This window comes from Electrophorus electricus, chromosome 1 (assembly GCF_013358815.1).
Source record: "Electrophorus electricus isolate fEleEle1 chromosome 1, fEleEle1.pri, whole genome shotgun sequence".
Classification (NCBI taxonomy): Eukaryota; Metazoa; Chordata; class Actinopteri; order Gymnotiformes; family Gymnotidae; genus Electrophorus; species Electrophorus electricus.
This window is the reverse complement of record NC_049535.1, coordinates 23,136,969-23,209,057: the sequence shown is the minus strand read 5'-3', so window position 1 is coordinate 23,209,057 and position 72,089 is coordinate 23,136,969. Positions and strand designations below refer to the sequence as shown.

At 44.0% G+C, this 72,089-nt stretch overlaps 2 protein-coding genes across 3 annotated transcripts in view; both read right to left on the bottom strand.

The window, feature by feature from the left end:
- cacna1ia (calcium voltage-gated channel subunit alpha1 Ia) overlaps window positions 1-8,171 on the bottom strand; it is an 80,658-nt gene extending 72,487 nt beyond the window's left edge. The window contains exons 1-2 of the mRNA XM_035523523.1: window positions 8,064-8,171; window positions 1,363-1,496 (exon numbers count right to left, since the gene is read on the bottom strand). Coding sequence (XP_035379416.1) covers window positions 1,363-1,496; window positions 8,064-8,153 — 224 coding nt within the window. The 5' untranslated portion in view covers window positions 8,154-8,171. The remainder of the gene's footprint in view (window positions 1-1,362; window positions 1,497-8,063) is intronic.
- A 36,857-nt stretch (window positions 8,172-45,028) lies between these two features.
- LOC113572853 (voltage-dependent T-type calcium channel subunit alpha-1G-like) lies at window positions 45,029-69,248 on the bottom strand. 2 transcript variants are annotated; one of them, XR_004775729.1, is made up of 2 exons: window positions 67,940-69,248; window positions 45,029-46,003 (listed from the first exon to the last, which is right to left on the bottom strand). XR_004775729.1 is itself a non-coding variant. In XM_035523525.1 (2 exons), the coding sequence occupies exons 1-2, from the start codon at window positions 46,785-46,787 to the stop codon at window positions 45,726-45,728; spliced, it is 411 nt and encodes a 136-aa protein (XP_035379418.1). In that variant the 5' UTR covers window positions 46,788-47,006; the 3' UTR covers window positions 45,029-45,725. The 2 variants fall into 2 exon arrangements, 1 of the variants encoding a protein (XP_035379418.1); XM_035523525.1 differs by lacking the exon at window positions 67,940-69,248 and adding an exon at window positions 46,655-47,006.
- Window positions 69,249-72,089: the final 2,841 nt, after the last annotated feature.

The window sequence follows — 72,089 nt, the reverse complement described above, 5'->3', positions numbered from 1 at the left end:
TTAACCTGATACAGCACTTGACAGTTGCATCACTCAACCCAGTACAGTGAGTATCAGAAGATAACAGAACTAACAAAGACGGTGAACATAAAAGTAAGCCAGCAAATGTCAACTCATGTGTCAAGAGAGAAGTAGAGCAGCAACTGTCAGCTAAAGAAAAAGCTGAAGAAAGCCAAAGAAATCACATCCAAATTCCAAAGTGATAGAATTCATCGCACTAGATAAAGGTGTGGCTGCAGTATGGACATTAACAATTTATTTGCATTTAATTTACTGCTATTTTTATTTGACAATAATTCAGGGTTTACAATGTTTGATGACTACACTATGCATATTGACGATTTTCATTTAAATTACTGCTATTTTTGTTCAACACCAGAATTGCACCCATTTCCCACAACTTCATTGCAGCTTGCTGTGTAGTCAATAAACCATTTTAAACCATGTTTTGTGTCTTTGATAGGGCTCGATGTTAAATGTGGCATCTATCCCCACCATCTATCCCAGGGCATCGGCTGATATGGCCCCAAAAACACTGACCAGTCAAGTACGTACAGCAACAAAGAAATAAAGGAACCCTATTTGTCAGTGTGAGACTGCTACAAAGGCACATGGTCTACAGTCAGTGTAGTCTGCAATGGGGAGAATACCACCCCCCATTTGGGCTTTTGGAGAGCTCCAATCTCTCCCAGGATGATGTGCCGACAGGAGCAGTAACTGGAACTCTAATCGCCCTTTTCACCAGCTTCCAGGAAAGAACTACCTCTAAATTGATCCCTGTAAACAGCGGCTCTCTACACACTAATTGATTTGTGGAGGATCGGCTCTTCAGGGTCCACTTGTTTCTCCACCCGTGGAGAGACTAAGAGGGCCAACCATCAGCTGGATTAGTGCATCGGGCGAAATATACAGAATGACAGTTTGTGCCAGCAAGCTACATACATAAAGAAAATCCCATTGAAAAAGTAATGAGAGCAAAGCACACTTGTCAAACATTACGTGACTAGGCAGCCATTTTAAAGGTAAACACCACTATGTTTTCTAAGCGCTGTTCATGGGCTGTGTTATGTAACTGCAGTCTGGGGGAGGGTCAGTATTTATTTTGTTCTCTTCACCACTGCAGGCTCTTCTTACTCTATTTTTCTGCACATAGCAGAGTTTTGAGAGAAGAACAAACAGAGATACCTATAAGTGAGAACAGGCCTTGGAGGTTCACTCTACCACCATACTATGCCTTCTGGCTGTTTATGTAGTACTGTACTGGGAAATGTGTGTGTGTGTGTGTGTGTGTGTGTGTGTGTGTGTGTGTGTGTGTGTGTGTGTGTGTGTGTGTGTGTGTGAGAGAGATACGTTTAGGCTTACCCTGCCATGACGATGAAAAAGTCCAGCCTATTCCAGGTATCGCCAAGGTAACAACGGCGGCCAAAGATCCCCAGAGCCACCATCTTCACCACCATCTCCAGTGCAAAGAAAATATAAATAAAAGCATCGAACGCCTGGGAGGGAGAGGGAGAGAGAGAGAGAGAGAGAGAGAGAGAGAGAGAGAGAGAGAGAGAGAGAGAGAGAGAGAGAGAGAGAGATATTTCAGACCATCTATTTAAAACAAAAGGCAGAAGTAGACAAAAAGTATGGATTAGGAAGGTTATTCTCATTGAAAGACAGAAGGTAGGAAATGAGAATGTGGGTCATATTTTTCTAAAAGACAGCTAAAGCCAGAGAGAGAGAGAGAGTGAGTGAGTGAGAGAGAGCGAGAGAGAGAAAAAACAGAGAGGGAGAAAGAGAGACCACAATGGTACTATCATGGTGCAGGGATCTCTATACAGCTTGAAAATGTAACAAAAATTAACAAAATTACCACCATCTATACGACCTAGAAAATTAGCTCAAAACAGAGCGAGACATTCAACAGATGCAGATCTCTCATCTCCCACACAGTATGTCCAGGTCAGACTACAGTCCCAGTCTATCTCCACAGACAGGATGATTGAGGCATGGCCTGTCAGTGTTTGAGTGTGCTGAGCTCAAAGAATCCACCTTTGTATATAAAGAAACATCTAGCCTGGTACATCAGTAGAGAGAGCAGACAAAACAACTCCAGCCTGTGATGAAAAACCTAGAGTTCAACAACCAGGACCTTAAAGAGCAACTCTGCACCGTCATGCCTGAACACCACAGCCTCTTACTCATCATTCAGAGAGAAGTTCAGGAACTAAAGGGTGATCTGGAGAAGTGCTCCAGCAGGACGGTCACATCCTCCCCCTCCTCCTCTCCTTCATCCATAGAAGTCAGTGCACAATCACATCCATATCCTCGTCAAGAAAGCACTAAAGCCCCAAAACCTCACATCAAAGAACAAACGCATGCTCAACTCAAAAATCCTTCATATGTGACTGAAATGGCAAATTTCTGAATATCCATCGACTTTTCCCTGGAAAAAAGAATCATCGAACTATGGGGCCCAACAATTCAATCAGCTTCAAGCTTCACAAGACATATCACATCACACATCCTCATACACACTGGGACAAATACCTTATTAGCAGGAAGAGCAGGTGTGGCTGGAGGACTCTTTGCTCTAGAAGCTCTGGCGACTTCTATGCACAAAGTAGCTCAGTGGTTAAGGTACTTGACTTGGAATTGGATGGTTACTGGTTCAAGCCCCACTACTGTCAGTTTGTCACTGTTGGGCCCCTGAGCAAGGCCTTCAACCCTCAGTTGCTCAAGTTGTACTCAATCATAATGTAAGCCACTTTGGATAAAAGTGTCAGGTAAATGCAAAGAGAGGAGTCTTCACACCATGTTTAAAAGATCTCAAACACTCTCTACAAAACTACAACAAGCTCCTCTTCTCAAGATATAAACTGTGTTATTGTGCTTGTGTTAACCACCAGTCTCCACTGCAGCTTGAGAGAAGCACAGAGCCACACACATCTTCTACCATCCCTGGACACACTTTAGCTCCTCGCACTAACAATGCAGCGAGACAATCTACAGCAGCTCTCTATCAGCCTGTGCCTTCCACCATCCCATCAACACATGCCAGCCTCGTCCTCACTCGCAGCAGAAGAATCCCTGTCCCGGCACATCAAACAAGAGCACAGGCAGACAGTTTGACTGCAGTACCTTCAAAAAGAACAGCTGGCCAGGACACACACTGCCAAACTGATCATAGGTATGCTGGCCTATATATCATCTTAATATGTGGATGTGGGTGTGTGACAGAGAGATAAAGAGAATGAATGAATTTACATTCAAATATGTGCCTAAACATAAAACAATGAAAAACCTTTGTTGATGCAACAGATGTACAGACCTGAAAAGTAAGTTCAAGCATTTTAATCTAAATTAATTTATAATAAAATGTATACATTTTAATGGAATCCCTTGACATTAGCAGTTGGAATATACAGGGCATGTGTTCATCAATGTTTTGGTTGAAGAGCACAAATTCAGATTTTTTACAAACTATCAGAAATAGTGATTATATTAATTATATAAATTGAAAAATGATGCAAAGATTTATCTACAGATTGTCTTGGTAACTACAGAGAACTTATTTTCTCCTAAATAAAATAAATGGTTGCAGAGAGACAGAGTGCATTTTGATTTGGCATTAAAAACCAGAGAAATATGTAACTCCAATTAAGAGTGATAAGACACATATTTGGCAATGTATTAGTAATAATATCTACCTTTGTGTAATATATGTACTACCTTCTAAGTCTACATATAACTAGATAGATTGTTTCCAGGACCTCCAGAAAGAACTCTTACAGTTGCAACAGGGATAGTGGTAGCTCAGTGGTTAAGGTACTCAACTAGTAAGCAGAAGGTTACCAGTTCATGCCCCCACCACTCCCAAATTGCCACTGTTGGACCCTGAGCAAGGCCCTTAAAACTCAATTGCTTGATTTGTAGTCAGTCATAATTGTAAGTTGTTTTGGAAAAAAAGTGTCAGCTAAATGCCATAAATGTAATTTTCTAGTCGCTGGGATTTGTTTTTATATGTGGAGACCTAAATGCCAGAAGAAGCCCTTACAAAGAATATATTAATACTAGAAACACACTGTATAGACTCCTAGAAACACAATATAGAAACACATAGAAAACAGTCCAACTCTACCCTCTACAATAAAAGAAAGTGGAGATAATAACAATGCAAATTATACCCTGGTGTGTAAGTGAAATTACACAGCAGAGCAAATGAAAATATTATAAACGACTTGATCATGAATACACCCCATCATAATAAAAGACAACAAATCAAGGCAAGCCCTGTCTAAACGCAGAATGAGTGACCATAAGCTGGCCATTGAAACAGCAAGGCACAGGTAAAGCCGACTGGCCAGAGAGGACGGGTTCCACGCGTCATTCTTTCAGTTCCAGAATACAAAACTATCAGAAAATCCTGTCCTCGCAGAACTATTAACAAAATCCTCACCTTCCCTATACTGACTGACACAGTAAAACTGAAGAAACTGTAGATTTAGCAGGACAATTAATACAAAACTGCCATAAGATTTTTTTAAAAAATCACAATTATTTACAGTTGTGATCTAAAGTCGTTTTCTTAGTTACCATTATTGTTTACTTGATTGTATTCAATTTTGATTCATGTTGATATTTTTTATTTTTTGGTTGTTTTTTTTTTGTAATTTTTTTTAATCTTTTATAAAAATTGTTATTCATTTGTATATTAATAATACATTTGCATATACTGTAATGCTTTCAAAACAGTTCTTTTATCCTGTTATGCCAATAAAACACATTTGATTTGATATAGCAAGAGAGAGAGAGAGAGAGAGAGAGAGAGAGTTGTATTTTAGAATGCAGAAATAAGTATGGATTGGGAAGGTTATTCACTCTAGGAGAAAGCAGATAGGGGAGGAAGAAGTGGGTCAGATTTTTTTAACAGACAGCTAGAAACAGAGAGAGAGAGCGAGAGAGAGACAGTGCCAGAGAGAAGGAGACGGGGGGGAGAGGGTGGGATAACATTGCTTGGCCTTTTGCAGTCTGCCTGTTGACTAGTCTTTCAAGCCCAATTTTAAAAAGCAATTATTGCACTGGCCGGTTTAAACCATGGCGAAGTACACAGCAGCAGCTCAGAGAAATCGAAACGTGCCGTCCAAGAGGTTTACGGACGTTAGCACAATGCACACTTTTGACCTGTCTGGCTCGCCATCTCCCGGGGGAAGGTGGAGCCGGCGCCCACAACTCTGAGTGACCCAATCGAACGGATTAGGCTCTTCATCATCTTCATCATTTCGGGCGGCGCGCCAGGCCGGGAATAGCTTGTTTGCTAAACAATCGAGAGCGCCGCGCTTTAGCGGGGACGGTAATTGGCCCCGAGGAGCACGGCGACGGCAGAGAGCGGTGGCCGTGAACGGCAGCCGTGCGAGTGAGTGATTACATGGAGCATCGCGCTGCGCTCCCGCCACAATTCCCCTCATCAGAGGCTTTGTTACACGATTTGGCATTGTCAAGACACGGACCTTTCAAAGGCTCGCCGTGTCGTTCTCCTGCAGAGATGGGAGGAGTGTAATGTCAGCACACACAAACGCGCGACGTCTTGTGTAGCTATCATTGTAGGGTGTTTTCGACTTACTGTCGCTAAATAATGCTGTTTGTACGTTATTGTCCGCAGCCAAAAGAACACTTCTTATAGTCTTTCAAATAAAAGCTTAATGTTTGCAACAATGATCAACGCTGTCAGCAAAGATAATTTATGTAGACATTTTAGTGAGCGAGAGAGAGAGAGAGAGAGAGAGAGAGAGAGAGAGAGAGAGAGGGGGGGGGGGGGCATGTGAGTGGAACAGAGCTGATTTAAGCTCCCATACAGAAGCAAAAGACAGACAGACAGACACACACACACACACACTCTTCCTGCCATCTAACCCCACAAGCCTCAACTGACATATGGTTCCCTATACCAGAGCATACACAGAGATCGAGTGAGGGATGTCCTACGTCCCCCATACTTTACTCTCCCATCCCACTGAATCGCTTCCATTGCCTCATAAAAGAAATGGAGGATAAAAACAAGCATAAACATCTCAGTGTCTGCGAGTGTGATTCATGCCTCCCCTTGCTTCATTCTGGCACTAGCTTTAACCTCACGGGCATGCTCGCTTGCTCACAACACCGCCATTGCGGCTCAAGCTGACTGTTGTTGTTTAGGGATTCACAGCTCATCAATGAGCGGAATGCTACTGAGGGACGCCGTTGGCCATCTTGAAACAGCAACAGGCTTCACCTTCGTGACTGAAATGAGCGAAAAGAAGAAGAAAGCAGTGAATTTGCAAAGGAACAAGAAAAAGAGAAACGGATTCCCTGTTTTTCTTTAATTACTTAACAGCCATACAGTATTGACACGGTGCTCATACCGCCAAGTTATGGTGTGCTTTTAAGTATGTTTTTATCTGCCCTGTGACCACCATGCACCACCATGAGCAACCAGCCTACAGACCGCACCCAGACACCTGCTCCTCAGAACCTAAAGGAGAGTGGCTTTGGATAAAAGTGTCAGCTAAATGCTGTAAATGTAGATGTTTTATATGAAAGTTCCAAACCCATGGGTGCAGCTGTCGATACAGTGACTAGCATATCCTATAGGGTTATTTTTCTCCACAGGCCAGGTTGGGCAAGGCAGATTGAACCCAGTTGGGATTAGACAGCGTTGTGTTCAACCGGGTTGCCTTGAACTGGGTTGGGTTGACCCTGTGCGGGTTGACCTGGGTGCTCTCAGATGAGATGACAGGACTTTGACTAGGACACCCGAGTTGGTGTAAAAGGCACACGAAAAAAGGCCAAGGTCTTAATGAAAGAACATACTGTGGTGCAGGTACACACTCGCCAAACCCACCGTGTCCTTCAGAGGTGGTGGGCATCAAGCGACTCTTATTGATGAGAAACTGTACAGGTATGTGCAATGCTACACATGACAGATTATCGTGGAGTATATCATGGAATGAAAGTAAGGCATGTTCCATAATTTGGTTTATTATACTTGTTTGATACTTTTTATGGCGAAAGATATATTAGGCAGTGAGGTATTCACACACCCACACACCCCCACCCACATACACTTAATGAGCTCACCTAGGCTCACTGGACAGTGCAGCAGTGTTGGAATTCTATGGGATCATTATAGAAGTTTCATAGAAGCACCTTTTCACCAGCCTTCAGACTGGCAAAGGCCAGTGTTCAGTCAGTCACCACAAGTCTAACAGATCTTTCTAAAGTAGCACGGGTTTCTGAGACACAGCATGAGCTCATTAACCAGAGAGAGAGAGAGAGAGAGAGAGAGAGAGAGAGAGAGAGAGAGAAAGAGAGAGAGAGAGAGAGAGAGAAAGAGAGAGAGAGAGAGAGAGAGAGAAAGAGAGAGAGAGAGAGAGAGAGAGAGAGAGAGAGAGAAATCTAAGCAACTGGAGGTTTAAAACACAAATGTTCTAAACAAGAGAACATAAGGCAAATATATAATAACAAATCAAAGAAGGAAAGGACAGATGTACTAAGAAAAAGGTAGTACATCATCATATTCTATTTGTCACTCTAGAGAACCAGGAAAGTAATTCCTAAGTCATATAAAATATGTCACCATAATCTTATCTAGTTGGTACAGATTATGACTAGTGGCTATGAGATTGTATTGGACTGGAATTTGTGGGAGCAATTTTATAATGTCAAAGATTTATGCAAAATCCAGCTACAAACAAATATGAGCCCAGATAAGCTGATATTATTTACTCGACCTACATATTAGAATATACAAAGGCCATATGGTTTCTTCAATTTACAGTCATCAGTCTCCATATTGGTCAGCTTTCCTACTCCTCCTTAAAGAGATCTTGGTTGGTCTGCGGGGAGGTGTGCTCTAGCAGCCGGACCAGCAGCCAGTTAGCTAGCGCCCCTGCTCTTTAACACTGGATTCAGAGAGGGTAAAAATAGGACAAGACTACACTGTCCAGTGGTGTGTCAGTCCCTCTGGGGGCTGGGGCGGTCCTTCCCGGATGGGGGTCCCCGTCCATGAGGGGTGCGAGGAGGAAAGACAGAGGAGCACTGACCTGAAGGACCTGGCAGCGGTCGGAGGTGCAGTCGATGTTCTCGCAGGGCTGGTACATTCCCAGGGTGACGCAGTTGAGCAGGATCACCATGATGCTGATACGCTCGAACCAGGTGGAGGCGCGTGGGTCAAGGACAACAGCGTCACAAATGACACATACAGGAGCACTCGGAAGAGCAACAAAACCAGCAGCGAAAATGTTAAACATATGGGGAAATTCTAACAGCCCGGAAAACCATGTGAGGTTTGTTAAGTGATGAAAATGTATTCTCTTAAAAAAATTGTTTTTATATCAGTTTTGTTGATTATGCCCCACAAAACTATCTGAAAAAACATAGTACACTATACAGCTTCCACATCAATGCGTGTATAGCAACGTCTTCAGGCTTTTCAACTAAATCTATCCTGCTCTTATCTCTGACACTTTATGGACCCTTTTTCTTTTTCAGTTTACTCACGGCCCTCATGCCTCCGCTGACCCGCTCAAGGCTGTAGAACGCTATTCCTTTACCTATTGGCACACATCTTCTCCTTCTCCGCTTTTCTCTCTCCTGTTCCCTCCGTCGCGGTTGAAAACATCACTTCTCACTGCCTCTAATCGCCGACCCCCACATTCTCCACCAGCTTTTATTTCTCCTTTTGTCTTATTGTCTCTGTAGCGTTTGAACTATGCGGTAGACTTGGGGACTTGAGGAAGAGAATTCACTATGCGGAGTGGGGGCTGATCCTACGGTCGTCTGCCTCACACGTAACCTGGAATATCTCTCGGACTGAACGGATTAGCCGGAAATAGGGCTGCACCGGGCAAGAGTCAGCTCTCTGTGGTCACTTGAGGAAAAACAGAAATTGCCTCTTTCTGTGGTGGCTCGTTCTTAATGTGCTCCCTCTATGTGATGGAAGAAATCACTCTGACTCGCTTGGGAGTGAGGGAGGATGGGCACCAGTAGAAACACTTAAGCATTAACAGTTTCACCAACACCATTACTGAACACAGCACAGACTGATGGGGGCACAGGGAGCGGTGCAGCAGGAGCCTGTTCATTCAAAACTTAATCCGACATGGGCCTTTGCATGCACTGTACTGCAAAACCAGTGGTGTGCAGTGCATAAAAAAACCTTTTAAAAAATAAATACATTTACATATGATCAAATTATTGTTTGCATTCCAAAATAAAAGTTCAGCTGTTTTCAAAATGCAGTTTTGATTGCTTACACTCTTGCATAGAAGTGCATCCTTTAGAAGCCAAGAATATGTAAAGCAGCCTTTATGAATAGGTTGATGAGTTTTATTGTATGTTATTTCTGAAATATATTTCTATTATTATTCCATCCACTTTTTAGTTACCTCTTCTCTGCGGGGTTAGAAGAGCCTGCCTGCACACCACTGCACAAAACCATACGACTTTCACAGCAACATGAACACACTCAAACAGTGCTGGTATTAGAGACTGCGAGGTGCTGAGGTCTACACCCTTTCTTTTCTCACATTGCTCTCACACTGCCTGTGATAAGGGAGAGAATTACCACCACTTAGCTTAGGAGTAAGTTGAAAGAAAGCACCCAGCTGAGTGCCAGAAACCCGACGGCACGGTGTGTAGCCATGCAGCAATTATCAGAGGCATCACCCCCAAGACAGCCAGAGACAGACAGTGCGTATTCGAGCACCTCTGTGCAACAGTCACAAGACCTGAGACTCATATAGAAATACAACATCAGGCAAACAGCAGGAGACAAAGCAGCAGACCTAATGGGACAGCCAAAATAGACTGCAGGAAAAGAAAGTGAGTGTGTGTATGTGTGTGGAGTGTGACTAAGACTGTGTGTGCTTGGAGTATGACTGACTGTGTGTGTGTGTGTGTGTGTGTGTGTGTGTGTGAGTGTGAGTGAGAGAGAGAGAGAGAGAGAGAGCACATGAGTGCAAGGCTTCAGTGGTGCAGTGCATCAGGCTGTCTCAGCCTGGAGGCCCGTGCAAGCAGGGGGCGGGGCATGGGAGGAGCCACCTCCAGCCAGGGACCCAGGATCCACTTCATTACAGCTGTGCTGACAGAGAGCAGGTCGGTCCTCTGGGCTAGCTGGCCCGTAATTGCCTGGCCAGGGGGACAGCAGCCAGACAGCCGGTGACACCGGAGCCGTCCACGGCCCCCTCGTGCGGGCAATCAGCGGTGCGGGAGGCAGGACCATGGCAACGTATTGCCTCGCCAGACAGGATGAGAAGCCCAAAGCCCTGACCTCCTGCAGGACGGCACTCCCAGCAGCCCTTAGTGCACACACTGTTTCAAGCTGAAGCATTCCTCAATCCTCCCACGCCCTTACTGGACATGAGTGAGGAGAAAAGAGCCAAAGAATGAAGATGAAGATGGCAATAGAGGGTTATGGAGGAAGAGGAGTGGGCTGCCACAGAATTGTCAGAGGCAGAACGAGTGAAAGGAGGAGAAAGGGGGAGGTATATGGAAGTGGGGAGCTATTTTAGGTGATCGCACTCCTCCAGATCCCCCGGAGAGTTTGATAACAAGGCTAGCATGCTGAGACCCACTGGGGATAGAGCAATCCCCAGGACAAAACACACACACATGCACACACACACACGCGCGTGCACACACACGCGCACGCACACACGCGCACACACACGCACAATCACCATGACAAATCTCATGGTGTTAAAAGCATTTAAATGCATCATGCCTTCACTTATGACAACCTTAAATTAATACAGAAACAATGAATACTTGGATCTACGTCCTCTCTCATGTCAGCCTCAGCACCAGAGCCCAGGCACTTGGTAGGAGTCAGAGTCAGAGGCCCGTGGCAGTGTTAACAGAGCTTTCGAGGCCGCCGTCTGACCGGCTGCCCACAGCCTAGCTAGAGGTCCAAGCCTTTCCACTTCCTCTCTCCACGGCTCGCTGGCCCTGCCTGCAGTCTCTGCTCCCTACATCCGTCTCCGCCTGTGCCCGAGCACGCAGTTCCCCTGCTCAGCCGCCTGTCTCTCCTTCTGTCCCCGCAGGACTCTTTCCTCCATCCGTCCATCTGTCTCCCTGTCCCCAGCGGCCCTGCTCTTCCCCTCCGGTCTCTACGGGCCTCTGTCTACCAACCCTCCGGTGACAAATGTCCCCCCCCCCCGCCGCCGCTCCAGCCGTTGACCTTGCGCAGAAGTACTGTCACATTCCATGCCTGAACTCGTCACACTGGTTCCATCTCGCCTTGGACTTTTTTGCGCCCTCTGACCACGCAGAGATGCGCAACAATCAGTCAGCCACCGGCCAAACGCTTGTCTGCAGACCTCAGACAAGATCTGTCCATTTCATTAGAGAATGCCCGGTGGACCGCCGCTGAATTTTATTAGCATGGTGGCTAGCGTTAGCAAAAAGACTCCCCTCATGCACACAAGTTGATAGGCAAGGTTTTTTTTGGTAAGAGTTTCATTGACTTTATACCTGCAGGCAGTTTATCAAGAACCTCTGCACAAGCTGGTTCTCACAGTTAATTAGTGCGTTTTTTTTCTTCCCACGAGCGAAAAGCTAAGCAGCTTGGAACTGCTCTTCCGTCGGTGCCAGTAAAAGTGCCAGCGTGATATCCTGACGTCGCCCGAAATTCTGTTGCGCCGTGCCTGAACTCCTGAACACATCTCTGACGCTGCCAAGGAGTGTGCGAGTGTCCTTGTGAAACTGGCGGCTGAGGTGACTCATGTCTTTTCGGTAGAGAAGGCGCAGCCCGTGAAGAGTGCGCTCATCCGGTGCTAAAATTACACTGGCCACCGCAGATCCAGGACCAGTGGTCGCAGCTCGCTCCTTCACCTGACAGACCAGCGAGGCCTGATCTCAGATCAGTGGACTGGGAGTGGGGGTGGGGTTGGTGGGAGGGAAAGCAACAGGGCAATGAGAGGAGCTGCGACAGAATGTGCATGTGTCACACGTGTTTATGTGCGTGTGTGTGTGTTTGTGTGTGTGTGTCTGTGCGCGGGGGGGGGGGGGGGGGGGGGGGGTAATCCACATCCTCTGCGGTACAGTGGGTGAGGGGTGTTGGGGGCTGGGAATGGTAGGACAGGTGCAGTAGATGCACGCGTGTCCGTAGCACAGCAGGCTTTTAGTGGAGCAACAGAAAACACACCTGCTTCCGTCGGCTCGCTTGCTTCCGCAGAAAACCCAAATGGCAAACAGACGCTAACGATGCTTTCAGCCCCCAGCATTACGAATTATATTTAGCTTGTGAAACAGCAGCATAGAGACACAAAAAACTGGTGGCCATGTTACGGAGGCAAGTACACCGAGGAAGTCTCGGGTGATCATACTGGTGTGCGAGCTTAGGGTGAACAGACAAAGCACACTGCATTCTGCAGCATCAGTGGGACAGGATGTTGGGAAAAGGAGACATGTTTGAGAACCACATCAGCCTTTTTTGCTCAAACGCACCAACTATCAGCACACACTAATGATGTTGCCTGCTGATGGCTTCAGTAGGTGCAGACCGTTTGCAGAAAACAGAGTTAAGCAAAGGTCAAATCACAGAAGTGCATACTGCAGTGTGTGTGTGTGTGTGTGTGTGTGTGTGTGTGTGTGTGTGTGTGTGTGTGTGTGTGTGTGTGTGTGTGTGTGCACGTGCATGTGTATGTGTGTCAGACTGGAGCCATCATATAGATGGGTGGCTGGATGTCACCATCTGAGAAGTTACACCCACACCCAAGCACACAACCAAGCTTCTTGATCTTTTGTGTGTCTAAAAGTGTAATGACACCCCCTTAGAGAACCACACACACACGCACACACACACGCGCACACACACACACACACACACACACACACACACACACACACACACACACACACACACACACACAAAGCAAACCAGTTAAGGACAAGGCATGCATAGTGGGATGAATATGAAGTGGTAAATATCAACATTCATTTACACAAAGCAGGTATTCACCGCTGTGATATAAATACTGTGTCACGTAATGTCAAAGCCAGAAAAACGTTCACACCTGCTTAATGATCCACTGCCTGTGAGCAACAGGTTCCCCTGATCACACTAGCTATAGTTGTGTCAACAGTACTCACAGATCCAGTTACATAACAATATGCCTACTGCACAGAATATCTTTTTAAAATTTTGACAGCAGGTACTGTAGTAAGTCAGATGTCACATGCGTATTTAAGTAGTTAATGCTTTTTATGGACTCTGAGGTCTTTGCCTTCACCCATACCTGAATTTAACAGCAGAAAGTAGAGAGGTGAGGTAAGGCGAGGTGAGGTGAAGTGAGGTGAGGTGAGGTGAGGTGAGGAGGAAGCTGGATGCAGTAGAACTAAACACCTCATAACCTGCATCATATTGCCATAAGAGTTGACTGTTCTTCTTTCAGTCTTCCTGTCATAGAGGAATATGAGCAAGAACACACACGCAGAAAGAGAGAGAGAGAGAGAGAGAGAGAGAGAGAGAGAGAGAGTTTCTTCTAGACATTTAACCATACAGGACCCTGACAGGAGCCCAAGACAAACCAGGCCCTGTTGCCACAGCAACAGGATCAGACGAGGCGCCTGCTCAGAAACGAAGGTAAATTGTGTCTCGTCTGAGAGAGGAACGAAGCGCACACACACACACACACACACACACACACACACACACACACACACACACACACACATACATACACACACACACATGCGCGCGCACACACATACACGCGCGCACAGACACGCGTGCACACACACACACGCGTGCGCACACACGCAAAGTGTATGCGTTAAGTATATGAGTATGCGTACAAGTATGTGTGAGTGAAAGGGAGTAAGAGGCAGAGGAAGATCTTGCATATTGATAGTATGTAATGTGTAGGAAATGAGGTGAATTTGAGCTGCTGAATGCTATATGGTATCACAGAGAGAATGACTAAGCATGTGATGTTCTATTCACTGTGCAGATGGGGAGGAAAGTGCAGAATGAGATGTGTCATGTGCCGTGCACTGAGAGAAACTCTTTCCTGTCTTTCGACACACACACACAGCCACCCACCAACACGTATGCATGCACACACACACATATATACTCTATGACCAGCTGTGTGCTAATATAAGCTTTTGATCTACCTGCACCGTGTTTTATCTGCCTATAACAGAGGCGCCATTTGGGTTTGATCTATTGCATGTTTTAGGTCGTGTGTGTTTGTGTGATAGCACCAGAATATCCTGTGGTCTGAGCCAGTAGAAAAACTGGTGTGTTTCAGGTAATCCCTGGTGAATCCAACAATCTGACAAATTAATAAACACACAGATGAAAGACATGCAACCTTTCTTCAGTAGTTTCCTGTCACATGGAATCACGTGGAATAAGGGGTCACAAATTCTTGAAGAGATGAAATGTTCATGCAGCTGCAGAAAACTGAGTTTAAGAGGCTATGAAAAATGGAGAGCTATGACTTACAAGTGTCAGAAGAAGAAAAATAGAAGAGAGGGAGAGGGAAAGAGAGTGTTGGAGAAAGCGCAAGAGAGTGAGAGAAAGAGTGAGAAGGATGTGAAGTCACAGAAGAAACAGACGTCTGAACTCCAGAATGACGTCACGCATAGCCACACCAGCCTCCCTCTGGCCATCTGTCACTCTCTCCCAGTCTCCCCCTCTCTCTTCCCCACTCTGTCCATCCTCTCACCACTTCCCACTCCACAGTCACCTCTGGCCCCTGGAATCATGGAAAATCGGAGCAAAAGGCAAAAGGAGGAAACGCAGAGCTCAGGAAGGGAGAAAGCAGAAACCTGACACAAATCTCGCCGTCTCCCGAGCGTATGCTAACGCAGCCCTCTTCTCACCCGAAAATAGTTGCGAAAATGTCCTAACCTTATTCCAGAAAGTTCTGACGCTTCTGTTAGGTTTGCGGTTCCTGGTGGGGAGGAGGGGAGAGTGGCATATGAGATTTGGGAAGCGATCTCCTCTCCCCCGCTGATCCCAGAACAGAATCTGAAGGGCATTTTTGGTGAGCCGTTTCGGTGCCATCACGTGCCCTTGGAGTTTCATTCACCCGGCAACAGCAGGAAGCACTATGGTTCACATCTGCAGATACACACGCATCATGAAGTGTCTCTATGAATAAGTCACACATTGACATGCACCAGTATCTTACACAAACACCCTATAGTACAACATGTCTAGTCTACTTCCACGTAGACTACATACAAAATTGAGGGTTTATATCTTCAAAAAATTATATCCTAAAAGTAAGTGCTGTTTCTAGAAACACACATATTCAACCTGCAGGGGCCACACACAAACAGTGCAGTGGGTGTTTACCGTGTTGCATCAGAGCAGCCATGCCATGTTTAAACTTTATGAGAAGGCTGAAGAAGTTGGGCTTGGAGCTAAACTTCTTAGCAAAGTCTACAGGGGCACCATGGAGAGCATCCTCAGCAGTGGCATCTCAGTCTGGTTGGGGAACTGGTCTGCAAAGGAGCGTAAGGCGCTCCAGAGGCTGGTGAAGACCAGCAAAACATCACAGGTGCAGTCTTCCCATCACTGGAGGACATTTACGACACCAGGGTCATCAGAAGAGCACCCCCCCCCCGCCCCAAACACAGCCAATATGGTCTCTGCACACTCATCATCAGTGAGATGGTTCTGCAGTGTGAAATCAAGAACCACTTGAGTCAGGAGCAGCTTTTATGCATAGATCATCAGACTGACACAAGATCTCTCTGTCCAACTATGTGACGTGCTCCAATGCTCACACAGCCGTACGTACACACACACGGAGGCTTTTTGTTGCTGAACTCTGCGTTTGCACACCGGGCAGATGACACCTTACTGTTTATGTTTGCACAAGAACATTTCTGTTCTTTCTGTTGTCTTTCTGTTCTTAGGCAAACACTATATTTCGTTGAGCACTTTAAATTTAAAAATACACGCTTCAGTGTTCTTTATTGCACCTTCTTAGTCCACTTCAAATGTACACAATCTATGGTTTTCTTACCATTCTTTTATTTTATTTCTTGCTACTTCATTTTTGACATTTATATCATTTTTATACATTCTTTTCAGAAGGAATGCTGTTTCACTGTTCAGTGTCAGTGATGTTTACTGTGCACATGACGATAAAAGTCTAGAAGTCACAGCAATACATGCTGCAGGCAAAAGGTGTAGCTAATACATCAGAACTACAGCCTTCTATCAAACAATTCAATAATCAACCTTGTTTCATTGATCTCAGGCTTCGCCCAGTGTTCATTTTAACTTTGAGATTTCCTTTGAGTGTTTTTGTGTTTCCTTTGAGAGTACAGCCGATGCAAAGCAGAAGAGCAGCCGAGATGCCTGGAGAAGAAGCCCACCCCTCCCAACCCAGCTGGCCCACTGGGTGGAGTGGAGAAATAATACATAGTAACAAAGTTATATAAATGGTAATAAAATGAAGCATTGCTGCCTAATAGTTAAAAATGTAAAAACGAACGCAGCCAGAGGCCCTTCTACTTGCTGAAGTATCGAACCCTCATACTTCCGTACTGGATCCAAGCTGACCTTAAATTTTAAGAAAGAATTATACCCTTAGACATGTGCTGAAGTGCACCGTTTCAAAAACCCATAGCTCCACGGTGCTGTGAACTGTATTTACGCCAGTGTGTCTTTCATTAAAAGCCCATACATTCATTTAGCTCTAACTGCACCTGCAGGGCAACCCTGAGAGGCAATCATGAGCCCCTGTGTGACATTAGGGCGAGCGAGAGCAGGGAGCCCTGTTTGAGCATGCTGCTGCGTGCCGCATTGAGGAGGAGGAGATTCTCAGAGCCATGGAGCTCCACTGGTTCCATTCGCATTCCAGCCAGGTCTGACATATGAGCACCAGCGAGCCACATCAGCTCAGCGACTGGCGACAGGTGCCGATAAGGGGCATGTGGAGCCAGGTGGGTGATGTGTGTGGCGGGTGTGAGCACGACCACACTGATCGACGTTTGCGCCTTTCCATCTTCATCTTCATCTGTTATCTTCTTTCCGCACACTCTTAACCCTTCACTAATGCCATTTCCTCTTCTCTTGCTTTGTCAGCTATAATCTTTCTCTCTCTTTCTTCCACAAGCATACGCTCTCCCTCTTTCTCTTTCACTCTCTCCATCTCTGCTTTGCTTAAGGGCATGCAGTAGAAGGGTTGGTGAGAGTTATTAAACAGAGAACTTATCCACTTAAGGAAATGTAGGTCTCATCTGGTTGCAGCTCATTTGTCCGTCATTATATTTAATGAAGACGGGGGGGGGGGGGGGGGGGCTACAAAAGGGAAAAAAAAAAACCAAGGCAACAGGGAAAATTCTCAGCCACACTGCTCTCTCAACACACACCACATCGCCTCCACGGACGTCTGGATTAGGAACAAAGTTAAGTGTGAGGAACGACAGGGAGAAACAGAACCCGCTGCTTCGCGGCTCAGGTCAAGTACGAGGCACAGCTGCATCTATCTGGAGCCCATGGGGCAGGTGTGGAGGGGTCCTCGCAGGGCTGCCCCAAGGGATGCCGGTGGGGAGAGGAGGATGAGAGCTAACTGCTTCATTAAGAGGGAGAGGCTGAGGGCATTTGTGTCTGCACATGTAGAGCTATACAGGTGCTGGAGAGCGGGCCAGGTGGGACGGCAGAGCTCAGAGCGGCGCCGTGCTGCCTCATCGGTGCGTCTGTTTTCTGTTAATCATCCTTTTAGCCTCTGGAATGAAAGGGGCTGATTAGTATCATCTTGAACCAGGGGAAGCACAATCACAGAAGAACAGCACGACACGTGGCATGAATATGCCCAATTTAAAATACACAGGCAAAAACACATGCGCGAATGCTCACAAACACACACACACACGCAAACATGTTAGCGACAGCTCATCAACGTCGCTCCCACAATCTACACGAACACGAAGCTATGAACGCCTGTGGTAGTGTTCATCATTTGTCGTAAGACCATAAGCAAATGGATTATTGAAATGGATTATTGGATTAATCAGATAAAGGTCATTTTTGAGGGCCTCTGTCCTCAAGACAAGAACCACCACTTGAATCCTGGGCTGAATTTTTATAAAAAAAGTAGCTTACTAAACCCCCCCCCCCCCCCCAATCAGTCTGTAACAGGTACAGTCTGTCCAAGCTCCCTCAGTACACATGCTCTTGATTAGGCAGGACATAAAGACTGCTGGGTGGTAGGTGGAGAGCGAAGGCTAACTCCTGCTGGTAAACATTAAGCTTCCGCAGCTGAGGCGTCTAAGTGAAGCGTTTTGTCTCTGCCCTGCCGTACGAGGACGAAGACCACAGTCAGCACACTGCTTCATTATTAATGCACTCGCAGGAAAGAGGCAGCAAGAATACGAGAGGGGGTGGTGAGAGTGGGAGAATGACTAAGAACGAAGAAAACAGTAGGTGGAAAAGGTAGCTTCAATAATACATGGCTTCAGTCGGTGTTCGTTTTCTGTCTATTTTAGATTTTTGCATTGCAGGCTCTAACACAGTTAAGCTTAAAATATGATGTCTCTCTCTGGTTTTCCCTCACTCTCACTTTCTTGTGCTCTCTCTCTCGCTTTCTTTGACCTTTCTCATGTTTCCCTCAGTGATTCTTTGTCTTCCTCTCTCTGGTAATCAATCTGGCGCTCTCTCTCTCTCCACAGCCACGTCAGCCTCGTCCGTCACGTCCCCCCCCCCCCCCCCCGCGCTGACAGGCGATGACAAATGTTTGTCATTTTCATGTTCCTCTTTAAATGTGTTGCCATCATTTCAATCATTTCATCACAGTTCCTCACCTTAACCTCTCTGAGACCTGCTGGACACGTGTGTGGGTGTGTGGGTGTGCATGCACAAAAATGCATATGTCTGTGTGTTTATGAACATATCTGTGTGAACGCGTGTGTGTGTGTGTGTGTGTGTGTGTGTGTGTGTGTGTGTGTGTGTGTGTGCGCGTGCGAATGTGCATGCATGAATACGTGTGTGTGTGAGATCACAGGCTTGTGGTGGGGATGTTGCTAATTTTGCCACGGCGAGGCTGCTCCAGCAGGACGGAGAGAGTGTGTGCCATGTTAATGGAACCATTCTACCAGTCGCATCACGCCCAGCTGGAGAGCCAATGTTCCTGTCTTTTATAATTACTGTCTGAGTGTCTCTCAGATCTTTGTTCTCACTCTCTGCCTCTCTTTGCTTCAGTTTCCTTCATCTTCCTTCCCGTCCCGCTCAGCCTCTCCCTCTTTCCGCACACTATAGCAAACACTTGAAGGTGATCTTGTCTACCAAATGCAGTGGATTCAGTCATGTGTCTGACAACCAGGAGGTTTGGACTCCCTTTAGCTCCCAGCTACTCTCAAGACACTTAATAGTGGAGAGAGCACAGGTAACGCATTATGAAATCAAAACACCTGAATCACAAACTATGTGGCCCCAGAACTGTCAGGAATGATGGAGGCCCCTGAAAGTCTTAGTGCACGTCCTGCTCCTGCTGTTGCAGTCCAGCCCTGGTTCTTATTACATCTCTATTCTGATAGCTGGAAGCGATGGCTGCTTTCATTATAGCCTTTACAGCTGAGCTGATTCTATTGTCTTAATTTAATATCCTCATTAATAGCGCTGATGTATGTAATGTCTGTGCCCTGCCATCGGAGCCAAAATCACTCTGACCACAATAAAACTGGCAATGAAACCGGACACAGCAGACTATAGTTGACAGAAACTGAAGGCAATGCGGCCGCAGGAACCTGAGCTGATGGGGCCATAAAAACTATTTTTTCCCCCCAGTGTTCCTTCAGATGCCTTGCATGGCATAGCCAAAAGCTAAATGCTGGGATAATAAAAAAATTCCGCCATAGCTCATGTGCTCTCTCCAAAGGCCGCTTCCCGGGAAACATGTCCAGATGAATATCCCTCGCCTCGGGACGATGGTGAAGAGGAGAGACAGATGAGGTCACTGGGCACCAGAAGGATGGAGCTCTACAGCAACTCGGATGAACTCAGCCCTGCTTTCAAGCTTGTCAGCACCGTTACATCTAAATACTGTTAGCACAGGGAGAACAAAGAGTTAGGCTCACCATGCCTTAGTGCTGGGTTCCAAGGCATGTCCGATCACGAACGCAACCCTTGGCCGGCTGTGTTTTGCGAACATCCGGCGCCTGGCATGTGGTATAGAGGCACAGTATCCGCATCGGCACAGATGACGGTGGACATGCTGAGGCCTGTACCTCAGGAACAGCAGCGGCGTGAAGGCCAAAGCATGACATTTTGACGGGCCGCACTGGTTCGACCAAGCTTACGATGGCGACTCAGACCTGGACTTGTCAGGCAGCCTGCTCTGTTTGGCATACCACAGGACTGATCCCTCACTTACAGTCCTGATTACAAAGATAGTACTCTTTTTTTTTTTTTGAAATAGTGTTTCAGAATGACACAGCTCATGTTTTGTCTCATCAGCGTGACCATATCTGTCGTGCTCTCTCTCTTTCTTCCCCTCCTTGTGTTTTTATTTTTTTTAACACACATCACTGTCACATACATTAATGCAGTGAGACAACTCTTTAGACTGCAGAGCTCAAATTCAGGCGTGCACATGAAGTCACCAACAGCTATTGACTAACAAAAAAGGAGGGGGAAAAAAAGACATTTCACAATACACAACGAAGGGGCCTGCAAAGAGAACTCACTGGAACCTGTCCACCACACACACGCACACCCACGCCAGAGAGGCAGGTAACCTAACATCAGACCTACATTTTGACAAATAAGAGATAGATAAATAAATAAATAAATGAACAAAGCAAAACTGACATACATGTGTATGAATTCCTACCTGCTCTCTCATACACATACACAGAAAGCAACTCTTCGCATCCTAAAAATGCAGAGTTGCGATTAGATGTACAGCAGTATTCATTTCTCAAGACAACCTTAAATGCCTAATGTATTCCAAAGGTTTGTTCTGAAGCAAGCACACGCACACATTCACGCACACATGCATGCACCGCATGCACATACACAAATGCACACACACACACACACACACACACACACACACACACACACGATATGGGCAAAAATATTACTTTTGTTTATAGTGCTACAAACTGGAATTGTGATGCGGCTTGTTATATATTAATGCTTACTGAGCCTTTTATGTGGAATGATTAAATAATGGCCCTTACTCACTTTTAAAATTAAATTAAAATTATTGACATTTTTTGGACTGAGTGAATCATTAAAACACCTCTCAAACTGTAATCTGGGATGTTTGAGATCAGTCAGGATGCTCACAACCCACAATTACAAAAACAAGAGACAATTCATTTGCATACTACAGCAACGGCTAATGTAGCAAAGACAGTAAACAGCATATTGTGCAACCCATAAGGACACAGATGCATGTGCATACACACGAGCCATCACTCTGCTCTCCAGGTGCTCCCCTAAGCTACCTCTGTCTGGGTCACATTAGCACGGCATTGTGTGAGAATCCACTGTGACGCTCATGGCTACTGGCAGCTAGGGGCCACTGGGGAGAGATGCTGATGCCCAACAGCCAACAGTGGCAGCATGGAGTACACACACACACACACACACACACACACACACACACACACACAAACACACACATCGCCCATACCCCTAGGCCCAGCCAGATGTTCGCAGAGCATAACCTCTCTTGGATGGTTCGGTTTGCTCAGTCCTCTGCTAATTGAGTGGTGGACTGCATAGCAAAAGGAATTCTGCGTAAATACGCACTCTTCATGGGAATGGAATCGGCAAAGGTTCACCACGCCACAGGTGAGCAAAACTGGAGCCATGACTGCTCCCACACTCCAGACAGGCCATTGATCAGCTGACTCAGCACAGAAACCCCTGCCCATCTGTAAGAAATGACAGGTTCCTCCACCCGCCTGCAGCTGTCACACTGGTAGCTATACTAACCCTGCAGAAAGGGTTGTTGTTGTGTTGTCTCAATCCTGTTCCTAAGCAACAACAGGGGCATACGTATCACATGATCAAGATTGCTACCTTTAACGATTTAATCAATTAGGAAAGTGGAACATGTACTCAGAAGATTTGAGTTTTTCTCTGATGGGGAGCCGCTATGCTTTGTCTGCCGCAAAAGTTATTTTAAATCCATTCACATGATCTGCTTATTCATTAGTATGCTACCCTCATCGCACAGACATACATACACACACACACACACACACACACACACACACACACACACACACACACACAATATCATTGTGCAAAGGGACAAATAAAGTAGTATGGTATCATATTATTTTGTAAATATAATCACCATAGCTAGTGTGACATTAGGCCACTCCATTATCTCCAGACTCAGTGGGAGCTCTGGGAGCTCTCCAGGGTGCTGAAGTCTCTTTCCACTAATGGCCTCAAGTCCTCTGCTTTGGACCAATACAGGCTTCATGGGAGAACCCTGGAGGACCTAGAGCTCCAAGCCTGTTTTATTTGCTTGCTAAATATCCATTATGGCATACCCGTATGATGGGACCACAAACAGTCAGCCCCAATACAAGGAGCACTCCCACAACAAGAAGGACAGAAAAAGATCTCACCACTATTCCGTTCTGTATTTCTGCACAAATCTATCCCATTAGGTCTTTTAATGGTCCACCTCAGTATTCTGGTGATTGTACTCTGGGGTGAGTGCCTAACACTTGCAAAAGAATCCAGATCCATGAACTGAGTACCTGGCAGAAGCAATAAACTATTACAGTAATTTTGGTTATTGTGCTGCCAATTTTGTACTCCTACGCTCACTGTCCAATGCTAGCCAATGCTTATACAGCAACTTTGTCATGGATCCTTTTTTACTGGACAGGACCTATCCAGAACATTTACTTTCCTTCACTAAGGCATTTCCAGATTAGATTTAGTTTTTAATCTTTAGCAGTCCAATACAAGTCTTCTTGAAATAGCTGACACTATGTCACTGTATTTTCCATTCATTCCGGCTGAGAATCAATCCATTGGCTTGAGGCTGCAATCATGAAGCCACACTGTAGGAACTACACATATTAGGAGATTTGGTATTGGGTCCATGCTAAAAATAATGTTCCAGAAAGGTTCCAACCACAGCAGCTTTCGACACAATTTTGCTTGTCCATCTATTTGCTGTAAATTTGAGTTGTTCTTTCAGATTGCACCTAGATGTTTGAGAAAAGGCCTCCTTGTCAGATCTCAATGACATCTGTAAGACTGTAGCAGTTTCTTCTGAACAGGATACCTCAGTTTATAGAAATGTCCTGATCTGTTTGGCTTCTATGATGTTTCTTTCATTTCTGGATCACAATTTTGTCAAAAACAAACAAACAAATGCCTGTATTTGAATTTGTCATTTCATAAACTTCCACATTAGAAGTAGGGTCTGACTAATTTTACAATCTGCCATAAATAGAGAACTGCATCCTAGATTTGTACTTTTAGTCTGAGCTGACAGGATGACATATTACAGAACACCTGACAGCATTCAATATCCTACATTACCTCAGTGTAAACACAGTATGAACCTGATTTACAAGCTCCAGGTCTTTACAACGCTTTTGAAATTGCTTTATTGATCTGACTGAATTGCATGAATACTTGCCTTGATCAGCTTGGCAATCGTGACACCCACAACAATGCCTGAATTTGTTGCAGTTTCACTATAGAACGAGCGGGGGGGGGGGGGGGGGGGGGGGGAAATCACATACAAAGGCCTAAACAAACCTTGATTGAATCGCTGAGATTATTTGCTAAGATGGCAGGAAACATGCACCAAAATCTCTACACTGAGTGTAGTCACAGCAGCACTGGGGATTTTGCCATGTGGCTGACCTGTTTTGAACCAAACCCCCCACTTCTGTAATTCCATTGCAGTGTAGCCATCTGTCCGGGCAGCATTTGCCCAGAAAACAACGCTAGGTGAATGCCAAGAGACTTGAGGCCTTCCATCAGAGGGCACATTCACTGTCAACATCCACCCTGCTAGGACAAAGCTGACAATATTAAGAGAATGAGAGCCCATCTTCACTCTGTCCACTTTTTCAGAACAAGATGATCTAGGCAAGTTAAAGCAAGTCATGGTAGGTAAGGTCCAGGAGGCCAGTGGTACACAGCAGTATAACGAGACCTCTAGTAATTAATGAGCTAGCAGGGATATTAGTGCAGTGTCATTTACCTCCCTGGCTGTAATGCAAGTCTGCAGTCCTCTCATTAAATTCTCAGTGTAGAAGGATGCACTCCCTCTCTCTTTCTTTCTCTCTCTCTCTCTCTCTCTCTCTCTCTCACACACATACACACACACACACACACACACACACCAATACATGTTTTAATACAATTCCAATAAAGTAAATGTCTATTTTTGAGACAATGAATAAATAACTGTCAGGAGGTGGAATATAAATATTTATACAAAAAACATACTGATACAATACTGATGTGATGGAGCACTAGCTACTGCATACTGAGACACTCATGTCTCCTCTGTGTGTATTCTGTGTGGTACTTTTGATAGTACTGAAATTGGTGTGCTATGTTCTCTTATGCAGTCACTCACAGTGTGGAGGTTTATAAGCTTCTCCAGGTGAGCAATTGAGGCATGATTTTACTGAGTCACAGACATGTGCACACGCACACACACACACACACACACACACACACACACACACAACTGTATCAATTTAAAAACAGGTGAGCAGGTGTTTGAATGTATGTGTTTGTGTCTGCCGGGTGAAGGAAGATGGACTCTGATGTGCCATGTGTAGCAAGTCACAAATCACTGGAGGGACAGAGAAAAAGAGACACAGAGGGAAGGAACAGAAACAGAGAGTGAGACAGACATCCTGATGTGTTCACGTGCCTGCCATACATTGTAATGTACATACATGTACATTATATGTAGAACAGAACATGTATCCATGGACATTAGCATATGTATGTTCGTGACCGTGTGCATGTGCTGTGAGAGTGCTGAAAAACGTTCTGAATTCCGAAAAGGTAAATGTACTTGTTTCTGAATAAGGGTGTGTGACAGTGCAAGACTGTATCTTAAATAACTGATGCCTTTTTGTGCAGATGCATGAAAGTGTGAAAGCATAGGCAAGGTGGAGCAGGCTCCCTTGACTGTGGTGTCAAATCCCAGCTATAGATGCAGTTACACGTTAGAATCATGCCAGGACTCTGCACACAAAGTCATCTCAAATCCAACAGTTTTAAAAGGTCTGCAATACCATCTCGATCAAATGCAATTCCACTCTTCAGAAGAGCAGAATCCCCAACACACTATTGTAACATATGTATTTTATATATCTTACATATGCAGATGTTTAAATCATAACAAAGATTAGATCAGTTACTACCTCTACAGCATTGCAGTTACTCCCTGGAATCTGTGGAGATGTGTGCATGTCCACTTTTACTTCCTGCCCCCAGTTAATGCATCCTTTACCCATTTACCCAATGCGTTTCTGTTTCTCTTTTTGAGAACGGATTCCATTAGATACCGCTGCAAAATATGCCCTCCCGCCTTCGTCGAAACCCGCGCGGGGGGGGAAAAAAAAAGAAAAAAAAAACGGAAAATGAAAAGGTACCTTCGGATCACAGAACAGACAGAAATCTACGCTGTGAGTCATTTTAGAGAGTTCTGGATACCTTCGCTACGTTTGAGTAACGTTAATGTCAGTTAGAATCAACGTATCAAAAATATTTTTATTTCTCAGCGAGCTAATGTTACATTTTGCAGTAAGCTGATTAGTCTTGTGGACAGACTGTCCCCATTATATAGCTGGCTAGGTTAGCTAGCTAACTTCAGCCTCCCCTCATAAATCCTCTCCTGCGTTTGACGATTTTCATCGCAGGGGGAATTTACTAAAATACTTTACTAAGTATTTTACAGCAGAGCCAATCGTCTAGTGCTAAAATACTTACTGGCTCAGCTGTCGTTTACTAATATGCCACTATACTTTGCTATTTAGTATGTTGTAGGCTATGCTAACATAATGAATTACTGCTTCGTGTGCAAACAAAAATAAGCGGACATGTGTTCCCATATAACTGGTTAAAGTGACATACTTTTATTACGTGGATTTTGTCTTTTAATTTTTTTGAAAACGTTTTTCATTGATGTTACCTGTGGGGTGGGAGGTGTATGGGCAAAAACAAACAGCTTTTCGGAATTTTTGTAAAGCGCTCAGGTACTGTAACACCCTCCTCTTCATATTTATCTTGAAGAAAAGCATAATGTGGAGGGGATCTGGGAGTAGGGGCCCGTGCCTGGCGAACGCCATAGTGCTGAATATTCATTCAGTTGCTGGCATCAAAACTTTCAGGCCTTAAGCTCCTAAGGCCAAGCAGTAACGACGGTCCTGGAAAATTGCACGAACTGTTGCAACATTTCTGTGGCTACTGATGCATTCAGCCATGACAGCTTTAGTGAGGTTAGTTCTGAACCACAAACGCCACCACAGCACTTTCTAGGTAGTGTATGTGGTATGGTGGCAGGCCTAGTGAATTAGCAAATCATTTTCATATAGTTAGCTGAGACAACATTAAGGACAAAAAGATTATATTTTGTCATAATATTCACAGCAAGGAAACACAACTTTAAAAAAAAACATTGTGTAGTATATATTAATATTAAATCTCCTTGGAGATGATGTGTGTTTGTTTCCCAGTCTTCTTTTGGAGGCCTCCCGCCCTGCACGTTAGAGCTTTCACACACTCCCTTCAGCTCAGGAAGGGGTTAAAAAGGTGACTAGTTGGATCACGTGTGTTTGGAGCAGGGAAAAATAAAAAAAAATGTAAAAATGTAAAAGATGTGCAGAGCAGGGTACTACCTGGGAGGTCTCCAGGTAGATCAAAGCTTTGAAACTGTAGTCTACACCATTGTTTCCCTATTCACAAATGATCAATCACATCCACGCTATACCACCTTTACCAAAATAAATCAAAAAATGGAATGATCCCTATCTATGAAATGTTAGGATACAGGATTAATAACATCAGCATTGTGTGTGAGTAAATACGGAATTAACAATCATTGTCATGATACAAAAACTAATTGTGTCATTTGTTCTTGTAGTATTACATTTGTTGTATAGTGGTTGTGTAGTATGCACACACACAGACATGCGCACATTTATACCATGAGCTATTAGAAACAAATGCTAACACCCAGATGAAGCCCTCATGAAAAGGAATCAGACTAAGCAAAGAATTTTACAAAACGTAACGTGGCGCAAAGAGAAAAGGCCTTACACCTGCATGTCTCCTGGACCACCTCCAAGACGCGTGACTAATCCCCAGTGAAGTGGCCCCATCGACGTCCCAGGGTAGGAGGACTCTGGGGTTCTCTGAGGAGAACTCTGGGAGATGCAGGACTGTGCAAGATTCTTGGGAGACACCAATGCCTTCACACTCTCTCGCTCTCTCGCTCACTCTCTCGCTCCCCGTCTCTCTCCCCAAACCTCATTGTCTGGGAAATGGCCAAAAGCAAGCAGGATGATGAAGTGGCACCAGGTGGCAGCTCACACTTTTGGACGCAAATCGAGCCGAATTACGCTGTCACCTCTCATCCAGAGAGGGAGCAGAGAGAAGACGGCACGATGGAAACACGAGCTGATCTAGCTGCCGGTCTACAGCTACAGCAGTCATATATTAACACAAACCCTTCTCAGGGGAGTCAAAGCATTACTGTTAGATGTTTCACCTCTCAGCTTTGCCTCTGGACCTGGCAGAAGACCCCCCAGACCTGTTCCATGACATAGAACTGGTTTCATTTATAATCAGTTGACATTTAGCTTATACCACACACGAGAAACAGGCGCCATGTGCCAGACTTGTAATCAGAAGCAGCAACACAGGCCAAATGAGGATGCAGGAGGGAAAACCTTGACACAGGAGCAGGTGGGAATCTTGACAGAGCTTGGGCAGGGGGTGGAAATCTGAGCATTCCATCTGACCCCCATCACCCGGGTCAGCAAGTCAAGCAAAGTCACGCCGAGGTCACAGCCCAATATCTATTAGAATCTGGACCACACAAGCCACATAATTCTGCTCTTTCTTTCACTCACAGATGCATATTCCCTTCATATTTCCATCTTTTTGCTGGAGGGTCCTAGGGTTCTTTAATAGTAACCTCAGCCCTATATGGATTCCTTGAATTTTCTTCCATCTGCCACTGTGAGTCATCTAAGCCATAGCTCAAAGTGATGATTCCCTCTGAGACAACTGGGCGCCATGGAGGACTGTTGGGGAAATGTGGGGAAAATGGCCCAGGGCAGGGCATGTAGGGAATGCTGGGAAAAGAGAATGAGAAGAACACTGGATCAAAGAAAACGTTGGGGGTGTGGGGAATACTGGAAATTTAGAAGACTTTGAGATCAGACTGAATACTGGGACTGCCAGACATGGTGGGAACAGTGGGAATGCTGGGACATCACAGCAGCTCCCAGCAGACCTGTGGGGGATGCACACAGGGAGCAAGGCTTTATCTGCACGAAACCGCCCAGGCCTACATGAATCTAATGTAATCCAATCTAATCTAAACAAGCTGCAGATCACTGTGCAGATCACAATTCTGATTTGTCATTAGGCTCATGCATGAATGAGCACATATAGTGCACCACTTCACGAGGCAGCCTTAGTCCAGCGTCCAGAGTCGTAGCCACAAACTGTGCTGTGAAAAGGTTGTGTTGTGCTCTTTTTGTAGAGTGCTTAGGTAATGTAACTCCAGGCAAAAGCATCAGCTCAGTAATACACCTTACATCTTCATCTATACATGTGCATAAGGCTCATTATAAATATGCATAATAATGGGGAAATATATTCGTTTAATGCATATCTTTTCTCGGTGGGTTTCGGTGTTGCACATGTGTACATAATTATGTTTCTATGTGCACACTCTATTTGTACCAACCCGTCCTACTAGGCTGTCACAGCCTGGCTGCCTCTGTGGGTGTGAGCATGTGCTTATTTCTATGCTTCTATCTGCTAGAAGCTGGTCATAAGCCACTCGTGGGGACACAGTGAAAACGAGTGAGCCTCCTCGTAGAGTCCCTGTGTGCGGAACACACAGAGCGACGTCAGCAGTCCTACAGTGCAGGAGAGTCTGGCCCAACCCCTCTGCCACTGACAGACTGTTGCCCCTGACAAATCACTGCCACTTTTACCTGCTCCCAGGGGCCAGGCACTGCTGTCACAGTGTGAGGGTGTGTGTGTGTGGGGGGGGGGGGGGGGGGGGGCATTTGTGCGTGTGTGCATTCCTGTGGAGTGATGAGTACTTGTGAACTTGGCTCTTTTAGACCTGTAGAAATGGCCTCTCCTCCATAATCTCTTCACTGAATCTCCTCTGGGACTGCAGTTTCCTCCCCTGCCTAGACACCACTGTATTTCTCTCTCGATCCCTCTCCCTCTGTCTGTGTCCATCTATCTGTCTCTCTCACTCCCATTCCTTCCTCTGCCACTACCATTTGTGCCGTGCTCTGTTCGTACACCACACCGGTAATTAGGGCAGGACCGGTCCACCCACATGGCTTATGAAAAAGGCAACAACACACAGCAGCCACGACCTCACCAACCCACATAGAGACACACACACACACACACACACACACACACACACACACACACACACACACACACACACAGCGCTCATCTTCCACTCTCTTTCTCTCCATGTCATTGTGTCTCTTTCTTCCTGTCTCACCTTCCTTCACTCTTCCAATGAGAGATATTCTTAATTGCTCCAGCTCCTGTGCTCCCCAAGAGTACGTGATACATCACTCCCTCTCCCTCTTGTTCTCTCTCTCTAACTTATTGGGAGCCTTCACTTGCACAAACGGCGCACATGGCACACGCGCTCATGCATTCGCGAGCCATTTGCGAGGCAGCACCCGGCTCCCGCTAGCAACTCAGTGACTCACTGTCGGCATGTTGCGAGCAGAAGCCGGGGGTGGGGCCCTGATGCTCAGCTGCCCGAGGCTGATCCCACGGATGATGTCTCTAGCCTTCAATGGTATGTTCTCCTCCTCCTCCTACTCCTCTAGCAGCACAGAATGTAAGCTGGGTGCTCACGTTTATGCGCATGTGTGCTCGTCTGCAGTATGTGCTCGGTCACAGATACATGGATGATTACAGAAATGTGAAAACTGTCCCATGTGGCTGAGTCATTTACTGTAGGTTGGAGAACATGAGGGATGAGACCCTGAGTGCTGAGGAGAGGCTGTCCGTTAACGCACTGCGCAGGGTGCCACCTGTTTGGCCATTTGCTGCATCACGCATCACTGGGCAATGACTGAAGGGTTTGCGACCCCTGAACACACACGCTTAGGGTGCACATCCGACCAAACCATCTCTACCGGCACTGACCGCAAATCCCACCTGGCCAATGGCTGAGCAGTTGGTGTTACACCTTACACAAAGTTACCATTATGTGTCACCTGTACAGTGAGGATCTGGGGCTAGTAAAGTTTTCTCCAACGTTGACACCTCTTCCATTGTATTTCCATTCAGCTACAACAGTTATCTGTCCAGAAACCTGGACTAACAGGTGAAAAAACAAAAGACTGTAAACAAAGACTGTAGCAATTCAATACTAGTATTAAACAACCTCCAGAAAAGTTTCCAGTAGTCTGCTTACTGTCTCACATCCTCAGTTAAGAAAGGAAGTAGGAAAAAAACACACCCTTAGACGTCCATTCGCATTCTCAGTGGGGACACACTCCCAACAGTTAAAAGGCTATTTAAAAACAACAGTGACTAGGAGGACATGAGCCTAGTGAACCTGAGGAGACCGGGCCTGCGTAAATCACACACAACCCGTACACACTGTCTTCAGAATTTCCATTCCAAAGGAGCATTTCAATTTAGGAAAGGGAAATCCAGCTTTCCCCGGCCTGTGGCTGGGACATACATATTTGTACTTTTCAGTCAAACCAAGCATAACCAAGTAGATGAGGTGGGGGGGAGGATGAGAACTGTTCTCCAAGGAATGTGCCAAAATCTAGGTGCACAGTTTGTTAGAAAAGCAATCTGCTGTAAACTGCTGTAGAACACGATGCTCGGAGAACCACAGGCCAAGAATCCAGAAAAGGCTGTGACAGATTGCCAGTTTAATCTACAACACTCCTTATGTGTGTTGGGGGGGACAGCTGCTTACAGCTGTTTCAGGGTGCAACATCATTAGCTAGAATAGTCTCCAAGTCTGAGACACCGGAAAAGTTTAGAAAGTAACAGGAGGTTATCCAAGGGAGACCCTGCTATTTTCTGTCTCAAATACTCTATTAGAACAAAAATGCTTTAGGAATCACTTAAACTAGGGAGAAGAAGCAGGAAGCAGACTCTACAGGAAAAGGCAGACATTGGAAAACAGTTGAGTCTGCATATTGCAGAAATGTTCAGTACACCGGTGCATTCAGTTACTACATAGTTTACAGTGTCATATATCTTCCACCATTCAAAAGGTACTGCAACAAAGTCAGGCCATTCTACAATGAATACAGTTAAGCTTTCACAATGTTTCATGGGGAAGTAGAGTTCGTCTGCCCTTCCATACCAGAATACATTACATCAATCAGATGCAGCGTTATCTTTATAAATCCAAATAAATGGGATCAAACTTCACTATTCACTAGAGTATATTTAAACAAAAAAAAACCTTTTCATCAAAATCATATCAGCCTTAAAAACGATAGAGATATGGCACTCTTGAAAATTTAGTCGCAGCAAAGTGAAGTCAGAATGACTTTTTCCCTCTTCACAGGCAGCGAGCCAGTCACACAGCTTTAGTCGCAAACATACAGGAGTGAATCACTGGCACAAAGAGCACCTGGATGCTAGCAGACGACTGGATTGATGAGTCACCACACACACACACACAGATGCTCCAGCACAACCACACTCTCACTACTGGGCTCTAGGTACTATGGAACATCACTCAACAGAGGAGAGGTGTTGGTGCTTCTTCTCTATAGAAGAGCAGTTGAATGTGGAGATGTTATTACCAAAGGTGGGTAGTAATGGGCTACATTACATTTACTTAAGTAACATTTTGAACAAACTGTCATTTTAAGAGTTGTTTTAAGAGAGGATATTTTATTCTCTCACTCGGGTATATTTGTGAGGTCAAAAATGCAATTTTACTCTGTTATATTAATCAACATCCCTCCTGTTACATTTATAAATAATTTTAGTTCAGCACATATTTTGTTCAACTCCCAATGCTGTCATGATCTGTACTGTCAAGTGTGACAGGGTTACTGATATCCCTATAGACGAGTTACTGAGTTAGCCAACTGGAAACAGATCATAGACAGATATAAAGAGAGAACAGGCAAAAGGGGAACTGCCAACTCCCAACTCTCTATATAAATAGGCCTAGGGTTATGGTTGTAGTTAAGAGTTACAGGAGTTAATGTTGAATGTTGAACATAGGAATCTGGTAATATACTCATGCTCCCCTAGGTAGCTAGCTGATCATGCTCAGTGGTCACCCAATTATAGTGTACATGTCACAAAAAATAAACTGTATAGTTACCTTGGGAAAGATCTCCAGAATATTCTCACAGTATTGCTAATTACAAAGTGATCACACAATCTACAGTGATGCTTATATGCACACTATAGCTGATCAGAAACATCATGTAGCTAGCTGTAACACATGGCATAGTAAGTTAGCTAACTAACTAGTCCCATGTCTTGCTGCTGGTGGAATACTGACCCCACCAAAGCCACTCTCAGGTTCCATCCAATGCAGAACAATTAGGACTTTCCCCAGTACCAACTGTTCAACAATCCAGAACAATGATCAAATCATCCATAACCTCTGAACCACATAAACATAACCACCTAACATAACCACCTTCAAATGTTATTTATGTGGAGCTGGAATAACAGTACCTTAAATGAGGAGATGGTACATTATTTGAAGTTGGAAGGTTTTATGACAATTAATTTGACTTATGTTCTTGAAATATATGTTTTGGACATATTGATTTTAGTGGTTCTAAAGTTCTGCCAAGTCAGGCTGTAATTTTGCAGTTCTATTGTCATTACACTGGTTAACAAAGATTTTGGCCCATTCAAATGACCTGTTTATATGTTATTGCCTGCTGGATCCAAATATATTTTCAGAATTTCTCTTTATTTGTTTTTTGTTGTTGTTGTTGTTCATGTATTCTTGCATATCATTATGTTTAATAAGGAAAAATGGTACCAAAGAAAGCAGTGTCCCTGTAGCAGACTACTGCTAGTAACTGAAGAGGGATGTTCCTAAGGCCAAATATAGGCAAAAATTGTACACCTGTACATTTTAGAGGTACATTTGTACATACTGTAAGTGTAATAACAGCCTTACTTATGAACAATTAATATATACATTTTGTAAAATATAATTGCTCTGTCCCTTCAGACAAAGAGATTCAAATTCAGCAGTACTACAAAGTAGCATAAAAGGTTCTACCTATCATAGTGCAGGGGACATCATAGTTCCCACAGCAATGCCTTGTTGTGTTCTGTTTTCTTCCTGGTCTTGCTTCATGCGTTTCCTGGCTTTGATTTGGTATGTTCCGTCTCCTTGATTGGTTTCACCCATGTCGTTAACATTCATTATGCCTTCGGTTTTGCATTGCTATCCATGGGTCTTCATTACTAGCCAAGTCTCAGGTGTTAGGTCTGCCTGCATTATCACTTATTAATGTTGTATCAGTATTAGCCTTGTTACTCATTTCTTAGGTTTGTTCATGTAGTTATTGTCCATTTTTGTTTCAGTTCATGTCGCCCAGTTCTGTATATTTCCATCATTTAATTAAAGATCTTTGGACTCACACTTGTGTATGCTTCAGCCAGACTCATTGCGTTACAGTTGTGTTGAGACCTGATGAAGTAAATCGCTACTTGGGTAGTCTTTTTGCCTGTTATTTTTTTTGCTTTTACTTTTTACTTGCCGTCATATGGTTTATAGTTTATGACAACTAGTGAAGATGTCTTTTAATCAACCTTGTGCAAATTAGATTTATGAGAATGACAGTAATGATCATGAGTGTGTATGTTCTGTGGTGTGTTGCTTGTGTGTGTGTGTGTGTGTGTGTAAAAAGAGAGATGTAGGTATGTACAGTGGTAAAAGACAAAGACGGAGAAATCCAGAGAAAAAGAGAGAAAACAGTGAGAGAAAGTGATTGCAGTCTGATTACTTTAACATGCAGCGACACAGATCACCCAGCAGAGACCTACTCTTATACGCTTGGGAAGGAGTCAGTGAACAAGGCAAAGGGAGAGGAGGATAAAGACAAGTAGAGCAGACAGGGCGAGGTGATGGAGGTGTCAGACCAGGAGTAGTCTGCTTGACATAGCAACAAAAAAGACAGCGAATAAAAATGAGAGGGGGGAATGAGGAAAGGATGAGGAGTATCAGTCGTCTCTGGGCGATCACTCAGAATGGCACACACACACACGCACGCTATGACATACCGCCGCCTTTCAGAGTCTGTGTACAAGCATACAGCACTGCTCCAGTCTGTTCCTCAAGGAGCCCAGAGTCAGCTGTGCCTCCATCTCTTCCATGGTCACATGCCTGCACCAGGTACTCAGAGCTCTATGACCCTTGGCTTAGCTAGCCCAAGTGTGCTGACCACTAGCACTGACCAAATAAAGGTCACGAACCATCAACTTTGACCATGTGTAAGCTACACCCTCAGTGCGTGCGTGCTGGAAAGGCGAGTGGTCTACTGTTATTATTAGAGACAAACTAAAGCAGCTCGTCAGATAGTAAATCAGCTCTGGGTTAAGAGCTTCATCTTAAGAAGAAAGGAGATAATTTGTTGATCACAGTCTTGCTTTGTGGTATTATATTCCCAGACTATGAACTTCAAAAAAAGAAACATCATGAGCCACATTATTATGGTCTGTACTGAACATATGTCATGGAAAAAAACTTGCATGCAACATTTACACATTTAAATACTTTAACACACATTGTGGTTCCTATAATTCTCTATTCAGTTGAGAGAGCAAAAAAGGAACAGTCTTAAAGCCAAGTGGTTTAGGAAGTGTTCACATTCTAATCTTCTCAAAGTATTGATGGTCAAAGGTTTTGAATTATGATTATTCTGTTGTGGAAGGGAGATGATAGGCTTTGTTGTATTTAGTATTCTGTGAAAACTGGTCTGAAATGCACTGCAGACTGCTGAAGGTGACTGTCTGACTTCTTTTACATCTCATATATAATGACACCATGCGGTTTTTTATGGATTTTTGCACACCACAAGATCGAAGGAAGTGTGAGACCTCAGACTGCTGCCAGGCACTTTGTCGTCCCCCCCCCAAAAAAAAAAATCTTTAGCCTTCATGCAAACTAAGCAGGTAAACAATGAATACAAAATAGACTAAAAAACATTTCAGTGGGTGCATTTTCATAGGTGGAATTTTACTATCTAACTGAAAGGTGCTAAGACACAAAGCAACGTTATGGAAGAGGAGCTAAACAATACAGCCAAAAACAAAAGGAAATACCACAAAGCAAGCATCAAACAAAGCTTGAATACAATACAGTTTTAGAAGAGAAGAATCAGAAACGTTTACCTGCGCAGAACAAAGGGGGCTGACCGTGAGACCTTCACAAGGTTTGCACTACCTTACCATTATTGCTTCGCTTCATGTTTTATAAAGTGACTGCACACACTTTCATGTTGTCAGGCTAAAAAACAATTCTCATTACAAAATGTTGCCACAGCAAATTGGCCTTTTTGGCTTAACAAAGCATGTGCTCTCATTTTAACATTTCAGATATTTAGGCCTTCTGAAACCAATACATTACTTACTATGTAACATGTTCTTTAAAGAGCTGCCATCAGGGAACAAATGTTTCCTCTCTGCAGGAGTAATCCACTAGTCCAGCACTCTCACAGTTTTGTTTTTGTTTTGTTTTTTTTTAATTATGATAGAATTAACTCAGCAGGGAATACTTTTGACCATTAATTAAGTCATCATAGGACCTCCCCACTCTAAATCAATCTCTCTCTCTCTCTCTCTCTCTCTCTCTCTCTCTCTCTCTCTCTCTCTCTCTCTCTCTCTCTCTCTCTCTCTCTCTCTCTCTCTCTCTCTCTCTCTCTCTCTCTCTCTCTCTCTCTCTCTCTCTCTCTCTCATTTGCCCTGAGCGTACACATACGCAGGTTACAAGCTTGAGTGCCACCCCCTTGAAAGCAGCCAGTCAAATAACAGGATCATGAAACTTCAAAACCCTCAACGCAAAAGATCCTAGCATGACAAAGCGGTGCTGGAATTCTAATTCTCAGCACGGATCAGCTTCCTAAACAAGTGTTGCTGCATATTTGCTAAATTAATGTCAAGAAACTTTACATTTTGTGTGAAATGCAAGTCCATCTGCAAACTCTGATTGAGCAGTGGTAGCTGAATGGATAAGGTACTTGACTAATAATCAGAAGGTTATCAGTTCAAGTTCTACTGCTGCCAAGCTGGGCCCCTGAGCAAGGCTCTCAATTGCTCAAAAAGTGTACTTGGTCATAATTGTAAGTTGCTTTGGATAAAAGTCTCATCTAAATGCTGTAAATAATTGTGTTGTATGAATTTTAATGTATAAAAAGCTGCTGAAATCATTTTGAAGAGCTTCAGACATCAGTTGCATTACCAGTGGGGTTACGTTGTAGAGCTGGATTAACACTGAGTCACTGGGATTTTGGTGTTAATGATATAATAGATATAATCAGAATAGAATAGAATAGCACATCCAAGGCTAGTATCTTACACTAGCAAAGGCTTGAAAGGCTGCTGTTAATGCAACCGATGTCTGAAGCTCTTAATGCTCTGCAAAATGATTTCAGCAGCTTTTTAAAAAAGAAGAAAAAAAAAAGTTAAAAAGCAGGAGCCAAGTCCCTGGCTCTGTTCAGGACACATGCAGCCAGGAAGTCAACCCATGCCAGAGGCTGTTCCTGATGTCCTACCTAAGGCTGTGATGCAGCAAGACTTGATAGGTTTTACACACAGAATGTTGGCAAAGGCAGATTCTACCATTTTCATCTCACTATGATTTCTGACCATCATTACATCTGTCACTATTATTACCACACTAAGCACTTTCCAGCAGATCATTGGCACTTTAAACAATACGTTATTATAGGATACCCTCTTCTTTCACTCTTTCAAATGCTTCTGGGCTTATTTGAGAGAATGAAAATCACAGTACACATGACTAAGCCAGTGGAGGGACAGAGTAAAAGTTCAGATCTAGCGCTTCTGTCAACAACACACTAAAACTGAGGTGAAAGTGAAGTTCACTCAATAGAGTGAAATGGAAGAAATCCATCACCCATATAAAGTTGCCCAATGGCCGAGAGACAACCCTTATAAATGTCATTATATCATGGGTACCATCTTTTTATGAAGAACTTTATTGAAGCCAAGCTATGTGATCCTGGAAACACCAGGCATCTTCTGAATGGACCACAACAGAGTGGAAGAAATGAGCTTGAGAAACCTCTCATTTCAAGAAGTCAATGTAGCTGATCATCTGTCTTTATGGCAAATCACCAGGGCCAGATGGAGTGACCTCTGAGTTTTATAAAACCTTGTTGCCTATCTGCCCAAATCTGTATGCTGTCATTGTCCAATGAATGGAATCCAATTTTATCTGTCAATTTCAGATTACTGCCCAATAAAGGTGACCTCAGATCTTTAAGGAACTGGCATCCCCCTCTCTTCTTGGGACAGATTATAAATTTTTAAATCAAAGATACTAAGAAACCATGTTTTTTCTTAATAATAATTCATGAAGATCAGGCATATTGCATCCCTGATCACTTAATTTTTGTCCTTTTTCTGCTGTGAGACCTGCCACATCTCATAAAGCTGCACAAGCTAAATGTTGGACTTGTGTCACTAAAAGGCGTTTGACAATAGACCGTGCCTATCTTTTCAAGACCCCAACATTTTCAAGTATTGGTAAACAATACATTGTAGGTCAGGATTTACACCGATATGTACAAGCATGCTGAAGATCCTCAAGGTATCACTAACATGAACTTTCCCTGTCTGCAGCATTATCCAACAAGGCAGTTTGTCTGGCCTGCTGTATGACCTCTCCACTGAGCCTCTGTTGATACTCCTGAAAGAAAACCTCCAAAGCTTTTCAGTACCAAGACCTGACCTTTCAAATGTGACCACAGTCAAGCACACAGAATATGCTGATGTTATAGTAATAAGCCAATCATCAGATGGTGTACAACACCTGTGCTCAAGACACATTCCAGAAATCATCATGTGCATGTGTGAACTGGCATAAGACTGACTCTGTTCCCCTTGGCTAGTGACTAAAAGAAAATCCCCCTCTCCTTCCTCCTTCCACAGCAGTGTTCAAGGAACAGGGAATGACTGAGGATACCTGGGAATCTTTTGGCACAGATACATACTGAAGAATTTGAATGGTCTAACAGAGTGCTGGAATAACTACAGAGATGGAGCTACATTCAACTATAGCTGTCTTACAGAGGCAGGGGCTTAGTGGTGAACAATGACGTGTCAATGCTATGGCAACACCTCACTGTGCTGATCCTCCTCCTGAACTTTTGCACCATCTCCAAAAGAGCTGTAAGGTTACAGGTAAACTGGGACATGGCAAGGAGCAGTTTGTAATGTCAAGCAAAGACATAAAGACTCTGTACACTAAAAGATTTTATGGATCCATTTTTAAAACCTGGAGTTCAGCTGGCAGTGAACTAGAAAAGACATTTTGGTCTGGACAAACCACTTTTTATAACAGCTGGTTCCTTGAGCAGTCAGTGTTTGGAGGGGAGTTTAATGCTTTCACCACAGAGAACATGGCCAAGGTGAGAGATCTCATTGACCAGACACACAAAGTAAAGCTTAAAGTAAAGCTTAAGTAAAGGTTTTTTGTTTTTTTTTCCATCAGTGTACACAGGGTTATAAAGTCCTGCGTTATAAATATACTTTGTACCTAATCTGGGTTTTATAATTCAGTTGCTGATGCTCTCCCCCACTTATAGATCCTGTTATAACCGCCCTTGGAATTTAATTTACTGTTGTGTTGTAAAGTTAAAAAGCTCATTTAATGAAGGTTAATAAAATTACAAACCGTAAAAACAGTAAAAGTAAAAAGTTACAATCAGTAAGTACTTTGAAGCTTCCCACACACCCATAGATACAGTTCACTCCAAGTTTTTTTGGGAGAGGTGGGGTCATAATACAGTCACTGAAGCTTCCTCCCACTGTAGGACCTTTCATAATGGTCCTCTGAAGCGTTCTTTGAATTTCATTTAGTGTTGAATTATAAAAAGTGGCAAACAGCAAGCTCTTTGAAGCTTCCCACACTTCCCACTTCCTAGGGAATTTTTTACAATTCCCCAAGAATAACCCTGAACTAAGTTCAATCATTTAAAGCTCCCCACATACCTATAGCATGTTATACATTTTCCTTTGAAGTTCAATGTTATACATTTTAATATTAGCTTAAAGAAATGTAAAAATGGTAATACTGTTTTGAAGACAAAATATAAATTACAACCCCCCCACCCCACTTTACAGTGTGTTTTTACTCACATCTCAGTTGTTTCAAAGAGAATTTATGTTTGAACTTTTCTTCATAACTAGGAATCAGTTCTGCGGCAGCTCATGTGGAAAGAATATCTTGTTTAACTTTTCATAACGTCTAAGATGTTTTCATGCTTGAATATAGGATACTAGAATAAACCTCTTTGTGATTGTGGATTATTATCTGATCAGTAATTCACCAGTAAGTCACCATTTTCACCCAGCCACATTTTTAACTAATAACATTGTGAATAAAATATTGGGGTAGTCAATTTTCCATATCATTCAATATTTTCTTTTATCTATTTATGCTATCTTACATAACTTAGAATCAAGTCCTAGTGACAGGAATTAAATTTGTTTCTGACAAAAAAAAAAAGGGATGCGATGTTCACATCAAGTCTGATGCATTCTTTTAAATACTTTTATATTCATTAATTTCTCTTCTTGTTCATAAATGTGTGGTGGAGATTTTACCATGTTTTTAACACAAGGTAACGCATGAAAATGTGCAGTTTTACTGTCAGTTGAGCAACAGTCATTACAATAGAGCTGCTAAAACAGGAACAGTTTTCACATTTTGAAACAGGACAGGTCAAAATGAACTACAGCAGAAAGGTTCATTCCTTTAGAAACATATAGTTACCAAGTTGTCACTTTCTTACTGTTAGCTCAAGTTTATACCTTTTTATGTATGCATGTATGACCAATTTCTCTGGTGGTGTTTTCAGAATAGAAGAGACAGACTTTTTTTATCAAGGTACTTTTTGTGACAATAAAAGAATGTCAAATTAGCTTCTTTTACACTCAGAAGACACATGAACATGCATGGTCTGACTGCAGCTGAAGGAGTCCAGGAGAGTGAGTGTTGGGGAGAGGAGTACAAAACATCATTTCCATCACTGTGTCCAACTACTGTATGTCTCATAAAAATCCTAACATTATGATAATGGATGTTAATAATGAACATGGCTGTTGTTTGTACTCATATGCATCATGTTAGTTTGGTAACATTAGGACATTTTGAGTTTGGTGAGGTAACCTATTGCTGGATAGTTTAGTGTTGTAGCTGCCAAATATAGCTTTTATTCTTTTAATTATCTGAGCATTTGATTTATTAATTGCTGTCAGGATGTAAGAAGTATTTTTTTAAAATCTACAATAAATTACCTACTCCACTTTTAAAGGTACAAGTCATCAGGGCCATACAGTTATTGCAGCATGAGGGTAGTTGTGTAGTGTACAACCACTTGCATTTCTTAAGATGTACTGTACAGTTTTTGTTAGCTTAATCTTGAATTTATGCTATGCAAAACATGCTGATGATCCATCAATCACTTTTCACCCTCAGAAAAAATAAGTGAGGAGATGGTAGAACCAGGTGATGTTCTTTTCCCGGGCACTAATGGGGGTCTTGGTGAGAGATGACGGGTCATGGCCGAGATTATCTGTTAATGAACGAAGACTTCACTGTAGTGTCTTTACAGAGAAAATTACTGTAACTTTAATGGTGACGTTTAAACTGGTCACCTTAAAGGTTTTTTTTTTAGACTTTTTCAATATTAGTAAGGCAACTGTGGTAGACCTAGAAGATTTAAAGAAGTAAAAATATCCTTATTGTTCATTTATATTAAGCTAGTTACTATATTTTATTGGAAGATGACACTTTTTTTGTACTATTGATCCTGTAATAAGGTTTATAAGTTTAATTTATGTTTTAGCACATATGTATTATATAGATATAAAATCTTTATATATAGATTACACAAAGATTAATGTGTAATATCTTTTTGTTTTGCTCAATATTTGGTCAGCCTGTCACTGAGTATATTATGCACTGAAGTATGTACTTCTATGTATTTTGTACTTCTAGGTATCAGCACTGATCCCTGTATTTCTACAGTATTGGAGATCATTGGTATATTGGACTTTAACCTACTGTACTGTGCTAGGATGTGTTCTATGAGTAAATGACAAAGCGCTTTTGTAAGTCACTCTGGATAAGGGCGTCTGCTAAATGCCGTAAATGGAAATGTAAAATGAAGCAATATGTGCATGGTTTTTGAATATTTGGTTCTGTGAAGGAGCAAATTTACAGAACATTTGGGTAAAATGCAGCAATCCTAACTCAGGGGTTGGCAGTAGCATCCACATTCAGAACAGAAGCAAAGTTAACCATGAATTTATCACTGAGTTTTACATTTGAACTACACATTTCACCGATTTGTTCAACTTAATGAACAAAAATGACACTATACACATTATATCACTCAAACCTTCCCACTCATTGACAAAATGACTTAAGAAATGTCCGCAAGCTTGTCAGAGCAATGATGGTGGTAGCCTATACAGAAAAGAAAGAAAGAAACATTGTACTGGTATTCTAAATTGCACATGCGGTTGTTATGGAGAGGGCCGTTAATGTGGTCCAAAAACTTTGATCAAACATGCGGCATTACGCTCTATTCTGTTGAGCTCATCTAAACACTCTTAGCAGATCTCCTCCAGATCTCCTGCTCTTTCCCTGGTGGCTGAGGTGAAACATAATGGGAGGGCATATAGGCTATTTAGTTTGTGAGTTTAAACTACAATAAAAACTTTACAAATTCCCTTAATACATACATACAGACATACACACACAGAAGGAAAAAAAATGGACTAACAGTATGGAAGTGATAAAGGACAACACCTGGTAACCAAATGTTTCTAAAGGAATTCTATTTTCTGCTGTAGTTCAGTTTTGGCTTGTCCTGTTTCTTAATGTGAAAGCCGTTCCTGTCTCAGCAGCTCTATTGTAATGAGTGTTGCATAACTGAAAACTTCATGTGTTCTCTAAACTGAAATAAACTAGAAAACAAACCAACAAAAACATGCACAGAAGACACCACACTTAATTATTAGTTGTTTAAAATGTGTTTTAAGATGTGTTTAAATATTTATGGCTAACCCACAGGTTGACACACACCATGTGGTTTTAACTTTTTCTCTAACTAAAACTGTGCAACACTTGCCTCTGTTGACATCACTTCTGCCCGTAAACAGCCCTGGTTTGATCCAGCTCATCGTGGCTCAGCCTGTATCATTTCTGTCATTTCACCTTTCTTTGTTGTGTCTTTGTCATTTTTACCTCTGAGTGAACAGGATATTCAATATGTCTGACACGGTTCCAACTTGGATTGAAGATTTTCAAAACTGGCAGTGACAGCATGCTATCATTTAAGTCAAGACTGGGTTGTGCTTGTAAAAAAATAAACAAACAACCAAACAAAACAACACCAACAAAAAACCTAGGAAGCTTCAAAGAACTTACTGTTTTTAACTATTAAAATGCATCAATAAAAGAGCATCTAATGAGCATTTATAAACATAGGAATTTATGACTTTGTGAACATTTTCTAAAGAAAGACATGTTTTTACCATGTGTATATTGTGTTTGGAGTAAGCAAACATTTACTAAGGACAGAAACTTACCCCCCCCCCCCATAAAAGTTAAGACCAGGGTTTACAGTGTGTTGGCAGATATTTACTAAGGACATTTATTTACTAAAGAAAGAAACTATTACAGCCTCCTAATAAAAAAGGTAAGCCAGAGGGTGTAAATTGTGTCCAACGACTGCAAATCTTTATTGTGTGAAATAAATTTTATTACCCCCTAATAAATATTAATGACCAGGTGTACAACATGTCTGGATATGTACACAACATATTTAGGACCAGAACTTTTACTGGGGGGGCAATAAAACTGTCAAAATAGTTTGATTTGAAAACCCTCCTTTACTTTGTGTGTGGCCAGTACAAGTCTGAGTGGATAGAAATACATCACCTGAGCAGGGAGATCCAGAAGAGATAAAAGAGCTACTTATATCCGTGGCAGGTATCCTTTCCGTGTATAACTTGGTCCATCCAAACCTCTATCTCAGTTCTCCATCTCAATCCATCCATACCTCCAAGTCAATCCCCTTGGAGGGTGCCATACAAGAGCCCTTAGCCAGAGCGGTCTGGAGACCTGGAGTGGAACGTTCTTTACTCTGCAATGCTGACCGGTGCCTTCCTGGTCAAATATAGCCACTCTCCTCTGCAAGGTGGGGTACTGGACAGTTCCACTGCTTCAACTACTGCTGCAGACCGGGTCCTCTTTTTAACATAATGGGAAGAACCAACCATCGGTAGCCTTGGTTCACCCTTCGCCAAAAAATGTAGATCATAAATATTCCTGGTTTTACTGGGAGGATTGTACATTAGAAAGAAGCAGTTTGCAAGTGAGGTTTGTTTTCGAGAGTGGATGACAGCAAAAATAATTTCTTCCTGGTGAGTGATATCCCAGTTTCAATTTTTTGGGGATATAGAAGTGAGAACGTGCAGGTGAGTACTCTTCCAATAACCAGGAATAAATGAAGTTATATTTATATAGCACCTTTCAAGGAACCCAAGGTTGCATTACAATTAACACACACAGAAGCAGCAGCCAATTTTGCACAGCGTACTCTCAACTGGAAACCTCAGCCCCCCAAGGGACTGAATCAGGTGCAGGGAGGGACAGTGCATCATCCAGCACTGTGAGACACAAAATCATTCACACAAGTTTATTAGGGTAGCCATAACTGGAAATGGAGACACACACAATCATTCTCACACACACACACACCATGACAGTTTAGTAGGATAGCCTAACCTCGATGTTTTTGGACTGTGGGAGGAAACCAGAGACCACAGACAGACAGAACATGGAAACTCCAGCCAGATAGGAAACTCCACCCTTGTACTAAGAGTCAAACATGCTAACCACTAAGCCACCATGCTGCCCAATGTAACACACACGCACACACACAAACACACACACACATACACACACACACACACACATACACACACACACACACACACACACATACACACACACACATACACACACACACACAAACACACACACACACAAACACACACACACACACACCCACACACACATCATGAAGGCATTCCATTAACATGCTGAAATAAAATATGACACCTTGTCTCTCTGTGTGTGTGTGTGTGTGTGTGTGTGTGTGTGTGTGTGTGTGTTGAAGCCCCCATGGAAACTGCATCTGTTTGCACATTTTCTGCTGCCTGTGATTGGCAGTCAGCAAATGATGATCAGTACAGTGTACTGTGCACTCTCACGAGTGCTGAGCTCGGGGAGGATCAGGCCTATACACACAGCAGCCCTCCAAAAATTTACAGATAGTCCATGAAAGAGCCTCATTTCACCTCATCTGTTAAGTCCACAAAAAATAAAAAAATGTGGTTGTCCAAAATACTTTCTGACCGCCATCAAACTTTCCATCTTGTTACACACATGTACAAATGAGAGTTTGATGAGTAGCATATTACTTATAACTTCATCACGCCTGATAATCAAGAATGATAACCAATTGACTACACAGTGAAAATGTAGCACTAGGTGACTCTGGCATGAGCGAATGAGTGGGCAAGAAAAATGAATACCACTGGTGACAAGATGAGAAAAATGAAACACTCAGTGTTCCTTTTGGTCAGCTTGCACAAAAGGAGCTAACTTTTATACATCCAATACATACAGACAAAGAGTACATTTAAAAAAAAGCCACACACACACACACACACACACACACAAAGAAAAGATTCAACTGCACCAATACAAAAGTGACATTTCTGAAGGTCAAAACTGGGGAGTTGATCAAAAATGTCTCCATTACATCTAACCTAAACACACATGTATATGTTGCCACATTTTTATAACTGGTAGAACACACCCACTTAGAAATACTCCCTCTCAAATCTGAAAAGGTAGGAGGTCTAAAAAAAGTCTTGTTTGACTTGTTTGCCAGAATCAGCAAAGCATGTTTAACTCTTATTAGTTACACAATTCAAAGCATGAGTAACTTCATTACCTCAAAACACTGTGCAAACACCTCACAAAGTATAGAAGGTTTCCTAGAGTTACAGCAAGATTTTTTTCCACTCCTCATTAATACTCCATACTTCTATGCTACCAATCTTTCAGGAACTCAATAAATGTACCAGTTTCAACCAGAGATGTCTGCAGACTAGCCAAGCACTGCCAACATTCTTAGAAGCACCTTATCACCTCAGCTGTTGAATTGCCATACTTTAAATGTGATGAATAAGTGGGCCTGGGCCTCTAGGGGGTGCTGAGAGGATATGGATTGGAGACCATGCGGATGCACAAGTTACGTGGGCAGGTGGTCTGCTTGAGGCAGAAGAAGACCACCGGCGCCAGCTCCGGAAAGGGCACCACCAGTGTGCTGAGGTCACTGGTGGTGTCGTCGCAAGGACCCGCCTCCTCAATGATGTCATCCCCCTGGGAGGGGCCATAGTCTTCGCACAGCCCCGCTCCCAACTGGCTCACACCCAGCGGCGCGGGACACTCCTCAGTCGTCATGGCGACGCAGCAGCTGCCTGGTGGGGAGGAGAACAAGGAGAATTAAATTGGGAGCTTGACCCATACCTGAGTAAATACAGAGTCAGCAAAAAGTTTCATTAAAGAAATTAAATATGTTTTCTCAAATATTCTGATGTTTCTCTTATAGTTTCACAGCTATTTTCTGATGTGTAAGTCTACAGATATGATGAGCTTAGTGAGGGTTTTTGTGTAACATCTGGACTGCCTCACAGGTAAAGTGTAATGGAAGACAAACATAAAGAAGGCAACCCAATAACCAAGGAATATAAGAACATATTCAGCAACTGCATTTGACCATGAATCGCTATGCTGAAATAACTGGAGTATGTGGAAGGATCTCCTGGCATGTTTAAGACACTAAATCTTGTTCCAAGAGTACTGGGAGGGTAGGTGCCTCTCTGCTAAACACCCTCCCTCAAAATGGATTAGGCTGCACACTTTAAATAGATCTGAATCATTCGGAAACAGTCGGAAAACCAGCCTACGCACTGGAGAAACTGCACCTTCACTAAACTACTGCACTCCCGTCTCCTGCTTTTTTTTTAACCTGTGGAAATCTGCTGAGGACTTTGTTTCAATCACACTAGGTGGGCGGGGGGAGTCGAACGGGGAGGAACGGTGGCTCATCCACCCAGCTCAGCTCTCACCTGCCCGGCTTTGCAGATCAGGACAGAAAGCAAGCACCAAAGCGACCCCACTCACATCCCACGCAGAGCGGCCGACACAATGGACAGCCGTGAGGAGGGCAGCAGGTGGGTTAGGGGTACGAACAGAGACCATCGCTGAAAAGCGACCGCATGCACACAGCGACTCCAGGTTCCGTCAGCCCCGATTGCTCTGATGAAGACCCACGAGTCTCCCGGGGGTTGTGTTCCGTGAACAGGCCTCCATCTCAACCTCCTGTAAGTGTTCCTGGTGAATAGTTCAGTTTAATCCTTAGATGTCTTTTCCTGGCACCAGCCCCTTCCTCCGGAAGGGCCACTCCTTGAAAAGTTGCTGGATTCATTTCTCAGAACCTAAAACGTCTCTATGTGCAGTCATTGGAACTCTGAATCCACCACCACTGTTACACAGAGTGAGTCGACGGGGGTGAGTGCTACCTTTTATTTGCTATTTCAGAATAGTGCGTGTCGTCTTTCATCTGGCAAATTGCTGCCTTCTTCAGGATCTCAGGAACTACTTTATCATGTCTTCAAAGTGCACCTTCCCTGTGCGCCCACCCCGCCTCATGCCCCTCCCACTCTCTCTGAGAGGGTGTCAGGGAGTGTCACTCTCTTGGCTTTTTAACACTCAGACACATTAACACCCTTAATTAGAGGGGGGAGAAACACACATTCTGCCACGTTACACTACACATTACATGCTGCATGACGAAGACACTTCCACAACACAGCATACCAATAAAGCCTTCACACACACACACACACACACACACACACACACACACACACACACATTCTACGTTGCATGCTAATTCTGTTTGCATGCTATGCTGGAAAACCTCTCTCTTAGAACAGTGGCACTCTCTCAGTTCCTTTCTCTACAAACTGTGCAGGAGGGCAAGCAGGCAGGCAGGCAGGCACACACACACACACATGCACATACACACACACACACACGCACACATGCACACACAGGCGCGCACACACACAGGCACACCTGACCAATTAAACATATAAAACAGTGTGTAGAGGGAAAAAAAGCACTAATTCATCATTTTTAGTGCAGACAATTGAGTCTGTGCAACTTGCTTCTTGAGATGGAGACCTGTGTTAATGTTAAGAGCCCCCCCCCCCCCCATCACCCTCAATAGCAGGTAATCGCTGCAATGCAGCTAATCTGAGTTTGCCAAAATACTCCCAGGCACTGACTCACTCTTGGAAGCAGGAGAGAAAAAGACTGCCATACAGAAAGAAAGAGGAAGGCAATTCCAAGAAGAATGGAGAGGGTGAGCGAGAAAAGATGCAGGAAACACGTTTGCTTGCAGCTTTGCACGGAAGGTTCAAACAAACATGGATCTGTACACTGTGTCTCTCTCCATCCCTCTCTCGCGTCCACCTGCACCGAGGCGTAAATCCCTATGTGGGCTGGGCTGGGCGCGTGATTCATCACCCCCTTCTCTCCACACCACTTGCAACACCACTTGCATTCTGACAGAGCTGACACACAGCCCTGCATGTCCAGAGGTCTGCGGGCCTGCCTGGCCCGGCCTGCCACCACATCCTCAACTTTATATCCCCCTTCTTCATCCACTACAGCTCCCTCCTTTTCTCTTCATCTCGGTCACTCTCCCTCCTTACCTCTCTGAGGCCATATGGTTAAAAATCGCCCTCTTCTCTCAGGGAAAGCGGAGCGGAGACCTCGTCCGGCTGGCCGCGATAAAAGAAAGCAGCGCGATGAGAAACGAACTCCATCAACACACTGGTGCACGATCTGATCTGCGCCGCTTCCTCATCATTCCAGGCAACCAAAGTGTCGAGGCAAGCAGGAAAGCATATCAGCAAAAGGCTTTCTCTACTCCCTTCTTGTTCTTCAGGCATGTCACAGATGACAGAAATAAGTCAAGAGGCAAACCTTTGCCCCATGAGACTGTATCCTCTAGTGTGTGTGTGTGTGTGTGTGTGTGTGTGTGTGTGTGTGTGTGTGTGTGTGTGCGCGCACACGTGGGGTGAGAGCGAGCGAGTGTGAGAGAGACTGCAGATGGCTGCTATAGTGTGGCATGGCATTTCCTCTGCGTGAACCACTCCATCTCTGTGAGCAGCTAACCAAACCAGCCAGCTAGAACTGATGCATAAACCTCTATTCTTTCCCCATAAAATCACACAGATGATACAAAAGTGAACATGTGCACAGGAAAACAACCCATTGCTTTGTTTATTTGGGTCATTCCGTGCCAGCTCATCTAGACCTCCCAGTTCATGTCATGGATTCTCTTGGAAAATAAAACCGTGTGAAGACTTCTGTTAAAGTCATTAGATATTGTAAATCCTATAAGCTTTGCTCAATATACTTTTTTAGTTATAATTTTGTTTGACCCTCTGAGCTAAATTTAATCATTTCTGTAATTCTTGCAGGTAGGTGTATTCCAATTCCCTGTAAACATTATGATATATACAACATTTTATGTTATGTTCAGATACTTATCATTTAATTATTTTTGGAAAATATATATTTGTAATTAGCTGTAATTTTACATGATCTGGTTTTATTTCATAGGCAGATATTTGTACTATGTTGACTTCAATGTTTTCTATATTTGTGTGATACCTACTAAGATTATTTTTTCAATAGGATCAAGAAATTAATTAAGTTAGAGCTTGTAAGTAAATGACTACAGCTAAGCTAAATTTCTCACATCATCCAGTAGTATTAGAAAACAATAAAGCAAGTCTGGACTAATCCCACCTGTAACAGGTTTGGGCTGATTGCAGAATGGAGTGCTACGTACCCAGAAGTATATAAAAGAGTGCAATTCAAATGAATGTCTTCATTAAGCATTTTGATGTGACAGCGAGATCATGGAGCCCAGCTCTCTGTTGGAAAAATGCCTGCAAGTAGAGGGAAGCTGTCGTCACCAGACAGCCTGCACTAATGGAAAAGTTCATCTTTCAAGTTTGGCCGAGTTGGGAACTGACAAGGAACTACTGAAGTTGAGAAGTGGCTGTTCTGACTTGACAGATGATGCCACGGTTTGTTTGCATCACCAGATGCACTGTTTGGGGGAATGCAGCACTCTTCAGACAGTGTTGTGATTTCTTCAGCTTACATCCCACTTGTGTTTCTCAGCTTCAGTAAAATTTCAATTTGTAAAATGTCAATGTCACTCACATTGTCCACTGTTACAAGCATAATAAATGCTCGTTTACAGAAAAGTATTAAATGATAAAGGAGCAATACAAGATCTTTCATTCTTTTATATATCGACAATGCATATCAACACTTTCCCATAAAATGTTTCAAGGAAATTGGAATAAACCTTCTTGGGAAAATATACAGTCAAAATATCTTCAAAAGTAGGATTTTCATCACAGAAGCTATATTTAGCAAGATGGCAGCACAAAATAACTTCAAGATGTGTTACAACTATTTTAATACTACACACAAATATTTGCTTGCAGGAAAGTGAAAACTAGCAGACATTAAAGATTCTTAATTTGGGTAAAAATTATTTATGTTGATTCATTTAATTACTGTAAAAGATTCAGCGATGAATGTTTACCTGAATACATGCTGCAATCTGTCCTAAGGGTTTCTTGGATGTTCACTACAACTTTCAACTGAATCCATTGAAAAATAGGCAGTGGTGAAGCTTAGACTACACATACAAGTAACTGAGCTCAGAGGACCAAACTTTCATAACTAAATTCATAATGAAAAAGATGTGGAGTAGAGCAATAAGATTTGGTAACCTTTCACAAATTTAATAAAGGTTTTCTGCAAGTTCTTTTTAATCACAAAACTCCATGACATGAACTGTGAGGTCTAGTGCAGTTGGTATGCAGTGACCGCTTTTCCTAACCCATCAGCCTGCGTTCTTCCATCCCCAGACTGCTGTGCTTTGGGGAGCGTCACCATTTAGTTTGCAGCAGGCCAGACTAAGACGCAGCCACCGAGTTCTGTCTTCATGCCTGTGGCCCCAGTGCAAGCAGATTAACCTTAAAAACCTTGTTTACATTCTAGAGGTGTTTTTTTTTTATTATCGTTACTTTGTCGCAGTTGTAGAATTTGACTGTTTGCTGGTAGGGGTAATTGAGAACCACCGTGTCATTGTCAGAACAACTTAAGTGACATTCAAACTCAATCTCACCAGCACTATTAATGCACTCACATGCACCACTTCCATGCACTGCACATTTACTGACTTGTGCATCTCACTGACAACTAGGGGGAAAGACACTCCGTTTCAATACCACTGCTGAAACAAAAATGATAAATAAGGGAATTCAGAATGCAAAACCTACAGCTGAAGCATCCGTCACAGAAAGGGAGGGGTGCAGAAAAGCGCAGAACACCACGCCGGTCTCTGCTCGGCCTGCAGAACTCCCTGATTCAACGAGCCTACCCCTAATACATCTAGCCACACACCCTGTAATTGCGCGCCAAAACGCGACGCAGCATCACTTTAGATGCATGACCACAGTGCAGGGGCAGCGGGCGAACCTGCCAGAGACGGAGATTACAGCAGCACAGTTCAACTCAATTTATGTTTACATTACGCTCCACCAGCACGCCAGCACGGTAGGGAGCCAGGTCAGCACACTGGGCCTGCTGGCATCCTCAGCTGGGTGACTCCGGTGAAATTTTCAATCGTCATTCTTGACAGAGGGGGACGATCTGTGGCAGCCTAGCAGTGTCAGCAGGCCTGTTAGACAGTAGACATCACTGTGCAGGGGATCCCACGCGACACATTCAGAATGAGGTCTAAAAGTGGATCGGACAAGGATTATCAACACGGCTGGCATAAATCGGCGCTCACTCGTTCCGAGCTCTCGGAGGAGCGTTGTCGGCGCATGGGGAGCTGGACGCTCGGGTGAATGGCTGCCAGTGGATTAACATGATTTGTAAATGGCATCCATGCAGTCTGTTTCAGAGGCGTTCGCCCAGTCTGGTGCATTTCTCTTTTAAGCTGGCAGACATCGCAATGCTTCGTTCAAACGTTTTTCCGTCTCGGCGATGACTGCTTGCGGTAGGGTCGAGGCAGCTATATTCAGGAGTACCTTAATTAGATTAATAGATATAGTTATTAGATAATTTGGAAACAGACATGCTATCTAGGGACCCTCATAGGCAAAATAAGTTCATTTCCAGTAGAAGCCATGACACAACTGGTTTAAGGACCATGGTTAAGTTTGACATTTTTAGCACCAAACATGTCAAAAGAAAACAACATCAGTGATGTTTTCTGCTTAATGTGAACTATACATTGGGCTGGGCAGAGATTTTCCAACCACCACTTAATCTCCATTCAAAAGCTATTTAACCACACACACACACACACACACACACACACACACACACACACACACACACACACACACACACACATCTGTTTAAGACATCTCCAACTGACAGACTGATCCATACTTGTGTAAACAGTGGGTATGTGCTGTAGTATTTGTATGTGTGACTCTATCCATATCCTATTAACACGGAGTCTAGTAGCTAGGAAGAGTGCTTACTGCTCATTTTTAACTGAGTGATTTAGCACACCATGCTCAAACAGATCCATATTCAGAGGGCAAGAGGCTGGATAATGCTGACAGTTAATTACAGTTAGCGACTACCGATCAATGCCAACAATGTACAGAAGAATGGGATTAGATAGGTGAAAAACCAGACTGAACTAGCCCACTAACAGCTAGCTATTAGGGTGTTGTATTCAAGACTGAATAGTTAGTTTTCATCACATTTTCAGATTCAAAAACAAAAAGATCACAATTCCGCTTTTCCTTTGAGGATATAATAAATGTGGCTTTGAAGTCAGTGCTTTCTAATGGTGAAATGGAATACTTCCTCAAAAATAATGCATTTCCTTTCTTTAGATCTTTAACCTTTATGTAATTCACACTGCCCCACTACTGGTTTTGAATAGCAAAGGAGAATTCCTTTAAGGCCAGAAGTAGGTGCCTCTGCTTTCTCAGTTTCTGTGCATAGGAGAGCTGGAACTGGATAAGCTGCCATCTGAGCAGCCGCCAGTAGGTTTGGTATGAGAAGGGGACACTCTTGTGAAGGGAAGCTAAAATTCACCAGCCCCTGGGGGCCTCACTTTGTAAGAACCACTCTTATGTTACAACTCTTGTGCTTGACATGTCACCCTTTTTAGGCCCTTTTAGAGTCATTTGTGAAAGGTGACTAAGTACTAAGGACTGGTTCAAAATGCGGTTATGAGTATCGAGAAGGTTACAAATGGGACACCTGGTTGACAGGATAACACCTTCATTCTACTTGTCAGGGTGTTTACACTAATCCTGCCCCCCACAGAGCCTTGTCACCATTGTACCACCTATGATTGACAGTTGGCTGGCGCCAAGGTTGGAAGTCCTAGCCAGAGGAGCTTTTTCACCAGAGCACTTCATTACACCTGTTCCATCACGGCAGCCAAGTTCACATGACAACAGATAGCATCTCAACAAGGGGACCACACTTCAGTGACACCGTTCTCACATGTTCCTGTTAGACAATGCCGTCTGAAGGGGAACGCAGACATCAAAATTGCACACGTGCACACTAATAAAACAGAGGCGTGGAAAAAAGTGCCAGCCCAAGCGGTCACTCAACCTTGTTGCTGAACCTTGCAGCAGCCCAGGCAGAGTTATGGGTCTTCAAAGTAAATCCCTGCCCACCCTCACCTTTGTGGTTTATCCAGGTATTAAACCCTTGATCTGGCAGATGCTTTTATTCCCTCAGCTGTCAGCAGAGGAAGGACTGCTAAGCCATTGATGTGCTTTTCCTGTGAACGTCACAATGCCAGATCATTAGCCTGACCTCAGGAGCAGGAACAGCGATGCATGCCCAAGGACACTGATGGGTTTCTACCCTGAAACGTTGCAGCAAAACAGAGAGCCATAATCCTGAGTGATGCAACACAGAAGCATTCGCCCCATCATCGGGAGATTGGGAGTTTGATCCCTGATGAAGCCACAGCTGTGGTTGGGAGCCTTAGAGAGCAAAACTCTCTCCACCCTATCAGTTACAGCGAGAATGGCCAGCGCTATGTGTCTGAGGCCATGCTTCAGATGGGGAGTATCCTCTGAGTGTGTTACTCTGCCCCTGATGTTGCGTGAGCTGTAGCTTGAAAAGATGTGGTGATTGGCTGCCTCAGAGAAGCACATGACAGCCTTTTGCCTCACTGGACAGCAGCTGTTGTGTAACAGAGAATTACCTGATGGATGAGAATTGGCTATGACTGAAAATAGAGACCTGCCCCCCCCCCAAAAAAAAACCCCCAAAAAACCCAAAATCTACCACCATAACATTATCCTGTGATATAATGATTTTGAAATGCATACTTCCCACCATGATATGTATCAAATACACAATAAAGTCATCTAGCATTACTTTCCATTCCACAACAGTGGAAACCTGAGCAGCTCTGATCTTCTTGTGGTTGCAGGATCTTTGATCCTTGGCTTTGTATTGATCTCGAGTCCATCTCAGTCAGCGTCTACCATCAAAGTGCATGGACACATGGGAGACATCTGGACTTCCAGGGTGTCACATGCTGAAAACCTGTGCACATGGAGTCTGTTTTTGTACACATTTCCTCCTTATATAGGCTGTATACCACCCAGTTCATTTACTCATTACTGAAAGTCTTATTTACTTCTATTTCATCACAAAGGATTTCTGGCAAATGGTTTAGATGCACGTGCACGAGACGGCAGGGAGAGGACCGGTGATGCAACGCTTCCACACAGCAGCGTGAGATCCAAAGGGTGCCACTCGGAAGGATCCCGAAACGGAGCGGGCGGCGCCGTAGACGATCCTTCGTCTTTCTCGCCCCCTCTCTATCCCTTTCCTTTCTCCTTGGTTCCTCCACCTGTCCCTGACTCCACTTCTCCACTGCCCCGCCCCAGAAGAGGAACAGGCTATGTCTTCCTAATGACTTGATTTGCATAAACATGCATATAATCATTGAAAGCGCTCTGTGTGTGTGTGTGTGTGTGTGTGTGTGTGTGTGTGTGTGTGTGTGTGGAAATGCGTATGCATTTGTATGGGTGAGTTGAAGCTCTGGGGCAGCTTCAGCAAATGGCCCAGCCACACCCCTCTCTTGTCTTCTTCATGCCCCTCACAGTCACCATTCCACACACCTGCCTCCCTGCTCCACAGCCCTCTTACAGCAACTCTGCAGACAGTTTCATCCGCAGGAGCGGAGAAAAAGTTCACAGCACCCACCAGCTGGTTTTCTATCACCGTAAGGCACCCTGTTGCCCTAAGTGCTCCATTAGCACGGTTCCGCATGTCCCTCGGCTTGCCTGCTTTACAGCGGCTGCGCTCCACTCGCCACACCGTGCTGGTTCAGCCCTCTGTCTCCCCCCTCCCGGCCCTGTCGCCGTGCTGGCTCAGCACTTCTCCAGACCTCCACGCCGGCTTTGAATATGGATCTGGAGCGGAAGAATAAAAATGTTGGAATCCAGAAAAGGCAAACCTACACACAAAAGACACACACACACACACACACACACACACACCACCCCCACCCCCAAGACAGAGGCAGAGGATGGGCTCAGAATGGGAACAGAGACAAAACAATGCAACAATTCTGGCAGCTACTAAAACTATCCAGGACTATAAAAAAGAAGGAGAACAGAACACCAGGCATTAATGCCTTTAAGTCAATGCCTTTCAAACACCACATATTTACTGAAATAGCCTTGACACACACATAGACGTGCGCACACACAAAAGACACTACCAGGCAACTCCTTCAGTGTCTCAGGTGATAAGTGAAATTAAACATCGTAAAGGAGAACAAGTCCCACATTTATGGCTCCTGACACTAATGCACACAGGACAATGCAAGTACAATGAGACCAAGCTCTGCAGAGAAGTTCTGGAGTTCCCTTTAGCTCCGTCAGTGGGGGGGGTATACTGTATATACTACCCATAGATCCTCACCAACATTACTACAGCACACACACACCACAACTACTATATCCCACAGTTAGAATTCTTGGAAGAAAAATAGATACAGCACCACCAATCACAGTATGGCCAGAACTTTTCCAATTAGTAGATTGTTGCTACAGAAAGCAGGTGTGAGCAGGAGCCTGTGGGCTGAGTGGACATGCACTGAGCAGGTGATGCCAGTGTGACTTCTCCATAGACCCATAAGACCTGGGGACACTGGTATAGCTGGAGTTCTGCAATGACTGTTGCCATTCGGTGCAATAACAGACATTGCTGTGGATGGGGCTTTGGTGCAGAGGATGATAACTACGCAGCCCTGTCAAGGAGAGACGCCTGTTGTGGTTGATGACAACCTATGGGAACTCCACATCATATGCGCTCAGTGAGATGCAGTGAGAAAAACCTACAGTTGGAATTTCAGCTGGCAAAGAGAGAAAGAGAGCACATGCAAGCAAGCAGAAATGTAGAGAGCAAAACAAAGAGAGAGAGAGAGCCAGAGAAAGAGAAAGAGAGAGAGAGAGAATGAGAAAGAGAAAGAGAGAGAGAGAGCACATCTTTTAGCTTAATTTGGTTTGAGCACATCAAGAATAGAAAGATGCCAAAGAGAAAGCAGCAGACCAGGGCCAGATAAGGAGAAGGGTGAGGAAGAGACAGACGAGTGTGGTCCCACCATCATGAGGTCATCATTACTCCCTCATTGTAATCACCTTTTCCATCTGGAGGGATAGCAGGAAACCAAGGACAGGGGGGGCACGGTGCGGGCCAGGAGGATGAGCAGCTGTGCGACAGACCGTTATTCTGGAAGCCACACACAGATGGCTACAAACCTCCATGCAACACAATTACACCCTCCGAGAGGGTACAACGTTCCCACCACCTGGCTGTAGAAGCATCTAGGTGAAGATGGTATCACCTGCAGCTGGGATCACAGCGTGACCATGGGTCCGATGCAGTGGAAGCTTATTTTAAAGGTTGCAGTGTTGTACTCCCTAAGGCAGTGCTGCTCAATCCAGGACTCAGGGCTTGTCAGGAACGTCCATATTTCTGCTCCAAACCAGATCCTAGCACACCTGTACTGAGCACTTGGGTAATGCCTTGTGGCAGGTGAATTGGTGTGTAGGTGGGAGAGAACAAAACCGTGGCCCATCTGGTGCTCTCCGAGGATGGGGTGGAGAAACGCTGGTGTAACCTCAACGCTCAGCTCATGTGGGTTCAAGAGAGAGGCCGGCGTGTGATCTACGGTCTGTAGATAGCTATAATCTATCTATATGTGATGCTCCCCATTCAAAGGGAAGCTGGGGCATGACTTCCACCATTGATCACATGACCTCACTGACGAGCCTTCAGGATTAAGCAGAACTTCCTTTTTCCCTCCCTCTCCTTCTTTCCTTTCCCTCTCTCCCTTTCCTTCTCATTGAATTTCTCCCCCCTTCTATCTCTCTCTCTCTACCTCCCGGAAGGCCAGCTCAGCACTACAATGTGGGCCAGGAGCCGAAGTGAAGAGCAAGTCCAGGGTTATTTGGCAGCGCTCTAAGACTCATAGATGTCTGGGCAATTAGGCAGCGAACACCGTGCAGATAAATGAAGGCCTGCCACAGCCTGGCTGGTCCTGTAGCCAATCCCCCTCCAACCACCCCACCCCCCACCCCCAAATGAGGGGCTGTGGAGGGAGGGGCTAACCTACAGCACTACTCAGCCTAGACTTCCCTTTGGAATATCTCTCTCCGTGTCTCTATGACGACCATTTCCCCCGTCTGAATCAATCATGTGCTCTTTCCTGTAGCCCTTTAATGAGCTGCAGCATGTCGACATACGGCGGACATCTGCCTTTTCCTCTCACCGTCCTGTGTTTATGTGCTGCCTGCATGTGAGCTGCGATATCATCAGCACCCCGTCGCCTGTACCCCACTGCAGGCGCAGGACGATCCACCTTCCAATTAAGGTGTCCCGTTTCTCTAGTGCGGGGGTCCCGCCCAACCAGCGGACCAGTCTGCTCTGTTAGAGGCCCAACCTGACTGCACAAGCAGAGGTCTATATGAGCAGGGGGCATTCAGAGGACAGTCCTCAGACACTCAGCCTCGGTTCACCCCTCCTGTCACATTCCTCCTCCAGGACGGCTGAGGCTCAGCAGGGTGCACCAGGGCTCCGCGCAGGGAGAGCAAAGCAGTGGTCGCAGGTAGGAGGTGTGCGTCTCCTCAGAAGGTCAGAGGGAGGTGAGGGAGTTCTTATAGCTTCCCCAGATGAGAGCGTGGCTCTGGCGGGGAACAGCGTGGCTTTGAGAGTGGAGAACACGCATGTCAAGTGCGGAACATGCATGGGTTGCTTAATGGGAAAGGCAGACATGCAAAAGGTGAAAAGAAGAGAGAGCCAAAAGAGTGCCTCTGGATTAGAGGGTTTTGATGACCTCTAAAACCTGATGGCATTCCATCCGGCCTGTTAAACATTCTCTCAAACACACACCTCTGTTTCACGCCCCACTTGGCTTTATGCCGACTATGCAAATCTCCCAAGAAGCATAAAATCTCAACAACCAAAATTACCCGCATGCTATTATTTTTAGTTTTTCTCATATTAAGTTGCTAGATGAAGTATCTTACCGTTCCAGTTAATTCCGTCTGTACACCAGTACACCCCCGAGAGGACACCCTTGCAAATATATCTAATTTGAACATACAGTCATCTCAGGCCAAGACTGAAATAGCAGTGTTTACATACACACATCTGGTTAGCGAACACACAAGCATGCCCAGAGTCACCCACAAGATGCATAGAAAACTGGTACGTGACAGTGCACATGATACATATTAATGTACAAAAATGCACTGCATTCTGTATGGGCACCCTCAATCTTATGCACACACAGACACACTTATACAGTACTATAAAAGTGCCCTGGATGAGTAGTGTGTGGCTGCAGTAGCCCAGCGATGAGCATCAACCAACACAGCTAGGATGGAGCATTGCTGGACGTTCCTCCAACCTCTGCCTGCTCCAGGAAAAAAGCACACCATCTGCTCTTTGTAGTTCACACACACACACACAAAGTTTTGCCAGGTCAAGCCTGAACTGGTCGAATTAAAGCTCAGATGGATTTGCAGGTTCCACTCACTGAACCATTCCTCTCGATGGCTTTGACGAAGCACAGAAACTTTTAACAACTTGCGTGACAAAACAAGCCTTTTTGTCCATGGTGAGAGTTCAGAAGCTTTTCACATGCTAATCAGGCTCCTACCAATGTCGCTTTCTGCAGCAGGTGTGCTATTCTCAGCATAAAAAGCACAGCAAGGCTGTCACACCACGACAAAATAAATCCCCCCTTCCATCGTATGATATCATTCTCATAGTCCCGCCCTCTCCACAGCCCCTCCCCCTTCGGCTTCCTCTGATCTCTTTTCTCATGTCCCTGCCATCTCTCTGTGGCCTCTGTAAAACACATAAGGTCCAATAGAACACATGCACACACACACACACACACACACACACACACACACACACACACATACACACACACACACACACACACACACACACACTCCATCTCTCTCCTCCTATAGACACTTATGCCCTCCCCCACCCCCCTCACACACACTTCTGTTGCTCCTTCACACTACTAAAAGTACTACAAGGCATCTATGTGAGGCTTGAGGTCATAGACAGGGATGGGTCTATAGAAATTACTCTAGTAAAGAGACTCTCCTGTCTCCAGAGTCTACCCTTCCTTACTCTCCCCTCACTCCCAAATTGCCCAGTGCAAGTAATCCTGAGAACCACATAACTTTGTTCTCCCCCGCCCCACTTTTCTGCTTTACCTCTGTGTAGTCTGTGTCTTCATTTGTAGAATAAACCTCCATTTATTTATTAGCTAGAATAATTTCTGAAGTCAAATTGAAGTACCACGCACAGGCAGAACAGGCTCAAGCAGCTAAAACCTGTTGATATTAGTTCCCAGTTTCTTTACTACAACATGAGTCACTCTCACTCTCATACAAAACAACAGGCCTGGGAAACATAAAAGAGAACAGCATTTTGCTCCTAAAGGCAGGATTTAATAGGGCTTTGTATTAGATTCCTACTGGAACATGTGTCACACCTCCCGGGGTTTGTATACATTTTAATCTTTTCTCAAGCCCGTAACACACACCTTTCATCTTAAAACCTGGCTCGAGACACAGAGTCCACCCACAACTCGATGCTGTTGAGAGAGCACACTTGCGGCAGAGAGTAAAGCAGACATGCCTTGCAAACTCCTAACTCCTCTCATTTACTCCGCCCTTCCTCTGCTCTCTGTTTTTTAAAGGCTGCATCTCCGCGGCAACGTCGGCTCAGCTTGTGGGATGCGGAGAGATGTCTACGCACGTCTGGACCATGCGCCGCAGTAACTCGCCAACAGACACCGCCTTCGAACGCCTCTTCGCGTGAGCAGGAAACGCACCGGGGGGGAAAGGCGGTCGCTCGGCCCGCTGAGAGAGGCGAACGCCAAGGTGAACTGGTGAAAGGAACACAGAAATCTGCTGCAGCTAAACAAACAAGGGCCACTTCACATTATTCCCCCAATGTGTGCAGATTTGTCAAGCTGCAAATTAGGATTCTACAGTAATAGTAGCATGAAGGAAGGATAGCGAATGAAAATAAGTATGAAAATAAGTACATAGCAAACCCAGAATTACAGAGCAATGAAACCATGGGTGCTTGTGAGGGACTTGCAGACATCTCCTCCCATGGGATTTAACCTGCTCATTAGCTTCAGGTATCGGGTGTCTAGAGCCTGTTGCCACTCACTCCTTGCAGGGATCTGATCCTTATGGATTTTTTTGCTAATGGTGGGCAAGCCTTTGAAGCTCACTGGAATGATTCATTTGTTTTGTGCTTTTTGCAAAGCATTTTCTTTAATATTCAGTTTAGCTCCAACAGGTGCTGGCTTGTCTCTGATGAATCGATTCAGATGGAGCTTTGAAGTGGGATTGATCTAAGCCTCTGATCTCTTGTGGTAGGGCTCCAATGCCATTGTGCACAAACCGCTTCAAATGCCAAAGAAACTCTTAATAATATCTACAGGCCTTTTTCAGGAAGAATAAACCGGAAGAGCTGTGAGCACCTATGACTTCAGGAAAGACTGGGAGCTGCACGTTCATAAAGTAGGTGGATAATCTACCAGCTCGATTTTTAGACGTCTTTATCCTAGCATGCCAGCCTGACCTGGAGCTCTTGCTTTGCGGCAACTCTCTGATTGAGGTGGGCACCCCTGCTCTGATGCTGATGGACGAGTCCAGACACCCACACAGAGTTGAGCTACTCTAGTAGGACTGGCCTGTTGTTGTGCAGCACACAGGGGTCTAGGCTGCTGTTGGGTAAACATTGATGTCAAAGCCTGATGTGGGAGAGGAGCCACACAGTAGGGGAGGTGGGACAAGGAAAAGAACAAGGAAATGTGAGATTGTGCAGATGCAGTGGATCTACAGCAGTGAACCCCAGTGTCTACCCGAAATACTGCCAAAACAAAGGTGAGCACCAGATGGCTGTAGTAGTTACACGAAGGAGGAAGGTGAGGCAGAATAAGTGAGTGTTTGTGTGTGAGAGAGAAAGAGAAGGCTATGAATCTTTCCCCAGGGAACCTCAGTAGCAGAAACAGCAATGGTTTACACGGTCCATTTAACTACAAATGCCCCGAGATGATAGCAGATTTGATAGTTTCCCCTAATCACTTGTAGTGATTCACATAACCAACAGTACATTGCAGTTGTCTCTTCTCATAAACACAGAATGTGGCTGAACTTAACAGCTCCACACTTGTTCAGCTATGTTTCCCACTCTTGCAAGAAAATTCCTTCTGTACACAGTGCTGGCTTCAGGACCATGGACAGCGGCACTTATGTACAGGATGAGAACTAAAAGAGAATAAAATGTCAGCAGGCATAAAATTCCTCAGACAATGATTTAATCAGAGACATCATGCAGATTTAAGTACTTTGAAAATAAACTCTTATAAACCTGAACAGAAAACATTTTTTAGTATTTTATCTTTCATTATTCAAAACATTATACTCAGTACTGTTATTTAACAGACGGAGCGTGAAAGCGAGCCAGAGAGAAAGGATACAAAAGAAATAATGATCATGTCAAAGTCAAGAGGCTGCTGTCCGACTGGAGCCTTTCTCTCTCTCTCTCTCTCTCTCTCTCTCTCTCTCTCTCTCTCTCTCTCTCTCTCTCTCTCTCTCTCTGATCTTCAGCTGATCTTGGACAGATGGCATCTGCTGGCAGTAGCCATCAAATGCTAGCAAGATAAAGCAGTAGTGGGGAGGGGGAGGAGTGGATTTAACACCTTTGTGTAACATGTCCCATTGATAAAGACATTTCAGAGACGGGCCAGCATGTGCTGACACAGGGCACAGCAGGTGCTGGGATGCCACCATTCTAAACCCATACACGGTATTCAAAGAAATCTGCAATGCAAAGGATACCATGTAGCTCTGTATAGGCACAGGCACTCACATTCCAGTAATTAAAGCCATGAAAGGTTTACTGGACTGTGCATTCGTTTGGATAGATCACTTTGTACTAAAACTGCCAAAATGGAAGTTCAATACAATGATTTTTAATTTGATTTTCTGATTTGAACCAGTATGATCCTGCCTTTTGCTGAACTCCAGTGTCTGCATACATTAAGCACCTCTGCTATTGACCAGTACACACAGGATATGAGAATGAATAGATTAGATGAGATTAGATTAGCGAGAGAGAGAGAGAGAGAGAGAGGAGTAATAAGACATCACCGGAGGCAAATCCAGCATATCTGGCAAAGAAGAAGCCTCGTGGCTTCATTTTATAATGGTGACAGCATTGGTCTAGTGCATAGAAAATAACTTTCACAGTCTTTTGCTCTGTCCTTTAACATTCAGATAAGCAATGCTGCTGAGTAATGACTCTGTTAAGGTAGAGCACTATCATATCTCCCAAAAAAAGAGAAAAAAAAACCCACCAACAAAGAAAAAGAGCAATTCCCTCACATTCATCCCAGTCAGCCCAGGAGAACTCCTGCTGCTACCACGTAGGAGCCCACACAAAAGCAAACAGGAAACAAAACACAAATACAAGCCCAGACTCCTGACACTATTTCATTTATTTAACATAGAAACACACACACACATACACAGATCTGTGCATGCATATCATCTCCAGACAAGTCTCTAATTGAATGTAGATTACAATAGCCAAGATTGATTTGGAAGACGACCATGAAGACCTAATTCACAATTAAATTACCGATGCATAGAGGAAGGTCGCCACGGCAACCACGATCAACAAATGCAGACCCGTTAGGCCCATAAAGCAAAGGGGATATGGGTGTGGGGAAGCAACAGCCATTTTCTCCTGTCTGAAGCCCATTTAACAGGGTGAAATTAAAGGGGGGAGGGATTTAATTAACCTGAGCCAAGAAGGATTATAGCTGCCTGTCTAGTTGAAAGAGGTGCAGGTTTTGAACAGCTGACCTGTGATCAGTTTATGGGACTGAGGTCTCCAATAAAAAGAGGAGGGAATCTGACCCTGCACCTGCACTCCCGCTCCAACACTCTTCATGGCTGACCTTCCGCCACTGACGCTCTGCGAATTGACGCCCAACTGCAGCACACAACACCTGTTCCAGCCCACACAACATTCATCTGGGAAAGGTGTGAAGACCGTGGAGTGTAAGCAGAACCATATGTGGACCATAGCTAGGATACAGTACAAACTCTAAGCAGGAGCAGCATCGACAATGCCATGTGTTCTCGGTAAGCCCATCTCTGAATCCGTTAAATCACAAGCATGGCAAACCTGCATTAGCATTGCCAGCAGGCCTGCTGCATCGTTGTTTAAGTGGCTCTTGGCAGTTACCAAAAATTATTCTTAGAGTAGCAGTGATTACTAACTGTGGATTTAACCATAGAATAGAGTCCTAGCCACAGATGATCTCACATGCACATTCATGCCAAAAAAAGCATTACATTTACAGCATTTGGCAGGCACGCTTATCCAGGGTGACTTACATATTCAGCAGTACACTCCCCTTGTGTGTATGCTTCCTGGGGCTCAGATGCAACATGGGGCTTAAAAGCACCATGCTCTACCTGTCCTACCAGGTGAGCTGCAGGAGCAGTACAAGATGATCCAATGGGCGTCGTGCAAAGTGACACAGGAAGGCCATAATGTGCCCCTTACTGTCTACAGTCAGTACAACAGCCTGCAGATAACAGCATTTTTTTAACTGCCCACAATGGACAGCAATTATATTTGACCACTTTGGGCACTGCAGTAACAAGCAGAACACTCTTGTAAAGCACTTGTTAGGCTGAGCAGCACTGGCCAATTTAGGCCCGCCCAAATCAATCTCTGAACCAAAATGACTGTGGTGTCAGAATGACCTGGGATGTCTCATCTCTGTAGCAGTAGCTGGAGGCCTAGAGTTAAACCTGCCACGCCCCTCCGCAGCAGGGAAGGCACATGGTGGGGCTCTCATACTCACTTCAAGGATCTAGTTATAGATAGAAACAGAGAGACCCCACTCACTTAATGTTTGCTCCCTTGATGATGAATACAGCACACTTGTTCCCTTGTAAGCTCATCATTTGGGATTTGTTCCAGGGTGGAGCATGCCACTTAAGAGATGAGGGACGTGAAGAGCAGAGGGCAGAAGTGCAGTGAAGCCACATGCCCAGGTGTGCCAGGTGCGCCAGGTTGAGAAGGTTCTCAAGCACTCAGTTCCTTCCCTGGACCACAAACCAATTGAAATGATTCAACTCTACAATGCATTGCAGACATCAAACGTTTTTACATAATTTATATTAATAATAAAGAGAAACAATGATGTTTGGTTTGATTAGCAATAGTATACATTATAGCTACAATTACACTTATCCATGCATAGCAATCAATGGTCTATAGACTCTTAGGATACACCTACTAGGTATACCAACAAGACAGATGTTTCTAATAAAGTGGCTGGTGTGTGTATGAAAAAAAGCCCTTAGAAAGCACCAGAGAGATGTAAGACAAGTTCCACTGAGCTATAACCACTGCACTACAGCTAAGAAATACACACACACCAGGCATGCTAATAAAAAGCCTAGAATCCTAGATGTGAACATTCATAAGAATATATGAGATTATAGCTGCATCTACATTCCGGTGGATAGATGTCCAGGAGCAAGTGCTGGACTTCCCGATTTATATTTATATGATGCTTCTAATAATTCACTTTGCTTTACAAGGGGTAACTGGAAATGTAGTTACATCCTCAGGCTGTCCTCTCCCCAACAATACTAGCCTGGGACTGATACAGCCACACACTGCAGTCCATGTTGAACACAGACAACATAAACACCACATTCGCAGTACAAGCTGGTGTTAACATCACAGACAGAACATCCTGAAGGGCATCAACATGGGCCTTCTCCACGTGTGTTCATGACCTCCACAAAATGATTCACCTCACATATTGAGCACTACACATTGGGCATGGTAGCGCTGGAAATAAAACAAGTTCAGAAACAAAATGTAGTGCAATTGCAAACAAAGAATTTCAAGCAAGGCAAAACTAGCAACAGCACAGTGCTTTCAAATGAATTCTGCATGTGTCAATTTCCAGTTCATAATTCAATCATAATGCATCTATTAAAACTTCATTACATTTGCCAATATTCACTGAATTGGATGTTTGCTGGTAACAGAGTTGGCTGTTAGGTGAACGTAAATGCATCTCTGAACACAGTGTATGGTAATAACAAACAGGAGCCAAGGGACTCATTTCTGATGAGTGGAGACACAGGCTCCTCAGTGTACATCACCCAGGGGATTCAGCAGGTGATGTGTGAGGTGAGGTCTGACAGCTCTTAAATGCCTGAGTAACTAATGTGTCCCATTAATGATGCTTACCACGTGTAGCTGTAGTCAGCTCCCTCAGGATAAACGGTTCATATACAGAAAACACACAGGACCCACACATCATTGCCTCACTCACACACAGGCAAAAAGAAAGGCGCGCACACACACACACAAACACACTAATGACCAAATACTGCAGTATTTTTGGTCAGTTTGGAAGGTAGGGTGAACTAGACTAGCATGGCCTTTTGTTGTGAGTCATTATTCCTGAGCGTGCTGCCAAGGGCCAAAAGGTAGCAGGCTAAACTAGGTGTAATATGCTAGATGTGATGTTAACACGCGTGTGTGTGTGTGTGTGTGTGTGTGTGTGTGTGTGCCTGCAAACATGCATGGTGATTAGAGTGGGTAACCCTTAGCCAGGCCCCCTCCTTGCCTGACTCTTGTTTTAGATCCTTCACTTGTCTCTCCCTGTGATCTTATGACTCACTGCCTGGCTTGCTCATCATACAGTCACAGTCACTGAAATCTGCAGATCTCATCAACCTCTCCATAGCATTAACTCCACACTCCCCTTATTGTCATGGCACTGCAGGGCTCAGTCCCCGCTTCAGGACTTCAAACGCAAAATCCATAAAATCCACAAATTGTTTGTACCATCATACACAGCCCAGATAATACTATATTTTGAGAGTGTTGAGTGCTGCAAGAGGCTGACGTGCCATTACTCTTCAATGACTAATGTGTCGAGCATCTGTCTATATCTGCATGAGCAGGTCTCTCCCTGCCGGTGGACCTGCACTCCTGAAGTATTGATCGTGTTCAGCAGCCTTTAGATTAGCAGCATCCTGATCAATAAGAAAAACACTCTCAAGAGTGTTTTAATCTCAGTCTATTAAAGCCAACAGAACACCACTTTCCATTGATCAGGAATTGGATTCTGATTATGGTAAATGTAGCGACGGTTACACTGACGTCATCATAATTCCTACTTACATGGTTTTGGCCTCCTTATTTAAATCATATATACTCAATACAGCAAGCTTATGTGTCTAAGGCATGTTGGTCATAGATACCGTTCAGTGAATGTCCCAGTCCTGCACCACAAACTGTACATTTGAGCATTTTCCCTACTTCAAGTTTAAACCATAAAGAGGGTGTTAGTCCTCTAAGTGGTTCAGTCAGGCATGTGTTTTAGGGTCAAGTAAAATGTGTGCAGTGTATAGTTAATTCAGGCCCAGGGCGGGAAAGCATGGCTCTATGACACAGACAGAAATAACCAGCAATAAAGACCAGGTACAGCACGTGCTTAGTCATGGTGTTGAGCTGACAAGTACCGGAACTCACGTGGGTGGCAAAAGAAGCAGTTTATTGTGCGCAATCAAGCTCGAGGATAAGCGCTGTTCCATACATACGCTGTCTTTTAAAAGGCCACGACGTCAATGCTAACCCGTTTTCAGAGTAGACAACTACACAAAATCAGCCTATGACGCTGAATTATGCATTTAAAGTTATCAAAGATTAACTTGATTTCTGGACTACAATAAAAGTTATTATTCTTAAAACAACTGCAATTTAGTTCTCTTGTCCATGGTGCTGAAATGTAAAATGCAGAAAGTTACCCTGCTTACATAGGCCCAAGGATGGGATACTCGGGATATATCCAGAAACATTAGTCAGGTAATTGACGCCTGGCTCAGTTCATTTTAAGTCTCACCTTGAACTTCACACAGTCCAAAAGATGTGGACAACCGGTGTAACTGACACATTTACGCTACGTCTGCAACCAATTAAGAAATAAAACGTGCTAGACTATTCTCTGATGTTACTTATACACAGCGAATTGTTTCGATTGTTACAATGCATTATATAACGACTGTTTACATCTTGTAATTAAAAACATAATAATTCATATGTGTATTGAATAAATAATTAACCGGAATGTCGTACATTAGCAAATCGAACGCAAAAAAAGCACAATATCTTACCCTTTAACTTAACAAAGTAGCTAACACAATTGAAACGTTTGGCACTAGCAAATTTCCTCCTGATCTTAGTCTCTAATAAGCAGTGCGTATAATGAGGTTATTGATAGTCAGACGTACTATAACATAAACCATATCACATATTACAGAATGGGTGTCATTCTTAATCAGCTGCACAATACCTTCAGCGCACTAAAATGGTTTCAAAGACGTTGCTCCTGGAGGGTTTGTGCATCTTCTGAACACGTGAGCTACATGTTCTTTAGTCATAAGAAAACGAAAGAAAAAAAACTATATCTGCAAGTTCACGATTCTTCAGGTTTCTTTTGAAGAGTGATCGTTTTATTTATTCTTAACTTGAGTAGACTGTCTGGCCTGTGTGTGGCCTTTGCGTCAGTGATGACCCATGTAAAACAGATAGTGAAAGAGAAATTCAGTGAAACAGTGTCTAATAATGCTTACCTTGTGTGACATCAAATTTAAATTTATCTGCTGCACGGAGCTAAAACGGGTCGATGCTGATTGTCAAAAAAGACCCTAAATGAATCATGAAAGTCCAAACATAGAGAGTCTGTTTTTCCAAATGTAATTCTCGCAAAATGTCATTTTAGGTGTGTATTACATAACTTCTGGTGTACTGTCTCCAAAACTACTTGTTTTCTTCATCATCTTCTATTGCAACCCAAAAGTCAGTGTTGCGGTGTAGACGTGTTGACTCCTCGAGGCTGATCCTATTTTCGGGCACTGGCCCCAGATTCTTCCACTCAAACCAATATCAATACACATACAAATTGCTAGATGACTAGAAAATCCGAATTAAAATTTATATTCGTCTATGATCCACCGCTTCTTCGGCGACTCCTCCTCCAGTTTTGCCGTTAAAATGCAATCGATTTGTGTGGAACGGAAATAGCTTTAAATAGTCTACCGCATCTTTTACTTCCGTCTCGTAATCTAACTGTAAAATCCTCAGTTAGGTGTAACTTGTGTCTCCGTTCCCGTCCCAAGTACTTTTGTTGCATAAGATAAAACGAAATACTCACAACCTTATTTTTCCTAGTGCATCAATTTGTATTTCTCCGAAATTTCCTCAACAATCATTTGCACGCTACATATTCCTTACAGAAATCACTCAATTTCGCGTGCGATGTTCAGTCGTTTGCCGTGGAACAATCTGCACTGCTTTGTTTCTCCGTTTTGAGATCTTGGCTTTCTCTCGGTGAAATGCAGCATATCATTAAAGCTCTTACTCATCGGGATGATCAATAATAATCCACAGAAACAGCTTGACAAGCCCGTAAATCTGATCCGAATACTGTGCAGCCAAAAGCATCTTTCATATTTTTAAAGCGTAACTTCTCATCGCGCTTCATTTTGGCATCCACCGCACTTCTCCGCGGCGTGGTCACAGTGGTCTCGCAGGTGAATTCGCATTGCCTCACGCCCGCTTTACGTCGGATTAAAAAAAGCAACTCCATGCAAGCGACGCGAATTAGAGCGCACGCAGACGCGCCTGGCGGGGCTGAAGTTTAGCGCGCCCCTTTCCACTCGTTCACCTGTGTCTTGCGAGATGGGGACTACTGTTGTTCCGCGTGTTCTGTGCAAACGCAACGACTTCGCTCTCTAGTTTTTTCCTGTCCAACTGCAATTTCTCAAAGGGATGAGTTTTGCGGAGTGCATCTAGCGGAGACTGCGAGGAGAAGTGAGTGAAAAAAAAATCATCATCATTTGCGCTATTACCACGCTCACCGTCGTTTCGGCATCAGCGCTATTGCATGAGTTGAAACAGTAGTGGCGGTTTGCGGGGGAGACAAATCTCAAACGTGCCCCACAGCAAACACACACACACACACACACACACACACACACACACACACACACAACCTCCCCAGACGGTCGAAGATGCAATGAAGCAGGTACGATGGGAGCTGGTTGGGGGCTCGTGAGCGGAGCACGCCTTCATACGAGCAGGCAGGCGTCCACACGCAAGCCCAGCGTCTGCTGGCATGCCTGGAACGAGATGACCGGTGGGCTTAGGTCGGATATTTTTATTTATTTATTTATTCATTTATACAAGCGCTTAATAAAAAAAAAAGGGGGGGGGAGCTACATTTAGATCACTGTTACGGCGGAACAGTAGAAGGTAACGAAACTGTTGAAATAACAATTTGCAAATTCATTGGGACACGTGATGGACTGAGGGCTTAATAACTTAGTGATGCAATGACTTTTGAAGAGGAGCTTGTCGAGGGAAAAGACAGGATGTAAATGCCTCAGCGGCGCTTATTTCAAAATAAATGAACATGGGAGAAAATGCAATACACTATATAGACCGCTGGTTTGCTATTTAAAGGCATTTGACGACATCTCATTAATGTATATCATCAAAATGATAATGAAATAAAAAAGATTCTCCTTTTAAATTATGAAAACATTTTGGATAGAATGTTTAAGTCCGACCCTTGAACCCATTATATAATGGTCAATGGAAAGGTATTGGGAATGACGCCCTTGCTCCTAGAAAGGTCACTAGTCACTATAATGTGTTTAGCAGTAAGTCAGATGGAATAGATTTTAAATAAATTGAAATTAGTTTGAAAACATGAACTTAAGCAATTGTTACATATTGTGTTTCTGTGAGCGTAAGTGTGAGCATCCTTATTAGCCTTTTTACTCATGCTACCTTTATATATGTAAGCCAGCAGTATTAAGGAGACTTAAATTTTCCTTAATTTATGAAGGTAAAAGGAAAAACATCAGATGTGGGCAAACCTTTAAAACATGTCCCAGTGACAAACACTGAAATACTCAAAACAATCAAATACTGATTTTAAATATTTGATATTTGGGTCTAGGGAAGACTTAACAAGTGAAGTTGTCTTTTACAGCTTTCTTAGAAAACACATGGTCTTGAGGGCATATTTTCCCCCCAATGTTGGAGAGAACTGCACCCCCCTATATACAGGGCACCCTCTGTAAAAGATATTTGGAGAATATACAAAACAGGAGTGTTTCCTTAATACAGGCATTTTCATCACTGTACTTTTATCTATTTATTATACTGTGTGTAATGTGTGCACAGTTTGTGGCAGGTAAATTTTAGTATGTGGTAGAGCCAGCTGCTACAGACTGAATCAGCCATCGTTGCTACAGACTTAGGGTGCTGCTCGCTGACCAGACGCATGAGCTCCGGGTGCTGCAGTCCACTCTAGCTAATGGCCAATATCAAAAGGTAACAAATTTAAATAAATACAAGTAGCATGGATTACTTCGCAACCTCTAACATTATTTTCTTCATTGTCCATTTTAAAATGTAGCAACATGCGCCTCAGTGAATCATAGCTATTTGCTAACATCCCTTCTAAGAGGAGGGGGAGTGTCTAACAGAAAAGAATTCATCTAAAAAGCACTAAACACATTGTGGGAGTTTAGCACTCTCGGGCACTTTTTTGGTATCGTTTTGCATTTTAGAAAACCGTTGCACACCCGTGATCAAAACCCATCAAGCTTCCACTCAACTTCACAATTGCCACAAGGCACATGCATTGGATCCATATATCTGCAAGGAACTCTACACCTCTGGAGCATCTAACTCTACCTGTGGTGCATCAAAGCCCCAATGCTCACGAAGGCGCCTGGGCCCCGAGAGGACTCCTCTTCCACCCAGGTAATAGGATCTCCATCTACAGGGACGCATTACTCTTGGCCACCTTCTGCAATTCCCAGGTCCCTCTAGCCAGATCTGTGAAGCCCCATGAAATATTAATTACAGTGCTGATTTTACCACCATTCCCTTTTGTTTATAGAGAATGAAATGGAGCAACCCAGCCATTCTTTGCTTGGCCCCTGTGTGGCCATCATCAGAGAAGAACTGCCACAAGCGGTGTGTTTCCCATGGTCCCACAGTAATTAGTGCAGCTTAGGCAAGCTCCAAATCTCGAACCAACAGATGCCCATTTCCCTCAAGTCAAGTGAAGAGTAACCAGGAAACAATGCTCACTGTGTGAAGGAAGGCTGGACCATCTGGCATCTTTCCTGGTCTCTCTAAGCAAAGTTAAACATGGAGGTATCACAATGCTGTCTCGCAAAGCAAAGAAACACGGAGGTATCACAGCGCAAAAACCTACAAGGGAATTGATGTTAGGCTAACTGAAGGTGTTCAGAGGAATAATGACGCAACATCTCACCAACTTTGTAAAGAAAAAAAAACTCAAGATTTACTATGCGTTTGCAATTGCATCATTCGTCCTTCTGTGACCGTGCATAGGGATTAAAGATTGCATAATGGTTAGTACTTAGTGCGTCATGATTAAAGAGTGGCCCGTTTTCTTCAAGCGCTTTGTGTTCACATTCACATTCACTAGCAGTACAAACCGGTCTTCACATGTTTTTCAGTCCCATCAGTCAAGTTCCTCAGATGCTGCCCGTCCGACAACATTTGTCCATTCAGATGACAGATTAGCTCCTCCAGGCCCGGGAGACACCAGCGTAAACAGACGGAGGTGAGCAGCGGAGTGCACTTCAGCCAGAGCCTCGCTGGGAGACCCGCTGGACTTTCCCAGCCGAGCAAATCGCCCCCAGAGCGGCCGAGGCGGCCGTGGGCTGCAGGGTG

What these genes read in the sequence shown, in the direction of transcription:
- LOC113572853 (XM_035523525.1), bottom strand. Translation starts at nt 46,787, where the DNA reads ATGGTCTCTGTTCGTACCCCTAACCCACCTGCTGCCCTCCTCACGGCT. An exon ending in TGATCTGCAAAGCCGGGCAG is followed by an intron (nt 46,004 to 46,654) that starts GTGAGAGCTGAG and finishes CCTCCCCACCAG; the next exon opens with GCAGCTGCTGCGTCGCCATG.